Source organism: Channa argus, chromosome 16 (assembly GCF_033026475.1).
Source record: "Channa argus isolate prfri chromosome 16, Channa argus male v1.0, whole genome shotgun sequence".
NCBI classification, from domain to species: domain Eukaryota; kingdom Metazoa; phylum Chordata; class Actinopteri; order Anabantiformes; family Channidae; genus Channa; species Channa argus.
The window spans coordinates 19,722,739-19,774,106 of NC_090212.1; the positions used below are offsets into that span (position 1 = coordinate 19,722,739).

The window sequence follows — 51,368 nt, forward strand, 5'->3', positions numbered from 1 at the left end:
CACGGATCAGACGGTGCCCTATCAGCCTCCAATCAGACCCTAAGCAAATGAATGCAAATTACTCTTCGGAGGACGAGCTACGGCAGTGTCCATCACACCGTGACGCATTCTCCTCATATGTAGTTCGTGCGCACAGCGCATGTTACACACACACACATACACACAGCGTAACTGAACTCTGAATGCACACAAACACATATTCCCACACTTTAGCTCATACACATTCTGTCTACTCACAAATAAACACACACTTGTGCAAACACACAAATAAGCATGGATAATATTACACACTCATTATTCCAAAAAATGGCTCTCATCACAAAACACACACACACAGATGCAGTATCCCCTCTGCCTTCCCAGACAAAATGAGAGTGAGGAGGTAACTGCATCACACCTCCGAATGGGCTCTAGGTTCTCGGAGGACTTTCAAAGAAGGGGGAACACGCTGCTCTCCTGTGGCTGTCACCAACACTAATCTGTCACTCTCTCCATCACACACACACACACACACACGATTTTTCTCTCATATTTTCACACACTGATACACATGCACGCAGTACACAGATACACGTGTACATTTTTTTGTGCCGTGTTGATCCCCCCTCTGTCTCGCAAGCGCACGTGCACGAGCCGCGTCGGTGCAACACGCCAGAGAGAGTATTATGACCACGGGTTTTGTATGCATTCCAGCTGCCTCTGCCTGACAGGTATATTGGCATTCTTGTGGTATTCAGTGTAGTAATTACTTGAGGTTCTGTCCCTGAATTGAAGAAATGCAGTGCAGGAACCTTTTGTGTCGCAGAGCAGACATAAACAAGAAAAAATGAGGAAAAATGCATGCAAAAATTTACTGAAAGAAAAAAAGAAGCATCTGCATTTCTGTAAACTAGGCTTCTACAAAGAAAAGAAAAAAAAAAAAAAGCTTTTCATTCACAAACATTGATGTTGCCACATTCCTAAGTACGAACAAACAGCAACACCACACACACACACACACACACCACATGTACAGTGAAACAAAAAGCACACCCAAACATCTGCCGTCCTTCCGAGTGGAAGTGCAGCTGGACTGTGCGTTTTGCACAAGGGGGTGGGGGTGGAGGGTGGGGGGTGGGGGGGTGGTTCTCGGGTTTCACTAGGTAGGGAACCCCAAGGTTCTCCCGCTGAATGTTGTAGTGCACAGCTGAGAGCTTTGATCTACTCACCTGAAGGCACGAAATGAAGAACTTTGTTGGTCTCCATAGCTGGGCAAGTGGTGGCGAGTGCACGCTTCCTCTCTCCAATTGCCTCCCCCCAAAGTCAACCCATCATGGTTGTGTTATCCTGCGCTGATGAGTGTGAGATCACCTCTGCTCCCTTGCTCTGCTCCGTTTCTGACTGCCTCTCAGACACATGCAGTGACTCAGCCGCACTCTGCCTGCCTGTTCACCGTCTCGCCGCTGGGTCCTAGTGCCTTCTCTTTCACCCCCCCCTCCTCTGCTCTGTTATCCAAGCCCACCAGCAAGTAGTCTACAACAGGGCAGCATGCAGCGAGGCATAGCTCACGTTAAGACACACCTCCCCAACATTCCTCTCACAACAGAGAGAATGCATCATGCAATATGTCTCATTGTCAGCAAGGCCATCATAACTTTGCTCTGTCAATTAACTTAAGAGTAATTAAACTAGTTTGACCGTCAATGTGACCTGATGCATGTCCATCACATTATTCATATACTGAACATCAAATCTTCATGTTGGACTTGTGTGAGGACAATGTCAAACTAAGAATGGGACAATCAGAAAGGAAGAGTGGTGCTTTTATGCTCGCTCATTAGTATTTCGTTCACTTTCTCTGCAAAATATTATGGATTTTAATAAATGCCCGGTACAGACTGGGGCGCACGGCTCCATCTCACCACATTTGCAGTTGAGGGCACGGTGTGAACAGTAAAAAAAATACAAATAATAATAATCATAATAATTCCGACATCGTTGTGACTTTGTGTCAAATGACATTTTGACACATGACTTTGTGTGGGGCTGTCTAGATGGTCGTCCACTAGTGACACACTATAAAAAGAATCAAATTGTTGCGTCCGGTGCCTTTTTTTGGTCCCAACTCGATAAATGCAAAAACAAAGATCAAACTCTAACCCAGGACCAACAGTCGAAGGCAGAAAAAATGTTTGCTCTCTTTCTGTATTAATGTCTCTATGTCTCTCATATACATACAACTGGACAGATGGAAGCACTTGTTTCTTCTCTCCATTTTATATCCCAGTGAGGTGTATACCCTTATATGAATACCCTTACATTGTCTGGGGTCAAAACAAATTAAATATGTCACATGCACTTCTGAATGATTATTTGCTTCTTGAAAAAAAAAAATTAAATTGTATAATAGTGTGACTTAACGAAAATGAGAAAATTAATACCTTACATGGCTGTAATGTACATAGAAACAGCCTGACAAACACAAATGACGGGCTGCTGACCTCCGGAGGAAGTTGTTCATCTTGGCAAACACTGGTTAAGGTTAGGCAATCAGGTCAGGTGGCTACTGTTAGAAAACCAACGTTTAAAGTTGACCATCTCTGTCTGCAGCCAGCTGCCCGTCACAGTGTCAGATTTTTTTAAATATTCTTAGTTTGTTCCAGGTATGACTAACACTAACTTATGATTTTGCCTTGATGTGAGAATATGAAAGAAAACAAAGAGAAGCACAACTGTGTTTAGTTTTAGTTTTGGACTTAACTGGCACCAAAGTGTATTATGGCAATATTATGTAACTATGGCAAAGGGCAACGCCAGGTCCATCAAGCGTAGCTTAAGTGACAAGGTTTGGGATCAGATTTGTGCGGACACCTCTGCAAGCAGCTGTCAAAATGTGCAGTTTGTGCATGATGACAGGTAACACAACACTGTCCCAAAAAGAAAAAAAATGAAAACCCACAGCAATGCTGAGTGCATGTGATTCATGTAGTGCATATGACATTTGGCTTGTGGACACTCCCAAATAAATTAATAATTGTGCAAATCTTTGCTCAAAAACCACAAAACAGCAAATATGGTAAGATTTAAAATAAAAATTTAGAAACAGTTAAACTAAGACTTTTTGACCCAGTAGAAATAGAAATTCATCTATATATATATCTATATATATATCTATATATATCTATATATATCTATATATATCTATATATATCTATATATATCTATATATATATATATATATATATATCTATATATATATATATATATATATATATATATATATATCTATATATATATATATATATATATATATATATATATATATATATATATATATATATATATATATATATATATATATATATATATATATATATATATATATATATATATATATATATATATATATATATATATATATATATATATATATATATATATATATATATATATATATATCAATATATATATATATCAATATGAGCTCACTAATACCTGCTTCAAAAAAAAAATAAAAAGATCATGCAAGCAATCCATCTCGAGGCCAAATAGTTTTGAAATAAAAAAAGATCATAACTCCCATTAGGCAGAGCAGCCCGGGATGACCCCCCCCCCCAGACACTGAAATAAATCCTCTGATCATTTGTCATTACTTAGGAGCCAATGTTATCCACGTTGTACAGTACAGAGAACGTGAAGTTACATCACGGCATGATGGGGGCGTGGGCGCCATCTTGATCACCACTACAGTGCTTAGAACGGGTTACATGACTGTCTTTTGTTTGGCTAAATCCTTCAAATTTGATGGTGTTGGGAACAGATGAAGAGGAGGAAAAAAAGAGACTCTACCGGAGTAAAGTCCATTGCAACAGTAAAACGAAAACAGATAAATGCACAGAGTTCTGGGATTTTGTCCCTCCAGGACCTCACTGACCTTTTTCTGATTGTTGTGGTCTGAAACACCTGATTTACTGACAAGTTTTCCAAAAAACATTAATAATTGTGTGCACAGAATTCACAGGGGCTTGGTGGGATTCATTTCTGCGATCACAATGCGGCCTGGAGGGTCCATTCACAAGCAACGTGCCAGAGTCCAGTCGTGCAAAGGTACAGTGAGGCACCACTCGTCCTCTGCGGCAGCAGCACTGACCTAACTTGAAGAAGTTTCAGCTGTGCTTGTCGTTTTGCCTTTTACAGTGCAAGTTTTAATTGACTTTTTTTTTTCTGTACTTTGGTTTAGATTTGCTCATCTTTTCTCATTACATTACTAAGTTACTTTTTTGTACTTTGGCTGTATTTAGGAATCTTCCAGAAACAGAGGCTGCTTGGATCACGAAGGTTAATTTCCCAGCGTGATGAAAATGCTCTGTGAAAGGTCATCCATTTGCATAAGCCTGCATATATAACATCACTGCGTGTGGTATGGCCAGTTGGTCTGCTTTGCATAAGGACTGTTTTACACCGTGAGGGCAAATGTGTCACTCGGTGAGCTGAGTCCATTCTCCCTGGAGGATAATTCATGCCTTCTCACCCACCATGAACCTGCCACCCACGTGTCATGGTTCACACTAGTTAAAACACCAGACAGCACTGCATTCAGGACCAACACATCCTTACAGGCGACCAGGCAGCTGCCTTAATTTGTTTGTGGCAGCCTGCCACAAAATGATCATCAACTGCCACATTTTTTTTTCCTTTAACCATTTTAAAAACTGGGAAAATCTTATGTTATAGATCTGCATAGATCTCCACACACACACACACACTCGACTCGACACCATCAGGACAGCTAAATTAATGTTAGAATACAGCTGGCGTGTGAGTACATAGCTGCTAGTCAATATGAACCACTAGTGCCTGCGTGTGAGTTTTATGCAAAGGAAAAACAGCTGAGCTGTTCTGACTCTGCTTTGAATGAGAGGTGGGGTTCAGATCATGCAGATCTGTTTGGTGCAATATTTGTATATATAGATCAGCAAACTGGATGTAGTGTCATGCACACTTTAATATTGTGAACACGTCATTACAGACTACTTGGGTTATGTGTATGACATACGGTACTGGCTTTTGTGTGTTATTGCGGCTACGGTACGTGGAAAACAGAGAGGCAGCATGAATTGTTTTTCCCTTAGAGTGGTAGAAATGCATGTACCAGTCCTGGCTACACAAAAAGCCCCGTCTTTGTAACCATCAATAAAAATAAAAATAAAACTAAAAATCAGTGGAGTCCACCTAAAAAATATTCTGGTAGTCACCTATTGGTCCTTGTTGCACTGCATTAAGTTATATTATTTATATTTGCGTTCAACTTTGTAGGTCGATGACTAAAAAAAAAAAAAAAAAAAAAAAAAAAAACATTGACGGTGGTTTCCAACTCAGAGACCCCGAGGGAACAAGTGGTCGCACATAAACTCCCTCGGACAATGGCCCAATGGACTGAGACAATGCTGTTTGGTTTGAGTAAATCTTCACTTACTTATCCTTACGTAAGTTAAGGGGCCATGAGTTCTGCTTGTTGATTCATAGCTTTTTACTGCTACAGGACAGTCAGCGCACTGCAAGCAGCAGCATGGGTTCAAGCTGCCCCCTTGCCTTTTTGTTTTGGTTCCATCCTGGGACTTCATACCTGGCGACAACATTAGTGGCTGCCGTCAGCATTTGGGGTACAGTTACGACAAAAGGCTGTTTGCCAACTCGGGCGTTAATGCTGGAAGACTTTGGCTTTCTGCTTACTGGGATGGCAATGTTCCCTCCTTAAATGGGGGAAGACATTAGTTTGTGTGTTTCATCTTCGTCGGCACAGGTTGCCTGCGTATTTTGCAACCAATATTTATGAAGCTTTAGAAATCCAATTAATTTCCAAATCACCAATGCTGCAGACCCGTCTGCTGTGTGACTCACCACAACATGCATTTTATTTTTTTTTTCTCCCCCTGGTTTTGGCCATGCGCACGTCAGTTACATAAATTATAGTTGCAGCCTGTGACATGTCCCAGTTTGCTGTTGCTTTGTTGGCTAATATTATAATACCTTTGGGTTTTGGACTGTTGATCTGTCAAAGGAAGCTATTTTAAGAGGTGACCTTGACCTCCGCTGGATGATGTTCACCATTTATAGCATTTTACAGAGACTTGCATGTGAAAGATTGACAGAGTGGTGATGGAAATAACTGTCAGTTGCAGCCTTTGATTCGCTCTAACATCCACGTTCAGCTTTCTTCTGCCCAGTCAGGGTCCAGACATGCCACAGTGTCTTTCTGCTACGAAGTGCAGATAGTGTTATTACCAACTGCCTAAAGCTTTGAGAGTGCACGTGAATGACATGCCAATTCCTGATAGTTCACCACATTCCTTAACTAGCAGCAGCCTGCTAAGCATCAGAGGATGGGAAGAGGTTTTTCTATTTATTTTTTATTGAACCCTACGGAGGCACGAAAACAAAGAGATGTCATGCACAGCTGATATAGCTCATATAGGACAGTTTGTACTGACTACTACTGTTTAAAGGATCATATTCCATAACCAAACAGTATGAATTACCGTGTATGAGTTTCATATTATTGTGCCTTGACACACACACAGTATACACATTGTTGGCTCCCTCTCTAAACGAAAATCTCCTCCTGCCTTAGACTTTGCAGTGAAGCCAGGACTGCGTCTAATTCATGCCAAGAGCAACACATATAGTAAAAAGACCCTTAGCGGCTTTATGGCATGAAAAGGTAATTCCATGTGTTTCACATGTTATCCACAGTGTCATCAGCAGGTGCTACAGTATGAGGCTGGAGGTGGAAATGGCCCCCCGAGAAGCTCACAGTTTTTGTGCGTGTGCGTTCGTGAACGATGACTCACCACTTGTGAAATGCCTTAACCACTAAAGCTGAAAATACGTTGCAGAGAGAGGGAGAGATGAGCAGTTAGGACCTGGAAGAACACGTCTGCCCCGCTGGCCTGGGACCAGATCCTACCAGTATGTGCATTTGTCTCCCTCACCCCTGGAGCTTTGCAATTTAATGCAATCAAATACAGTGACTCTGCAATGAGTTCTACTTTTACAAGGTTACAATTTCTCAGAGGAGGTAGTCAAAAAAAAAAAAAAAAAAAAAAAGGGTGGCCAAAACATTAGGACCACCTCTTCTTCTAATGCAGTCCAGTACGACTCCCCTACCCACTTTCACCTCAATAATAAACACATAGCAGAACTATCACATTTCTCATAAATTAGGCTCAAGTGTACTTTCATTGAAACAGACATAACTTTCTTAATTGTTTGGTCTCTAAAACATAAGCCAACAGAAAACCCAAAATCCACGTTTAAGAGCAGGGGCTTGCAATTGAGAAATTGAAATTGTAACGTGGTCTGATTGGGTCTGTCAGAGATGTGTTGTCAGCTGACTAACTCTGGTTATTAGATAATAAAAGACAAACAGTGCAAAAACAACAGTACAAGCTCATGTACAGTGTAAGTACTTGAAAATGCTCAACTGTATTTTAACTGCGCTCATTAAAATAAAATAAAAGAGCTGCTTGAGTTGCAGTTTCACATGATTTTGGATGGATATACGTTAATTGGCCTGTTTACGATTTCATGAATTGTTTTTTTTTTTTTGGTTCATCCTACCAGGATCTAATGTTCCTCTCGTGACCAAATCCTGAACATCTTTGCGAGTGCGATCCACTAATCTAATATGCAGCACAGGGCCGAGATGAGTGTGGGCCTGAGGAAATTATGTGATTTAACTGATTTGTAGTCAAGTATCGTACAGCACGGTGCTGCTGCATTGTATGTGCCGTCCTTTTGTCCTTGTGCCAGATGTCAGGATGGGGTGTACAACTCATTAGGATGCCAACATAGCAATGCAAAGTTCTAAGACATTTTTACTCAGTATTTTTTAAAAGGACGCTGTTCAATGATTTTGAACTTGCTCCTTTTGGGTGGTACATGTACATAAATGCCATTAAACTTCCCTCCGACTTCCGAGGTTAACAGATCTCTCGTCTTCTAGCTGATGCTCAGATGACATCACATAAAAGGAGCCTTCAAAGATCATTTCATCTTGTTGCTCGTACTATGGAGTTTGAAAAGCATGGTCAGCTTTCCCAGAGCTCCTCCAGATGACATCATCTGAACTGCTCATGATGAAAAACTGATCCGGGGGATGTCATCTGGAGGAGTCTTTCCCCTAGAAGCAGAGGGAAGCTTAAAAGCATTAATGTAAAGCCATAGAAAGCAAATAAAAAAAACTGGTGAAGTTGCCCTTTAAAGCTTACTGGCCCTGCGCTGAGAAGCCACGGGGCTCCAGAGGTAGCTGCGTCTGCAAAACTGTAGTAATAACAGTAATAAAGCATAGCAAGTAATGATGCACAAACAGAGACAGCTATTGCCTCAGTGAGTCATCAATCAGTGAGGAAATCCTGCTCCCCCCTTTTGACTGGGAACAGCCTTCATTAGCAGCTGTGTGTGTGTGTGTTTTTGTGCAAGTCTGTGTGCCTGTCTTAGCTGCACCTCAGTGTCTGCATGTGTAGGCATCTATCTTGTCCTCCTGTCAGTGTGTAGGCGTCTATTTTGTCTGAGTTTGCGTGTGTCTATGATGCTGGTGTGGCTGTCAGGCATTGTGTGTGTGTGTGTGTGTGCGCACGTGTGTGTGTGTTTACATGCATTAAAGGAGGTCTGTCTACTTTCCCTTCAGCGTTGTCGATGCCGTTGTTGTTGTTTATGCTGTGCTCGAGCGCAGGAGGAGGAGAGAGAGGCACAGCGATAGTCATAATAACACAGGAATAAAGGAGAGGACAGAGATGAAGGAAACAGGAGGATAAAGGTGATGAGGAGGAGGACAAGAAGGAGGAAAGATAAGAAGAGAAGGGGGGTGAGGGGAGCAGCTGGATCTTGTTATTCTGCTGCCCATACACATCACTGCAGGAGCTATTAGAATATAGTCTCCTGCGATTCCCTCTGTACCGGTGTGTGTGTGTGTGTGTGTGTGTGTGTGTGTGTGTGTGTGTGTGTGTGTGTGTGTGTGTGTGTGTGTGTGTGTGTGTGTGTGTGTGTGTGGCAGCGTTCAGTACTGAGCTGTAAGTATTGCCAAAGGGATGAGGGCATATTTCAGGTCAGAAACTAGCTACAGATTTAATTTGGAGAAGAACAACTTGATTATGGTTGCTCAGGGAAATGTAACTGAGATGACACTGGTCACATCAATGCAGAGAGGTAATGACACACAAAAGCCAACATACTGTGTGCATGGGAGGCCTTCATCTACAGTAAAGACACCTTCACATTGCTAATTTTATGTCTGCTCAGAGCTACTTTGCTTATGAAATTTGACTTTGCACTTTTTTTTTTTCTTTTTAAACAGTTCGTATTGGAAGCAAAATTATGGATGCAGGGGTTGACAGAATCAATCCTTGCATGTCCGCCAGCAGCCACGTGCCGCAGCAAAGTGCCACGCGCACCGTAAATCCCACCTGCTCATTTAAAGTAAGCTGATGCAGAAACCTGCACGACACGACCGCCTGAATTGTGGGAAGTGGGAAGAAGCTTCTTGGGGAAGTTCAGACCCTCAAGGACGTCTACATTTACATTAGGTAATTTAACAAAGGACAAGCACAGGCGAGTGCCACATGCAGGACTCCAGGACGGTCCTCTTGACCGTCTTTGTCTAGCTCTTCCCAGAGGCTGTCAGATTTGAACCAGCGACCCTTCTCATGCCCCTCCGCTCCTACTATCTGAATAACTATTCCTTAAAAAAGGTCAAATAAATAAGTGATAAGCATAGAGTTGATTTCCAAAGGTAAAAAAAAAAGCATCAGCTGCAGAGAACTTAGGTTAATAAATGACAAATAAAAAAGGGCTTTTACACAATAAATGTCCCCCAAGGTTTAAAATAAACTCAAGGTTTCTCTGTTTAACAGACTCTGCATAGTGGCCACTGACTGACATGCAGTCTATAACATGTGCACGAGTCACATCCAGGCCTGTGCACGGTAACTGCTGCACGGGCACTGACATCTACATACTGTACAGACAGATTTACAAATGGCAACTGTTTTATGTTTGTTATGAGGATGTGTATCAAATAAAAATGCAAATTAAGAGCAAATCATCACAGTGACTAAGGATTTCTAAGCACAAGAGCTTGAATACCATCACGCTCACTCAAACACACACATACCATCACGCTCACTCAAACACACACACACACACACACACACACACACACACACACGACAAATGTGTCCATTGAGACACAGGCACATACACACTGCCCTCTGCTGGAAACTACAGACGCTCAAAACAAGTCCACAGCTGAAGCTTTGTCAAAAATACACTGATTAGCCACAACATTAAATCCACCTGATGGTTTTAGCCCCATACACAAAAGCTGCTCTGCACTGTGTGTCCCGACACCTTTCGAAGCCTATGCTTATGACAGATTTATTGTCAAATTGTGCACTGTGGGCATTTTTCTCGTGCTGACCCCTGTCCAGACTGTCCACACTACAAAAAAAAAAACAACAAAAAAAACAAAAAGATGGATATAATGTTGTGGGTGACTGCTGTATATAAAATTTCTATTCTTTATTCCACCCACTTCTTGGGACAAAATTGGGACACAATGAGTAGAAGATCTGACTCCGGCTTTCAGCTCGCAGAGTCGTAATCTCCATGAGGCTCGTCTGATCTTGATTTGATCAGATAAAGAAATGTGCAGAGACCGCACTGAATTGAAGACAGCAGCCGTGCCCCTTGATCCTCAGTTTCCCCTACATGTTTTCTCTCCTCACTGCCATAGTCCACACAGGAAATGTTTGTTGTCTTTACATTTCCAAAAGCAGTTATGGGGGAAGCAACGCTGACACAGACACTTTTCACTTTCGAGTGAGGGACTGAGTGAAATCAGCAACGTGGATCCCCCCCTGCCTCCCCTGCTGCCACTACGAAAAACACTACGGTCAAATGTGATGCATTGTGCATTTAAACTTACTTTAAGTCGTGTTTTTGATTGTTGTGACACCAAAGCACTGAATGAGTCGCGGATTTATAATAATTATGAAAAACACTCTGCTGTGCATTTGGTCATATTTCAATAATCTTAAAATGTACTACTGTAGATGAGCAGTAATGGAAAATCCATTAGTACTGCACAAGCAGCTCATTCTAGCCTATAAGTTTATTTTGAAATTACTCTTTATATAGAAAATAATAATTTCCTGATGTTCATCATTCTGGATTCAGTCAGCAGAAGCATTTCATTTTATTAGCGAGGACTGCGGGCCCCTACTTTGTGCTATTAATATTTTTGCAAGAGTGCATGCCACTATTATCAAAAAAGATTAAGCTGCCTCGTTTTAAAGAAGAATCCCCTCCCCATTTGCTTTTACTGAACGGCTTCTGTGAAAGAAAAAAAAAAAAGTCACTCTGCAGCAAGCTTTAAAATTCCGTGCACCTACGGAACACATTAAAACGCTGCAATAAACTGCAAAGGGCACCTTGTTGTATTGTGCTCCAAGCAGGAAGACAGCAAAGTTACGGTTAGTGGACAAACACTGGGTGGGATTTCCTCTCCCGGCTCCTGCCTGACATTGTCCATTTTCTAAAGCTGGCCCAGCACAGCTTACCAATGAAAATACCCAAATGCATCCATCATGAAACGACATACACACGCATTCATACAAAATGGAGGCTTTTACACACACACACAGGGTCCTGATTATCTCTCAGTACAGTAAGCTATTGTCAACATCAAGAGGTTTCCATGCCTCTTATGTTCATAGAATAAAGTAACTGGAATGATGTGGTGTAGACACCAATATCCTATAATATGAAAAAAAAACCTCATCAATAAATGCAATTTTGGCAAAATCCTCCTAAATTTCCTGCCAAATTACTCTCATCACAGATTCACTGTCTTCTTGACTAAACGGTTGAAATATAAAAACAGCAGAAAATAGATTATTCCCTAATGTTTGTAGGACTTTAGACAGAAATGTACTGTCACTCAAACCAAAGAAAATCCGTTGCTGTAGCTTTGATATATTCAGACATGATGGATCTTCACTCTGTACTGAAGCAGCAAATCATAAAAAAGGAAACTAAAGGGTTAAATCGGTTTCGTAAAGAATGGCCAAACAGATTTTTGCGGTGAATTTGCAACCAAACTACGGTGTATTTCACAATAGGTAGAAAGCAGATAAAATGTCACTGTGGATGTTATATGGGTATTGTCTTTTATGACTTTTACTTTTTCGACCAAGCCGACACGAGCTGTCATTTATTCCACGATATGCTCTTCGGTTCATTTCAGCGTCTGCTGTCAGCACCATGTTTTCCCAGTGTGTGGGCTCCTGCCGTGCTTGCTCCATGATGGCGCATGCTACCAGTACAAACAGTGTCACCTGTCAAGACAACAATGAGACTCTGCCTCTCAACATTAAAACATCTTGAACCGATAGTAGATTTGTATGATAAGTGGGATTATTTTCCTGAACACAGATTTAACTGCATTTATTATGGGCTAGAAATGAGTGCAGTTCACATTATGCAAATTGAATTTTTGTTGTTTCAGTAGTCCATTGGAAATCAAACAGGAGGCCAGAAATTGATTAGCAACATGAAAATGTTTGTGTTCAGGTGATATCTGCTGGTAACAGCTTACACTTATTAGTTATTCTTTGCTTTTCTGAGCTTTTTGCCATTTTATTCTGATTCTTTACATCGTGATTTATAGAATATTGTTAATGTAAATAAGCTCAAAGGTTTGACTTTGTGTTTCATTGATGATCATTAATTGTTTCTCTGACCCACAATCACTCATTTCTGACAGTTTATATGTTCACCTGTTCTCCTTATTCTGTACAGCAGTATGTATAAAAAGGTAAAGATTAATCTTTTGCAAATTTAACCCAGACACATTGATGCATCTTTTCAACTTGGCAAAAACTTGCTTCTGTCAGTGCTGTGACTGAGCTTATTGACTAGTGGCTCTTTGATTCCACTACTGTCCTGCTACTCAGTGCCTGATGAATCATATAGTGCAGTTTACACTGTGATTCCCATACATGACAGAGGAAGCACAGAAAAGTGCTGTATTGAAATTTTACATATTTGTTGTGTAACCTATAATACTTTTTAAGAAGACCTTAGGTTGCCTACTTACTAATATCCAATTGTGTTTTAGATAATGCCCCCCTCCCCCTCCCCCTCCCCCTCCAAGGCAGAACATTTTGCCAACCTTAATAATCTCTGCTTTGCAAATATAATCTTCTGCTTTTCCTTTGGGCTGTTCCCTTTCAGGAGTCACCACAGCGAATCATTTGCCTCCATCTAACTCTGTCCTCTGCATCCTCTTCTCTCACACCAACTAACTTCATGTCCTCCCTCACTACATCCATAAATCTCCTCTTTGCTCTTCCTCTAGACCTCCTGCATGGCAGCTCCAACCTCAGCATCCTTCTACCGATATATTCACAGTTTCTCCTCTGAACATGTCCAAACCACCTCAATCTGGCCTCTCTGACTTTATCTCCAAAACATGTAACATGAGCTGTCCCTCTGATGTCCTCATTCCTGATCGTGTCCATCCTCGTCACTCCCAAAGAGAACCTCAACATGTTAAGCTCTGCTACATCCAGCTCTGCCTCCTCTCTTTTCTTCAGTGCCACTGTCTCTAAGCCGAACAACGTCTGTGGTCTCTCCACCGTCTTTCCTTTCATTTTTGCTGAATTTCTTTGGAAATATAATCTGAATACCACCTCCAAAGGCGTAAAAATTTCTAGATAGGACGGAGAAAGAAACAAAAAGTAAACATCACCTGAGTCCATGGAGGAACAAGGGTGGTAGGCACCTTCAACAAGGTGCAGACAAGGGCAGTAGAACAAAGAAACATGGTAACAGGACCACAGACACTGAGTCTGGAAAACATCTACAAACAACGAACCAATTTGACAGTGTGTCTGTAGGTTGAGTGCTTATATAGTGGCCTTGATTAGCTGAAGGAGTGGGGGGGGGCAAAAATGGAGGGAAAGTAAACATGAGGACTGCAGATGGGAGGGGTTAAGTGAGTATGTGAGCAGGCAAAGGAGGAAACTTTGCAATTACCGTAATTTATTCAGAAACCGTAACACCATCAAATTAATCCCATCGTTTGAATGTTTGTTTTTGAAGAGTGTTCAATATATGCATTTTTCCACAATCCAGATGATCACTTCCTATGCTGTCACACACACTGTAGTGTGAGCCACCGGTCAGCAGCCAATTACTGTGGGACCAGCCCGTTGTCATTACCAAGGTGTCAAAAGCACCACTTTGTCCAGTGCTTTTGTGTTACATGCCGACGCTAAAGGTGCCACGTGCATCAGTGAGAGATGCCCGGTGCTTTCAGGCAAGTCCTGCACCATGGAAACCCGGGCACTTGTGTGCGTTAAGTCAAGCCAACAGTGATGTTTTCCCAACTGTACCACAGCATGTCACGGCAAGAGGTCCAACAAGCTGGTTCAATCGTTCCCGTGGCGTCTAATAATGGTGCTCGCGGAGCGTCCATTAGTGATGACAAAAGGGGAAAGAAAAAAAAAAGCAGCGATACTTGAAAAGTTGCATTATGGTTTTACTGCCGATGCAGCAGGAGAATGGGTCTGCGTGACTGTACTGTCGCATTCAGGGACAGCACAAAGTGTAGGTCACCAGTGCTCTCGAGGCATTAATAGTCAAATTAGCAATAACCATAAGCTGGCCTTACTTTTATTGTTGCAGAACGGCGTTTCTAGTGATGCGTCTCTTTATGAAATAATGAACGTGACAACAGAAAAAAACAGTAATGCAGGTAAACAAATTTTATTAAAGATTACTGGAACCAAAGCAATTAAAGCAGCGACACATCTGACTAAGGACCTGATAATCACCAAGGTGTTCTGATAGGACTTTGCTTTGATGTTTTCTCCTTGACTTAGATTCTTGCTGCCTTGTACCTCACTTGTAAAGTCGCTTTGGATAAAAGCTGCTAAATGACTAAATGTAAATGTAATTCATTCTTTTCCACCATTAGGAGAAAATGTTGTTCCTTTTTGAGCAAACACACAGTTGAAAATGGCAAAGCCAGAACCTTCTATACAAACTGGCAAAAGTTCAGATGAAGTCCTGTATAGATGTGAGTGAAGAATGTAGACCATAGAGCCAAAACTCTAGGCCTTTCCTACATGCAACACAGTTCTTTTAATCCTAAAAACTAGCCCTGTTCAGAGTGTGTGCTCAACTACACATTTTCTCCTGAGCGTGTCAACATGTGGAGCATGGCTTTAACAGCATCAGAGAGAGGGGTTCGATTCCCACTGGGAGCAGACAGTGCCAGCCAAATGCCACATGAACAACAGCGGCTACCAGGTCCACGCAGGATCCTGTGGAACAATGGGCTTGTTTGTGACAAAGTCAAGGTCAGAAGAATACAGAATATTTTTAAGGAAGGATTCACAATTATGATGCTTGTGCAAAGGGCTCATAGTGTCTCTTTCTGTAAGGCGTTCCAATAATTTACATTTAGTCATTTAGCAGCTTTTATCCAAAGGGAGTGAGGTACAAGGCGGCAAAAATCTAAGTCAAGGAGAAAACATCAAAGCAAAGTCCTATCAGAAAAGTGTTCACAGTTCACGAGATGCAAGTGTGAGAAAGAGCAGAAAGGAAGTTCTTTTTTCCTTTTTTATTAATAGATTTAATATAGATTTAAGTGCATAGGAAGATGCGGAAGAGTTCTGTTTTCACAACAAAACCTTCATTTTGTGCACAAATCGGATTAAATTGCGTATATATTTACCTAACACAAAGCCGCTTTTTCTACTATTTACAACCCACAAAGCTTTTTCAAACGATCTGCAAAGAGCTGCGTTCTCTTTTGACTCATGTTTTACTTGGCATCCCAACTGTCCTGGTAACGGAGTTCGCAATTAAGGAGTCTCCGAATGCATCAAAGTACGCGAATGTTGGGAAACGTAACCTTCTTTCATGTCAAGCTGCCGTTTTCTCTCGTTTCTTCTCACATGTCCTGACACACCATAACACGTTTTGAGGGACAAGCCTGCCTTTCGTTTCCGTGATTGGCTCAGTCCCTTCTGACATTAATTGTCAGTTTGTCTAATACGGTCTTCTACAGTTACTAATTATTGTTCTGCCCATTTACTCATTGATTTCTTGACAAATCACTTCTGATCTACTGTCAACGAAATGCTTATGTAAACCCCATGCAGCTCTCTCTCTCTCTCTCTCTCTCTCTCTCTATATATATATATATATATATATATATAAATATATATATAAATATGTATAAGGAAGTCGAGGTTCCCAAAGCAGCAATGTTTCTTCTTTATGGAAGTTATGTGAAAAATAATACCACTTTAAGTTTTTGCATTTCATCAGTTGCATTCAATTCCATCACAGCACAGCACCTACTTCGTCCCAAAACAGAATCTCACGTTTTAAATTCAAACCACGTACTGTTTGGTAAAGTGGCACCTGGTGTAGTCTCTGTGTGTGTGTGTGTGTGTGTGTGTGTGTCCGTCACTCACATGATACATTTACTGCTGAAACCATCAACTACTTCACATTACCTGTTGCTATGGTGACAGAGCTGAACCTACTGTAGTAAATAGCTTTTGACACGTTAAACCCCGTCAGCACAAGTTCAACTCGGACGGGTCCTACCTTTAGTGAGTCCGCTCCCGGATTCCTCCGTCCCCTCCTTCACAGTTTTCATAATGTTCCCGGTGGCGTCCAAAACGTGGGAAGAGCCTCTGTCCCCGGCCGTCCTTTTATCTTCCGCGTCCTGTCCACATGAGAGAAGTAACAACCGACGTGCTGACTCTGTTCCGTCCTGTTGTTGCATTAGCTCAACGAAAGGTAACGATAATTAACGGCGGACCAGGTGTTGATGGCTGCCAGCTGAGCGTCTGAACTGGCGCGCGACCCCGCCCATCGCGCGCCACGAGCACGAGACCGTGGCAACAAAAAGTAAATAAATAAATAGTGTCGATAAGTTTCAAAGTCTCCAACTAGACAACAGTACGATAGATACGTTCATAAATTCATATTTCATAAGCAGTGAAAACTGCCGCGCAGGGGATGGAGCAGCTTCTTAAAGGTACAGCACGGCTGATTAAAACCAATCAGGCGGCAGAGGTGCACAAACTCCACAGGGCAGTAAAAGTACGAGTACTCCACAGGAAGTAGCCCACACAAAATCTGAAGCTACAGAAAAACTATTTAAATACAGCAAAATCTGGTTCATCTCCGTTTCTTTACCTAAAGCTACAGTGCACAACGTTTGTTTTGTATTTTTATTTTTTTACTTGAAAGCCTCCTGTGACACAGACTCACTGAACAAACAGTACTAGCAGAGTGAGGCTCGCTCTGCTCACCAATCAGAGAGGAGCAACAATTTCGGCTTGATTCTTATGCTTATTAGCTCCTTATTTATTGTAATTTGAGAACTAGGACTACGTGAAAGGCTGTGCAGAGTGTGTAATGAGTGAAGTAGGGCAGAGAGTTGCACGCCGCAGCTTTAAGTTGAAGTATAGGCTCTAAAACAAAAGTAAGCTACAAGAAATGTTTTCCTCCGGACATCAGTGCAACTGAGGAAGTTGATCCGCATGTGCGTAAAAATCTAAAATGTTTGATGTTTAGGTCATGCACATATTTACAATACAGGAGCAATGAAACACAATCTCTTAAAAAGAGTTCAAATACGTGATATGAAGATAATGTTCAGAGGTGAAAAAATATCTGTTAAGTAATTTAATTAAATAAAAGGATTAGAACAGGAATAAAAACCCTAAACGTTAAAATAATAATTTAATCGACTACGAGGACAAATGAAAGTCCTGCAGTGGAAACGAAGAAAAGTATTACACACTTTTATTATAACATAAACGTAGGCTCTTCATTCTGCGGAAGGGCATTGGTGAACATCACCAACACTGCAGCCAATAAAGTGTCAGGTGATTCATGCATTATTTGGTTATATTTTGTATTAAGAATGTGTATCTGCTAAGATATTAGTGACTAAAGCTGTCAAATAAGGGTAGTGTGAACGAGTTCAACGAGTTTGTTTGTTGTTTGATTTATGTTGGTTATTATCACATGACAAGATCAATTATGGCTCTACCTTAATATTACTAAGCATTTGGAATTTATAAGGACCGAGTTCATCTTAGGACCATGCACGACAAGTACTTTGCAGCTTCGAATAATGTTACTCGAGTAATAGATCAGGTGATTTCCTAAAATGTTTGTGGCTGTAGATTAGTGTTTCGACCTCGGTTCATTCTGCGTTTGCTGCGAGTTTTTGGAGAATGGACTGTAAAAAGGGTCCAAATTACAATGCATAACCCATCCATTAATTCATTTTCTTTTTAGAGAGCAGCTGTCCAGATTATGCCGTTTTTAATCTGCCTTCACCAGCTGTTGAAAAACTGGGGAGAACTGCTGTTTTCTGCAGGGCACTGGAGTCCTTTCATGTTAAGAACCAACAGGTGTGCTTTAAACTGCAGGCCCTGGTTAGGATGGTTTTACAAAGCTCCTATGCCATAGACCATATGGAACGAAACCTTTATTTGTATCAGTGATTTGGAGTGAACCCCAAGGTCCCATCAGTCCCACTGCACTCTGCAAGCCTAATGTTTTTGCTGCAAACATCCAAGAGAGAGAGAGAGAAAAATACCACACCAGCACAGTCATCCCCAAATTAGCTTTTTATCATCTAAAAATACAAAGATCGTAGGTCCCGTGTCCACGTGAGATTCAGAGCCTCATTCATGCCTCCATCTCCAGCAGGGTGCAACGCGCACTTGGTCTTGATCTTCCCACATCTTCCTAAATCACAGATCAGTCAAAGACCAGGCGCTGGAAGAAGCTATCTACAGATGAACTGTATCCTCAGATACTGAGTGGTGCCAGTTATTTTTGCTCACAGTAAGAACATATTAGTGATCATTAGTAAAAGCACTCTTCACTTACACTGACATCATTATACTGTGCACCGATGTAAATGTGTTTTCTACTGCTCTTATATAACCAACTTGTGTAAAAAATGTAAACTATGTCTGTAACTTGTGTCATGATTAAATTGAGTTTGTTTTTGGTGAGGTTGGGGATGAACTAACGCCAAGCCTAAAGGGTGACGTCACTGATTTTTCAACTTGGCTGCACAAATATCAAATATTCATCTGTTGCTCGTATTATGGAGGTTGTCTTGGTCAACTGGCTCCTCCACATGACATCATCTGTGGAAGGTTTTATTGTAGACAAGGTGTAGGAGGGGTGGGCTGTGCCACTTCACCAGTCAGGAAGGTTCTCAAGTAGTGGGAGTCAAAGGATGTTGCTTGAATGATCATGAGATGTCAAAATAAGAGTGTGATAAAACCTAAAACTGGAAAGAAAACGTCTAAAAAAAAAAAAAAAATAGAAAAAAGAAAATACATGAACAAAACAATTAAAACTATACAATTAAAGACCTTAAAAGGTTTGACTAAACAAAACCATAGTTATTTTTACATGTTTCATAAAATAGAAATGACAATACTCTCTAATATTATACTCTCCATTCAAACCTATTGGATTTAGGCTTTTAAAATTCTAAATCCAGAATGACTGTCTACATTTTCTAAGAGTTGATGTTACCACCTCTCGCTGCCAAATTATTGCAGTTTTTAACTGTAGAGGCGGATACACATGTTAAATATACAGTGGGGAAGAAAAAAAAGTGGCACGTTTAATATGATTCATATAGGAAACAAGCGGAAAAAGGGTGAAGCTGCAGACATGTAAACCTCATGGGAGGTGACAGAACGGCTCACTAGCACATGGAAGCAGATTAACATCATTCCCTTTCAGCCTGGAGTGATTTCCTTTTCATTTTCTCTGCCACACCCATATTTCCTTCATGTGTTTCACCTCTATTTGAGTGGGAGAGACCCCCGCCTCTCCTCCCACCCCCACCCCCTGCTCCCGCTCTCTCTAATAAGCCAGAGTGAGATTCCTTGGCTGACAGCTGTTCCAGATGGCATTATTACTCCATGCTTTCACAGTCAGCTGGCCAACAATCCACCACCAGTGGAGGCGGCTGTCCCTCCGCTGTGCCCATGGGTCAACACCAACATATGGGCAACACTGTTATGTAACCCGGTATCCACTAGGCGACACGTTACCCCGATCACCCGACTAGTTCTCCTTTTTTGTCTTCACTTTTGCAGTGGCTATGTTTGACAAGGGCTGGGTTCAAGGGCCGCTTTTCCTTCCGCACCGTTTGTGTAGCGTTATGGCCATGGAGACAGCTACGGGAGACGGCAGTTTCAGTGTTGAACTGAAGGTAGAGGTGAGAGAACCTCGACGCTCTCAGCTCCCTCGGCATGGAAACATTCTCAAGAAAATACTTGAAAGGCACAGAGTTGATTGAGCTTTGAAGTTCAAAGCATCAGTGGTGAACATACAGTAGGAGATGAGTATGTTTAGGACCGTGTTGGTGTTTCAGCTCCGTCTACATTTCTGTTTCGCACTTTACACAGCCCCGTCCTCTCAGGAGACAGCCCAAGCTTGCACCTTTTAAAGAATACGGATTTAGAATTTGGCTCCTTTGCATTGTTGACCTCACAATGCAAAGGATTCATTGTTTTAGTCATTTCTTTCCCCACAACCACAAATATTTTATTTATGTCATTTTATTTCTTCATTTTCAAGTCTTCAGCCAGCTCCGTCTGGTTCCTCAAAAGGCTTTATACAAGTTTGTTCTCGTGTGCAGCAGCAGTAGCTCCGAAACAGCCTTTGATTCATTAATTCATTTATGAGCTTTTATTTCAAGTCTTTATGGGTAAATTAATATCCATCATACTGTACTTATCATTGCATCTTTGTAGAATTTCCGATTAGAGCTCTAATAGATGGTGATTAATGTCCTCTCAACTGAGACAAAAGCACTTTGTAATGGGATGATGTCATTATATTCCCTATTCATATCCCAGATAAATAAGTCCATAAATAAACAGTTAAGGAATAATCATAATTTTAAGGAATTCTTGTTTGTTCCATATATTCTCCCCCTTAAAAACTTAAAAAAAAAACTTAAAAACATTTGCTTAAAAACATACAGACTTAAACATTTGCTCCCCTTTAAGCTTCTTCCCCTCTCTTAACAACCATTCTGTATATTATTTGGTAGATTCTTTTTTACAAATTAGTTTTATATAATTGAGGTGTAAAATGGCCCACATTCCCCTTTAAAAACCAGAATTTCTTCTTAAGAGGTGGTTGTGATCATGGGCAATGCGGCATTGTTGTCGCCACACAGTTAGAAGTGCATCTGCACGGGGATTGTGAGCAATACGGTTCATTTGGAAAATGACAGACGTTTTCCCTAAATGTGTTGCCACCAACTACATAAACGTGGGCTGCGTTGACGAGGATGTTGGAAGTCTGCACCACCTACTGAGACACTGCATGTGATACGGGCCAGTTCAATTAAAACGGATTTGACTTTCTATTTTAAAATGGAGCCGCTAGTTTCACGAGATCTGCTTTGTGTAGCTCCAATCTATTAAAAGTGATCAGCACAGATTCACACTGACACTTTGCACAATGCGAACAAGATGAATACGGATATCGTCGGAGACCGGGCCCCTTTGCGTTTCTTTGAATGCCCAACTCTTCGTTGAATCTGACCCCCGTGACGCACCAACCTTCCCACCTGCTCACCGAAGCCACTGCTAGCCAGCAATGCCACACAACTGCAAATATTTACAATACATAGGAGTCGAGCCAATACACACACACACACACACACACACAAACACCAGACATCAGACACATGTACAGAATATATACAAGCTCATCGGAACATACAGGATTCGTCTGTAAGCCACAACCACACACACACACACACAAAGATGTCACACTCTTCAGCTGGGGCTTGCTCTATTGGCTGGTCTTAACTGCTTTGTAGTATTTTTAGGCTTGTTATTCTGGGGCTTGTCCTGGCAGGCCACTGGGGGAGTATATAAGCCTCCCCCCTGTAAGTGGGGACCACTAGAACACACAGTGGAAACATCTCTGCCTTACACTACAGCAAAACACCCAGCAGGCATTTCAAATCCTCTCAGGGTAAGTAAACGCCTTAGTGACTTTTAGGGATGCAGTGACTGATAAACACGACTGCCTTTCTTCTTTTTTTGGGAGTGTACATCTTACGTAAATCAGCAGGTATAAAAGTTGTCATGAACACAGAAAGGCGCAGCAGTGGTGCAGAAGGGTGTAAAAGCTTGGAAATGCGGCGCCTTCACTCTAGTCACACTCCAGGAAGGTCAGAGGTTAGGGCCAGCTCCAGCACTTTGCCCACAGAGCTGGTACAGCTCAGTAGCCAGCTGAAGGACACTCGAGCTGGGCGGGTATATGCCAACACGGTCTTCAGTCCGGGGTCGTCAGGTTGAAGGACGTTCTCCGCTGAGCCAACTTGCCATCCATTCGAACAAACAAGTAGTTTTCTGCTTATTGTTGCATATGTTGCTCATGTCGAATAAGTTCAACAATCTGCAGGTTCGTCACTTACAGGAAGATATTTATAAGATCATACTAGTCTGGTGAAGGTTTTCCATGAGGTGTGACAATGACTAATTGTTCCAACCTTTGCATTCATTTCTGGTCACAAATAGACCTGATGTAATTGCCAATTCATCTCTGTCTTACACAGAATGTACAGTATGGAAAATGCACACTGCTTCATTGTGTGCAGTAGGTACAATAGTGCTTTGGATCTATTGTGAAGAGTTCCCACAGCAGCATTGTGTCTCATTTTAAGCTATCAAACAAAGCCGCGCACAGGAGTGAGCTAAAAATATCTCAAAGAAAAGTGTCTTTTTTCTCTCTGCTCAGGATGCCATGTTTCCAGTATAATGTCAGCTCAAGTTGCAATTGAGAAGTTCTCCTTCCCCATCTCTTGTACTACACGCCTTTCTCTGCAAGATGAGCTGACCCCGAAAGGATGTGTGCAGGTCAGGGCCCTAGAGCTGCGTGACTTCCAGGAGAATCCTAACATAAGCAAGCCGAAACCTGTGGCAGTTATCGGAGCTCTGGTGCGTGACGACGACCATGCACCGGGGAGTCCAAAGCCCCGGAATGGAGGAGACATGGCTGCTGCCCAGGTGTTGGTCCGTGCCCAAGCTCCTCAGAGCACCGTGCTCTCACGGCAGAGCGTTGAGAGTGAGGATCAGCGCCCCGTAGCGAAGAGACAGCTTTCATTAGAGAGCGCAGCCAGGACCATCACGGTGGTGAAGAAGAGCACAGTGAGGAAGGAGGCAGAGGAACAGAGGCAGCTGAAACCAAAGGCACAGCTGGGACAAAAGGCAGCGGCAGGGAAGAGGAGGCGTCGAAAGGACCTTTTCACCAACTCGGAGGTCTTCCATAGGGTTGATTCCCATGTCATCAGGGCAGGAGCAGAGGTGAGGCATACTGATCTAAATTATGTTAACAGGTCACATTTACTATTGCTGGCTAAAGCCATTCTCGTCTTATACATAAAAAAATACGTGTTCTCTAACAACAATCCATGCCGCACTTAGCGACTAATTTACAGCCAGCTACTCTTCTACTTCACCCATAGCTAAAGGTCTCAATGCAGAGAAGTGAAAAGAACCATCTAGGCCAGGCCAGACAGTCCAAGTATCTACAGGGAGTGGGAAAAAACAGAACCAGACCCAAATAAGCACAATAACAACAACAACAACAACAACAACAAAACCACAACAGAGCGGCTCTTAAGTGTTAAAGAGGAATGACAACATCTACTTATTCGTGGCAATTAAACTCAAAGCAAATCCAGCCGCTCTCAGAGAGCACTCACATCCCTGAGCATGGAAAGTAACCTGGCCTGTTCAATACACTAGGCAACGCTGGCAGATACCGTAGGATGAAAAAAACAAAATCAAAGACAATGGCCTACATAAATGTATTTGATGCTAGTTGAATGTGAACTCAACTCTACTCAACTCTATTACTTGTGAATCTCTTGTGTGTGTTGCAGCTGAGGGAAAAGCGTGTGTATGATGTCAAGACAATAGTGCAGACCATCACACAGGGAGCCAGAAATGAGCTGGAGAAACTTCGCGCCATCTGGGTCTGGCTGTGCCACAACATTGGTGAGATGACTTAACTACACGTGCCATATAGAAGCACGAAGCATCTAGAGCGACATCCTTTTGATAAACCCAACGCTTTCTCGACAGAATACGACATAAGTGGGTACCTAGGCCGCTCAGAGAAGCTAAACTCCCCAGAGGAGGTGATAGCAGCTGGTCGGGGCGTGTGCTGTGGTTACTCCAACCTGTGCACAGAGATGTGCAGGTACATGCAAACTACTTTTCTTCAGCATCATGGTACCTTCATTATCCAGTTCATTTGGAATGTTAAAGCTGCATTCATTGATGTTTTTTGGCCACTTGGTGGCAGCACAGTACACTGTAAACACAACACCGACAAACTATCCCAGCATAAAGTTATTAGAGTAAATTTGTTAACCTGTCACTTGCATCAGTCACAGGAATAGTTACAGTACAAATGCGAGCGGCGTAGCTCTCTTTAGGTGTTCAACCAACTCTTAGGGAAAAAAATCGGACTCTTCGGCTATTAGATGATCCACTACTCACCAGCTGGTTGCTGCACACAGAGTTTACAGTAGGTTTATCAGACTTATTTAGCTGAAAACTACCAGCTACAGTACAAAAGCAAGAAAACCACAACAATTAGACAAGAAATGCTAAAACAATCTATAGAGGGGAACTGCACAGTTTTGAGTTTGTCAGTACAAGCGACCTCCCATATACTTCTAACAACACATATGTGCAGTATGTGTTGTCAGGCCTCTCACAACTCAGTGTTTAAAAAAAAAAACATATTTTACATGAACGCAGTAAAATGGTTCCATATTTCAGCATATATTTCTAGACATCAGTATGCACCCAAACACAGCGAGTGCGCTTTCTATTCTTGTTCATTCAGTATTGTGCTGTGTTCTGAGTTCAAGCTAGATAGTTTCAGTCCTAGGACTGAAATGCCTTAAAATTCCCTTCAAGGACACAGGATTAAAAACAGGAGGCAGTGAACATCATTTGTGTTTACAGAGAGGTGGGTATCGAGTGCCAAGAAGTAGCAGGCCACAGTAAAGGTGTTGGATACCGACACGGTCAGAGCCTCAAGAACGTCAAATCTGACCACCTGTGGAATGCGGTGCTTTTGGGAGGACAGTGGTTCCTGTTGGACGCCTGTTGGGGAGCAGGACGAGTAGATATGGATCGTGAATGCTTTGTCAAAAGGTTTGAAATAAGAAGAGGGATTGAAAAACAATTCCACCATACTCTACATTTAATGGTGGTGAGGTTTTAGGATTCCTCTTCCTGCAAAATAAGTCTAAATTTAACCTGGCACGTGATTGTTTAACATTCTTTTCTTTAGCACAGCTGCTTTCTTGACAAGTTTGCTGTTCGGTCTGTTTTCCTTAATCCAAACCAGCAGAGAGTTAAGTCTCAAACCATAGCGTTGTTTCCATCTGTTACCTCCAAGGTTCGATGATTTCTATTTTCTAACGGACCCAGAAGAGTTTATAGATTCGCACTTCCCAGATGAAGAGAAATGGCAGCTCCTGGACACACCTTTCCTCCTGGAGGAGTTTGAGAGGAGGGTCTTCAAGACCTCTGCCTTCTTCACCATGGGGCTAAGGCTGATTCAGCCTCAGCACTTTCACATCGTCACAGGTCTGCATTTTATGCTCAGGGTCAAAAATGTCTAAATAATCAGAAAGTGCTTCAACAGAAATATTATAAACATTTCACCCCAAAATGTCCAATCTCCCTCTCCTCCTATTTAAAAAAATGTTTTTCTCTATAGATGATGGTGAGGCAAACATGTCCATCGGATTCTCCAGACCCGCCACATTCACCTATGAAATCACACAGCACCAAGACCTTCTCCACTGTGGAGCTTCAGAGCAGAAAGAGTCCATTAACCCCTCCTTTGGCCTCCTAACGGTCTCCCATCGGAGCATGAAGCTGCAGCTCCTTCCTCCTGCAAGTGGCACATACGACGTGAAGGTGTTTGCTAGACCTGAAACTGCCACCACACCTCTCATCTGGGTCTGCTCCTTCACAGTTGAGTGTCCCAAACCTCGGGCCATGATGGAGATCCCACAGAATCCCTTCTTATCTTGGGGCTTGCAGCCTGGCGCAGGATCTTTGGGTATTGCAAGCAGCAGCCAGGGCGGCGAGTCGGCCGAGGTGGAAGAGGGCGTCTTTAAGTTGGTGTTAAAGACGTCCAGACCTCTGATGGCACTGTGTGAACTGGTCCACCCAGAGCTGGAAACTGTTGTAGCCAAGCGCTGCCTTGCTACTCAAATTCAACCCGACGTGCTGACCTGCCACGTCCTGTGCCCGCTGCGTGGCTTCTACCGACTGTCAGTGTTTGTGCGGGACTATGAGAAAACAGATGTCAAGTTCCAGAACGCTGCAAACTTCCTGTTGCACTGCAAAGGGAAGACGGCGGGAGTCGATGAGCTCTTCCCTTCTAACCTGGGCTCGGCGTGTGGGCCAGGGACCAGAACATCAGAGGTAGGGCTGTCCAAATTCAGCCACACCACAGCAGTGGTGAGCACGGTGCAAGGGAAGTGCAACATCACCTTCCACAATCAACGGGAACTTGAGCTTCACACAGTGCTCGGCAGGGAAGAGAGCGAAGCAGCAGCTATTCCGCTTTCACGCTACCTCTTCTGTACGTACACCGACAGCAAGGTGACGGTAAGTGTCAGCTTCCCCGGTGCGGGGGTATATCGGTTGGGTCTGTACGCTAGGCTCACAGCTGGTGAAGATTTCAACCCCATGTGTGATTTTATTCTGAGGAACAGCTGCGTTCATCCGGGGCCTCCATTCCCCTGCGTCTACTCAGCCTGGAGGAAAGGCTGCGTGCTCTTTGAGCCTCGTGTGGGCCTGCTGGAGCCGCTCTCCTGGATCCTCTTCAGGGTGAGGGTCCCCGGGGCCCAGAGGGTGAGCGTGATGGGACAGACACGCACCGATCTTAAAATGAACCGGAGCAGAATCTGGGAGGGTGAGGTTTTCACTGGAAACAGTCCCCAACAACTGAAACTGGCCACCTCTTCGGGGGACTCCAGTGACATGGATGTTCTGATGACTTTCGACATCAAAGAGCTGGAGAGAGGAGGGGGAAGTCAAAAGGCTGGTGAAGACCACATGGATCGCTGTTAACTGCATAAAAAAGCTATGAAAGGACAAATGCAAATCGATATTTGCAAACAATTCAAACTGTGAGCCATAAATGTTCAGGTCAACTGCATCTACATAATACATGCAGAGGCAGGTTACTGCCAGTCATAATAGGGTGTATAAAAATCATTGTACAAGTGAAATATGATTCTGTGTAAACTTTGTAGCCGTGAAGTGATATTATTTATTGGAAGGCTGTTATTTGAACCAGCTAGTATCAGTATGAAGAAACTTTCGAGGCCCGTTTTCATACGGATCAGGATTCGTGCATTTGTGCATTATGACAGTGTTATGAGAAGTAAATCTGCATTATGATAAATAAATATACACTCAATAAAAACACACTGTGAAAAATAAGATCTTTTTGGATGATTTCTTTTCCCAACAGGCACATGTCTGCCACTGCATTTTAGGACCCATAATTACTTAGTTAAGGTGCACAAACCTAATCCAGTGATCTAGAAAGAGAATGTGCGTAAACTTAATACCCAAGTAGAAGTGCAACTACTTTATTTGCTCACAAAATACTCCACTACCAGCAGAAGTACAGCTTTAGAAATTGTACAGTACATTTTGTGCTAATGTTGTCACCAAAACATTTCTCTGAATACTACAACTCCAAACCTGTTTTTGAATTAGCATTATATTAGGACGGGGCTTAGCAAATCTAATTGGAGAACACTATGCCCCCAACACGGAATTGCCAGCCAATCGATAAGTAGGTCCATCTAGGTACAGTCCTAAACTCTTACACGAGGGTTGTAATGCTTGGATTTGGTGGATGTACAGTAGTTATTGCTGTTGTGGAATTGCAATGTGCACAGAAGCATTTGTTATTTTAGCTGCCCTCACTGATAGATTGGCATTAACACAATAACAGAAAGCCCTGTGAGGACAACTCAATACATTCAGTAGAACGTCAAACCGGAGCCTCCAAATTGCCATAGTGTTTGTTGAAACAGCTCAGATTCATTAAAAAAAACAGCAAAACATAATGGTCTTCCACAGGGCGAGTCCTGTTTGAGGCCAAAACTGTGCATGTGACGGTTAACAGCTTCCAAAATAGTTCGGTGATGTAGTGAGAAACAGTAAGAGCCAGTAGACACTTTATGTTGAAGTCAAGGCTGGTAAACGACAAAACATCGTGTAAATAGTGCCAATAAAATGATTGTGCAGCTTTCACATATTCGTCTTTATTATTCAGGCCTAGTTAAAAATGAACACATGCAGCACCATACATTGAACTATTGTCGCAGGGACCTGGACCCACTCAGCGGGCTTTGGCAGACGCCAGTGAAAGTGATGAGTGTTTACATGGGGCTGTCATAATAGCCCACAAATAGCCTGAGCTCCGTGCCTCAGTAAAAACTTAACAATAGCGGGGTGGGGAGCAGAAAGAAGGACGGTTAAATGGTGGAAGCGATAGGGTAAGTGTGTGTTTGGAGTGTGTCAAGTGTGTGTGGGCGAGGGGTCTTGCCTTGAGTCGCTGGGGAGAAACTGGCGGCACGGTGGTGGCAGCCGAGACGTGAGGAAATGCTGATGTCAGAGGTTAGCCATGTGGACGACTGTATCTGCCTGGCAACAATACAAGGACACACACAGACTATCTTCCTTTCTTTTAAACACACACACACACACACAATGTGTGTGAGGAAATGGGGGCTACAACGCTGCTACAGTATGTGGGGCAGTAGTCCTCACATTCTCTGCCCGTTTCAGCTGTAAATAGCTGAGGCATAAAACACACTTTTTAAACACACTCTCAGGCTTTCTGTTTAGTCTGCCTCTCATAGTCTAAATAACACGAAGCTCCCGGCTTTGGCTGGTGCTGATAAAGGGTTTAGATGCACACTGTGAATCCATGTAGTGTCACCAAGTGACAAATCCACTGCTGAAGGTGAACTGGCTCCATGTGTGAGCGTCCGTGATTTATCAAATACATCAAAGCACAGCAAGTGAAACTAGCATTTAAATGTTTTTTTTAGTGAGGAAAGTGCAATTTTTGGTCAATCATATAAATATTTAATGGATTATTTGTGCAATAAATACAACAATTAGATTATAAAAGCATCAGTCACAGGAAAAAAACAGAAGTTACAGTAGTTTTGTGCAAATGCAATTCAGTTTTGTTCACTCTCTGCGAACACGCTTGAAGCGAAATGTGGAAGTCAGTTTGGCACCTTTGAAGTCAGTGGGTTTTTTTTGCTTCTCATCACAACAGAGACCTTAAGAAGTTATTTTTCCTTTTTACCTCGAACGGCCTGTAGATTAGGGGAGAAGACATAAGCCCACGCTTTTTTTTTTCCTCCTCCAGACCCGATTCTGCCATCGTGACATAATACACCACCTAACTTCAATTGTTAATGCTGGAACATATTAACCACAATTTCACCCCCATCTTCTTCAATAACACATGGTTTTTATAGGCCAAATATGTAATCTCAGATGTGGAAATAATAAGTACACCTGAGCAAATTCCTCTCGCTGTCTGGGGACTGTGGGTGAGAAGCCTGTGATTCCCTTTTAACCTTGCAAGGACAGCAGAGACCAAACAATTAGTATCAGCAGTCCCCTGCGGCCTGAAGAACATTTGGTTAGTTAAAATCCATTTTCAATCCAATAAGCACAAAAAAACACCATAAAAATACCCCGTTCTTCAAGAAGTGCATAAACTCCACATCGTTGGCCCTTTTGAACACTGGAGCCAATCATCAAAACTATAAAAATAACAAAAACTCTCACACCGCATTAGCACGTTGCAGCACGAGGACATCACATTAACCCCGGTCTATATAAAACCAATTAACACCAAACTTTGTTTTTGTCCCATAACTTCAGCTACAAAATGGCTAGTCTTCACATACAGGACGAAGACAGCACGGTGCTCAGTGTGCCAGAGAGAGTAGGGGGGGGGCAGTCGCACGGAGGAGAGGCCTGTGGAGGGCTCTTTGGGCCCCCAGTGTGCAATAAGTAAGGGTTGCCCAACTTTAGTCACAAACTCATTATTCAAAAGGTTTTTACCATTTCCCATTATGTCAGATGTTGATTTTCAAACAACAATAATGTACTTTTCCTTCTAGTGCATAGACATTTGTGTTACTCGAACAAAACAAAACCAAAAACACTCAAATGTACTGTACTGTTTTCAGTGCTCACTAGTAGCCAGCTCATATTGTGACATCTGTTTAGAGAGTTTATGAGAATACCTGAATCATCCTAAGCCCTCCAAATGGGCTTCCTCTGTGTGACCTTGCCTACTTGACTCTCTGGCTTTAGCAAAACACACATTGCTTCAAAGAATGACTCCATGGATTCCTTTCACCAGCATTGTTGAAGGACAGATCCTTGCCTAACAACACCCCTTCCCCCTGTGACAGGGAGAGGGATGGAGCTCTGAATGCAGCTTTAATCTCTGAGTTTTTTTAGCTGCAGCCAAGGCACTGCTGGATCAGAGAACCCTGTGGTCTCACAACCAATCAGGTTCCCTTTGAGCTCTTTTAAACTACAAAAAAATTGCATCTGCTTTTGGTAGCTTGTGCAAGAAGAGCCACGTCACTTGCATCTAATATGTTCAATTCACAGTCTTACAAAAATACCATGTGTATTTTGAGGTAATTCAAATTCTTAGCAAATATGCAAAATAAATGTGATTAAATTCTCTTTGTTGTACCAGTTTGGTGAAAGGCAATTTTGTCAGCATATACTGTATGTGGTATCATATTCACGACATCTCAACACATGCAAAATAGTGTGGACAGGTAGGTGTGTGTGTGTGTGTGTGTGTGTGTGTGTGAGCGCGCATTAGTTGTGATTCGATTCAATATCAAAAACACCTTACATGACCCTCAACTCTTTAAGGAGTACTTTTTGATCTCTTGGTCATTTATGGTTTCATTTTTCCACCCTGCTCTTTGACGTGTGTAGCAAGTTTCATGGCACATTCCGTCTCCCATATATCAGCCTCGCTGTCAATCAAGGTAACTCTCTGCAGTATTACATAACTAGGGAAAGGCAGCAACTGTTGCTCAAAACAGACGGCTTTAGCGAGTGCATCTCTGAAAGGATAAACTGTCCATTTGTAATTTGCAAGTGGAGGTAATGCTGGGTTGTTTTTTTTTTCCCCCCAAGTGCCATCTCATTTTGTAACAAAAGCCTTCTCTGTTTGTTAAGACCCTTTCTTAGTGTTATATGAGCTACAAGCATTCAAAGCCAGAATCCATCAGAGCACAACATACAAGCTGTGAGAGACCAAGAATTTAGCAGGTCATTTGCACTGCTTTGTCCTTAAAGAGATATTTGAGTGTACTGTAAGTAGAATATACTATATAAAAACAAAAGTTACAATTGCACTTCTTTCACAGAATATAAGAGAAGATCTATAAGAGAGGAGTAAATGAACTGAGTAACTTATGGTGAGCTCCTCATCTACATATGAGCTTCTCTTTTGCTGGCTAACTGGAACACATCTTTGCTATATTATATAATATTCTAAACCGCATAATGCATTATTTTTCTACATAGCAGTGGTGCATCTAGCATGAAATGGTTTGGATTATTCAGACCTACCGAGAGGACAGATGGGGCCAGCAGTGTCAGTTAAGCTCAGGCTCTGTATCATTTAAACCTGCACAGATAAACAAAGGTTTTCCATAACCTTTCCAACAAAGGTTATCGTCACTGACTGACAGTGCTTTGAGAAGGACATGAAAAGAGGACATAACTAGTGTTGTGAAGCTAAAACAAACAAAAGTCAGCACCACTAAAAGACAAAACAAAATGGTGCATGAGAATCGAAGAGTGAATATGCTTATTAGTATCCGCCTCACTAATAACCATTTCCCACATCTGCTCTCTTATCTCATGGTTTAGACTATGGACTACACACACATTATTAAAATATATTAGCAGAAAAACTCTGAAATGGTTAAAATCTCATTACTGAGTACAGGCGATTAGTTCGGTTGAATAAATAGGCCAATATACAGTTGAGTGCAAAACCTCACACCCCTATTACTTTGAATTGGCAAAAAGAGTTAAACTAATATTTTCTATACTAAGAATTATGGAATATTTCATATACGGGAATACAAAGTTGTGTAATGACAAAACTGAAATTTCTCCTCACGCTAACTTTTTTTAATGCTAATTTAATCATTTAAATTGATAAAAGAACACTTGTACTTGCTGAATGTGAGTAAATATTATGTTTCTGTCATTTCAACATAGGGGGATACGGACTTTTTCACTCAACTGTATCGTACCATGGCATAGCAGCAGCTAGTGCCCATGCCCGTTTAAATATTCCTTTATTAGTATGAGTAAGCTCCAGATAAGCCGAGCACCACTGGATCCAAACATTGTTAATCAGTTTGCTTTTTACACTGCTAACCCCATAATGAATGAAAGACATTAAACGTCAGACTCTAGCTTGGTTCCTACATGGTTTTAAATTCTACTTAGTGTCCACTGTTTTACTTTAATCACAAGCCTAAGTTTTAGAATTTTAAAACCTGTGTTGGAACCCGGGTAAGAGGAAACATGCAGAGAACATTAGTGTAACACACGATCGCAGAGTAAATAGTAGCATAACTACTCATTTAAACAGGACATATATTCAGATTCTCTGCAACATCACATCACTGATACAAAGCCTTTAACTTTCAAAAGGTTCAACTAATGTTTGATGAACCCAACCATGGAATAAACTAAATCTAGGGTTCCCCAGATGATTTCTTTTCCTTTGCCCTTCCCAAATGCAGTAACCCTAACCCATGGGAAAGTCCACACTTTAAACAAATGCAAAATAATAAATTAATAAATACATTTTGACTAAAACATTGAAAAGAATGATCCACACCTGAGTGTAGGGAAGCATAACTACACTGTCTTTGTCAACTTAAGTGTCCCCCTGGTAACTAGCAGCCATATACTGAACAGAGTACAGTGCTTTAAGGAAAGGTTACTGGTGGACGGCCTCAGCGGTTTTATAACTACAGCACTTTGCTGATGAGACTGAAGTCGGCTCTATTACACTTCATTAGATTCACTTTAGGAGTCTTAAAATAAAGATCTGGGTTGGCGTATAGCTATGTGATTAATGGCATCATTCATCAGTTGTCTGTGGCCAACAGGCTGTCCAATGTTTACAGCTCTATGGCCAAGCGCTCCCCCTGCTGCAGCGTGGCATGCAGACAAGCTAACAGGTGGACAGTGGATTGGGTGACAACAGAGGAGGAGCAATTCTTGAGAAACCCCACCAGGGAGCCCACCAGAATCACACGGCCATCCATGCCTCTCCAGAAATAGAGGCATTAATTTGCCAACTGTGATAAAGAGAAATGCGCAAGCTGTAGGAGTGTGTGGCTGGAAATTCCCCTCAACTGTCAAAGTCTCGTAGCTTGCAGATTTAGTTGGCATAATGTGGTTGGTGTCGGTTAATAATATGCAGCCTTATTGCATTATGTTTCAGATTTGTCTGCACTTTTGAATTAAAAATTTAAATAAGTAAACTCATCAACTTGTCACTTCTATGTGATAAATAAGGTATTTGACTCATAACATAAATGACAAAACTCAGGTTGATCACACTGTTCAAAAGCTCCCCTCCACTACTTTTCTTGCCACCAAATTAGGAAATGAAGTCGCATAGTACATAGATAGTGAATTCTAGCAGTAGCAGATTCTGCAGAGTTACATTGATCATTCTAGTGGAGTGTTTAGTACCTGACCCTGGTGCCCTCCCTGCCCCTCCCGTGGTGGTTCCCTTAGCGTAAAATAAAACAGATGGAGGCAGTGGATATACACACAGATTGTATCATGGATCAAACAGTTCAGACTGTCCCTGCAGCTCCAGTTGTCGGTTGAATAGCTCGATCTCTTTGTTGGCCTCAGCTACGTACTCTTCAACAAACTCTCCCATGTCTGCAGTAGCAGCAATGTAAGGGAAACGGAACAATCACCATCACACAAAACCTGTAAAATGACTAATGAACATTCATTTTCCTTTTACAGATCAAAATGTTAGATTACTAACAAGGTTAGATTTCTTACTATATTGGGGACAATGTAATGTACGTATGTACGTTTATTTAACATGTGGTTTGATGTTACCTGATTTTGTTGAGCATATGGGAAACTTTGAGATTCCTGCACAGGCATCTGTGGCAAATTAAGTGTTGTTGAGATTCTACAAGAGACAGTAACCACTATTGAAAAAGGATACTGGGATGGAAGTTGCTTTTTTCTCCAAAGATGTTGACGTACTGATAACCATTGTAGAAGTAGCCAGGTGGCAATGGTTCCAAGTGCTTGGTCCTCTAAACAAAAAACACAGAATATCAAGTTCAGGAAAATGTTAGAAGACAAAACAAAACCAAAGACATAGCAGAGCACTGAGAGAACTATAGGAAATATCTGGGGAGTTGTATTTCTATCATGGAAGATTTTACACTTTGGTGGATTTAATGTACATTTATTGACAACAAGCCTGAAGGCAGCGTCCACCATTTTGTCGTCGGCAAATATTTATGTTTACATTCACAGTTTGCCACTAAATGTAATGTAAAGTGTGTGGAATACTTCATTTCACAAAATGGCAAAGCAAATGTATGCAATATTCTGAAAACTGCATTACTGTATGTAATGTATGCATCTTCAGTCTGGTGCACTGCTACAGTAATTTTTTATTTTTTATTTTTTACAGCCAACAAGTATGAAGACCATCAAGAGGGAAGTAATTCAATATAGGTATATAGAGAGCAGGTGTGATGGTAGCTTGTAAAAACAATGCCCTTAGTCAAATAAACTTCCATAATGCAGATATGTACACACTAAACCCCACCATGGTAAATATGAAAATTATACACAACTATACAATTATAAATATAAATGCACTCACATGTATGCTCTTGATTTCTTGTGGTGAAAGGGTATCTTTAGTTTTCTTAGGCCTCTCCGTTTGCCTCTGGACAGAAAAAAACCTTGTGGTTAAACAACAGATCCCGTCCTTAAACATGACTGAACTTTCTCATAATAGCGGACTCACAGCATAAATACATTTCAGTGTGTTACACCATCAAAAACGTCTACCTGCTTGGCACACAGTCTGAGCCAACCCTTCAGGGCATCCTTAGTGAGGCCAACACCATCGAAGATCAGAAAGCAGGAGGTGCTAGTGTTTTTGGAGCCCACGGTCAGAGGGTCAGTGCTGTGGTCGAGGACCACGCTCAGGCTCCCGCTCACTGTGTTGTAGCTCACCTCCATCAGCTTGTCTGAGTCTGAAAGGTCCAGAGATGGAGCTCACATATAGTTCACACCTAGTGAAACACTTACAGAAATTTCATATGGTAACAGCATGCTGTTGGTGGGGTGTTAATGTTTTAATACAACCCTTCCGATCCTAAAATGGGTCATAGAACTCATGCGTGAGTAAAAAAACGAGATAAAACATAAAATACATCATAACTAAATGCAAAATATGGACTAAACTAAACTAAATATGGAGCAACTAAGTAACTAAAATGAAGTAAAATATCTACAGATAACATAATGTAAATGATACACTTCCTTTAAGACAGTGAAAAAGATACACACTCGACACCAAGGAAATGTGAATACTGGTTTCAGGATCATACAGGCCTCACACTCCTTCCACACTACTGTATCTCCCCAGCACTCAACAAATATCTGCATACTCTCTTCACATCTCCTCATGGGCACCTGCAACTCTCTTCCCATGCAACAACTCTACACAACTCTCCAAATGGAAATAAAAACAAAATAAATGTTTTGTTTTGGTTTTTTTTTTTAAGAGAGTGAAAAAAAAACGTATGTGGAGGAAACCAACGTGGAAACCAGTGGACCATGAGCTGATTTCTAAACACCAGACACCAGAGCACAAATCAAACGTTATTCCTACCGTCAACAGCTTCTTGCCTGCCTTGAGGGTAAACTTTCTCTAATAATTCCCAAAACTGGGAAATGCAAATGCAGGTCAAATATTTACCACAAGGGGAAAAAAAGTCACATTTGTTTAGTAATGCTTGAAAAAGCAAGTTCTCTGAAACTCAACTGAAAATTTGAAAAAATTTAAACAGTTGGAAAAACTGGCATATTTTTTTGAGGAAATTAAATGTAAAATATGTAATTCCTACCAGAAAATCGGACTTTTCCCCAAACATTGTACACATTTCCTTGAAAGGGGCTCGACCTCAGCGACGACCTCAGTGCTACAGACGAGTGAGCATTGTGAAGCAGATGAGAGGATTTTAAAAAAATTAATTCAAATGAACTGAGTGAAATGGAAAATTGCTGGAAATATATTTTAACAGCATCCTTTACAAATACAGATTATTTTAAAACAGTGGCTGACAAATTCTTTGAGACCTCAGTTGTCTCCATATTTGGAAGAAAGGCAGCTTGTGTAATCATCATCAAACTCTGCCAGCTCATATCTGTCACGTGTAAAAGTCAAAAAGGAGGAGGGGGGCAGGCTTTCTTTCCATCTCACCTTTACAGTGGGTGACAAATAGAGGCCTCTCTAGGGGACAGTTGAAAGCCATGCACTGCTGGGCGAGGACCAGAGATCCAGAACCAGTGGTGAAGCACCCTTTGCACCTGAAAAACAGAACACATGCACATTACACACATGGTGAGAAAGTCCAGAGCAAGCCAAATGTTTGCACTACATTTTGTCTTTGGCTGGAAAGTTGTTTACTCTACCAGTTGTCTGCACGAAAGAGGCCGGTGTACATGATTTGCTGGTAAATCTATGGAAGTGTATGATAAATCAATGTAGTCTCATCAGCAGGCGAAAAAGAATCCCGTTTTGGTCACACAGCTTAGGATATGTGAGAAGCATGTCAAACTCTGCCACATACACATAAAAAAGCTTGAAGCCCAGCTATCGAGAGCACGATCTGAGGGGAGGATTTAGCAGAGGTTCATTTAGGCTGACCACTAAGGCATGAAGGCTGAATGGACCAGACCCAAAGGGAAGGAGACCCCTCTGTGTACATGGCAACTGCACGGCCAACAGCTTGTTACTGTGCTGCCAGGAAGCAGCTGGTGACAGAACACAAGATGCCCTTAGGGCCTTATTGACAATCAGCAGCCAATACCCCACCACTGCAGCTGAGTGGCAATTAAACTGCAGGGAGGAAGGTGAGGAGGGATTGAGGGACATTGAGGCAGGAATCAACAGCAATCTGTCTCTCAGTGGCCAAACAGTTGAGTGTGGACACAGGAGGACACATGGGGGTTGCAACGAGTAGAGTGTAACATAGAAGGTGGGTCTTACCATCCAGGGTAAAGGACATAACGTGCTCTCAGCATCTGTGGCTCACTGAAGCTGCTCTCAGACAATATTAGATTCACATCTTCATTCCTAATTTAGGGGAAAATGAATACGGTTTGCAAATAAAGTATGAAAATGTCACATACAGATTGCAATATAAAAATATGTTCTGTATCCAAGTTTCATTACAACAATGGATTATTCATTAGGTAAAGAATGAACTGGGAAATGTTCATGAGACTGACCACTAACAGATTTAAGTAGAAAACGTGGAATACGATGTCTTTTTGTGGCATTGATCATGATTCTGTGGGCACCTACCTGGTGACAGCTCCTCTTTCTGCCAGTGTGAAGGCTGCAGTGGGGTTGGCAGAGCGTACCAACTGCTGAACATGCTGCATGAGAGGGTGCTTCTGCTCTGCTGTCAGCCCGGTGAACACCACTGTACTCACAATACCTGACATACAAGGAGGCACAGAAGGAAATAGAACTTTTTAAGAGAAACTGGCTCACTTTCTGGAAAATCCAACATCTGAATAGCCACTGTAAAAACAGCATACTTTAAGAGGGGCTTGATTTATTAGCACTGCAGCGGCTGGGTCTTACCAGCAAATGAGAGCTTTGGGGAAATTTATATTCTGATTCATCCAAAACAACTAGTAAGAAACAAAACACATTAACAGCACCTTTGTTACAATTCACCATGTTAGGCGGTTGCATCCTATTGCAAGTGCTAAAAGAATCAAGGGGAGTGAGTTTAAATAGGTATGATAGTGTAACATAAAGCACAACGGGATAGAAGCGTGCTTAACTGTTTGCATGACAAACTGCACGCGTGTGTTTACGCAAGCATGTGCTGAGAACACTCAGTGAGATATATTTTCACTGAAACAAGTAGATTTTCAGCAAATCATTCAGGAAAGCTACTTTTTTCCAATTTTTGCTTTCTCCTGCAAGGTTATCACAAAAGGATTCTTCAAAAAAAAATTGCAAATAAATAAAACATTTTGGTAAAACCTCTCACAAAGTCCGGCATTATAGGCTTATCGTTGCGACTGACTAATATATTACTTCCTCACTGAGTACTTCATTTTAATACTTTGTGGTTGTGAAAGTGGAGGGTAGAGCAGTGTGACAGAAAGGACTTACTGACCTTGGCTGAACTGCTCCAAAAACTTCGGAAAAGCAAACCTTAAGTGAAAGACAAGAGACCAAAGAACTTCATGTAAATATACGGTTTACTTAAGTACAGAGTGAGGTGTGGCTGCTAGTCATCATCAGTGCCAATCGATTTTGACTGAGATGGGCACTGCTAGATTGTATACACCCTTGTCTTTCTTTATTAGGGGGGGGGGCAAAGCGTCAACAAAAGTGAGGTATTAGATTACAATAATACTGAATTTATGTAACGTGCATTGATGTGTCACAAGCAGGGCTCCAAAACAACAATGTCCCGTTTGTGAGGGAGGGAGCAGGCAGCTCAGCTATAGTCAAAGTTACTCCTCAACTCAACGGTCCTGCCGTTTATTTGTGAAGAGAGAGAAGATGATTGAAGAAAATATTGAAATATAAATTACTGATTAATTCAAATTATAGTTTTTAGTTAATTAATTGTTATATTAATTGAAAAATAAAGAGCTTAAAAGGGAAATTAATCTATAGGTTAATTGATTATCTGACAAAATAATTGATTAATCAACAAAGGAACAATCGTTGGCTGCAGGCCCACTATTTATGACTAATGGGTGCTTGGCAAACTTGTGCAGCAATAAACAGGCTAATTCCATGTTATGGCACTTAGGTAGCAATCCAGTTATCCATCACGAGACATTTTTCATAAGGTGACATCATGACTACAACTGGCAACTGACCAATGTAAAAGCTTTCTGCAATCTCCTTTAATCTTAATTTATTAATTTTGAAATCAATCAGCGTTATACACCATTTTCTCAATGACCATTCTGAGCCAAGTACGTCTCCAACTACAACAAACGCTCCCTATGCAGCTCTTATGGAGCTGAGCGACTGGAGGATGAGCAGTTTGAAAGGCATTTATCTTTCTTGTCCTGATGTAATTAACTGTCTACATTCATCACAAAGAATGGATCATGACTGACTGATGAACTTCAAGTGAGGAGGGTGTGTGGGTCACACATGTGAATCTTGAGGATTAGAGGGCTATGCTGAGGGGGTGAAAGGCAGGTCAGGCCTAAACTGGGCTTGATGAAGATGCCTCAAATGGACGTGTTATTAAAGACAATGCAAACTAAATCTCTTACTACACATTTTCCACTGCTAAACCATGCACAACTTATCAGTCTGACTGGCGGGTTTTCACAATATGTTTATAGCACAAAACACATTTAACAATTATAACTAAGGCTTAGCTGACTAGACAATGACGTCCTCTAAAGAACTTTGGAAGGTGGAATGTATCCGGCAAATATGGTCAAGTATTAAGGAATGTAACTCTACAGAATGACATTAATATACCTCAGCTACTTACCAAGACATTTGTTGTAACATTCAATTCAATTTCGGGTAAAGAAAGACTGCAGCAGTGGTTCTCTAAGCATGTAAAAACTACAACCTTTAGGGTTAATCTGTATCAAAGTATTACGAAACAACCCAGCTTGGCATTGTAGTGGAAAACCACCTATTAACCAGACCGGTTTGTCATATGGTGTAGAGCAGTTCAGTCAATCTACGAGAAGCAGTGTAATCTACATCTAAAGCCTGCAACAAAAGGAGTGAGATTAAATGTAGGGCTGATCTCCTCTGTAAAAGAGACCCAGCTTTGAGTTTTAATAGCTAAAAGTGCCATGTGACTGGAACCTGGAAGGCTCGAGCACTGCAACAACTTATCAACATCCGGCCCCGTCTGTCATGTTCTAGAACTCCATATGTTACTTGACTATATTTTTAAGGTAGCAGTGTACTTTAGATTTTTCAGCTTATTTCAGCGTAAGGCTCCTCTTTAATAATTATGACTTAAGAAAAATATGTCTGCATTAACTGTAAGCATGTTTCTAACTATAGTATAGTATAATATTTGTTTTTGATTTGTTTAGGAAGCATTCAAAGGTTGCTCATGGCCTTTTTTTTCTGTTACATGGCAACTCAGACAGGTGCTGCAATCTAAATGGAAACACGTTAATCTGATACATATTTCTCATTGGCAGTCAATACTTGTTTTGTTTGTCTGTTTTTAATGGAAGAAGAGTCAAGCCCAGTCTAATGGAGACAGCAATTTCACCTGTGCTCCATATAGGAGGTGAGGGGGTCCACACAGGCAGTGACAGCGCCGATTGTGAAGTGTGCTTGGACAACTGGGTCAGGATGGAAAAGCACAGCTTGGACCACATCCAGGACATCTGTATATCTGCATACATAGGAAAAGGCAAGAAATACTGAGAAAGAACAGTCCATTTATTCTGTTGTTTTCTTTTGTTTGAATGTTTAGACCTGCTCTAAATAGTCAAAAGGTTCAGATGCTAAGATTCATTTTATGTTCCAGGATGAAAGAAATAACCAGTATTACTTTTTTTCACACTGTGTTATTTTTGGAATGAAAATGCTTCTATTTAAATCAGCTCTGCTCGTGTGGATGAATTTCGACTTCTCGGTCCTGAGCTGTATTAAGCTGACTGGTGAGCTTTCTTACCCAGGTGAGAGCACCAACAGACGGGCTTTGCCTCCTGGGTCTCTCTGGTTCTCCATGAAGCTGGACATATACTGCTGGAGGTGAGAGGCTGAGAAACTGCCAGAACTGTCAAGACCGGGCTGGTACACCACCCACCTAAGGGTGTTATGAAAAAGAAATCTGAATTATTTTTGTGTTTTGTGTCTTATATCATTATTATAAAAGCAAAAATGCATAAAAAGGAAAAACAGAGGAAACAAAAGACATTAGGTTGATAGGATGAAGTCTCTTTACCTTCCACATTCCTTGTTAAGCTGCACTAGGAAGTTGCTGAGTCTCTGCTTATGACTTCCTGGCAGCCCACTAATAATGGTAACGATAACCTAAGTAAAAAGACCACATCAGAACGTCATTTTATCTACTTTAACAGAATTATCCTTGGTTTGTTAAGTTAAAGCTGATAAAAGACTGCTCAGAGGAGAAATCAAATTAAAAGTGATTTCTCAACCTTTGCAGGAAGCAGAGAAAATATTTTGTTTTGTCAACATTTTCCAAAATAAGATATATTGCAACTTATTCAACATTCTCACTTTGTCTCCATGGTCACTGCCAGAATGCCTAAGCTCTGCAGAGGTGAAGAGGACGCCCAGGTGGTCATACAGGATGGGCTCCTGACCAATACTGCTTAAGGCAAAGTGCTGAAGAAACCTGGCATAGAGCAAAGTACATCTATCAGTAAGCAGATATGAGATCAAAATGGAGTTGTACTACTAGATTAAAAAAAATAATGATAAAAAGGTTTTTTTAACTGACCACGTCACAGAAAAAAAAAAACACTGCTCCAAAATTTAATCTGCAAATTTAAGCTGTGTGTGGGCGAAATAATATTTTAGAGGAACATGATTGAGCAATACCTAGAGCAGCATCAGGTTTTATTACTTGCTCAGTCCAACTCTAAAGCACCTCCATGTGTGATGTAAGTGTATACTTACACGTCCTGCTCCGGCAGCTGAGAATGAAAAGTCTTAAGGCTGCCTCTTCGTTTGGCCATGGGTGGCTCCTGACTGTCATGAAGCTTCTGTAGTCTGATGTGCCTGTAAGCAAAAAACAATTTGACATTTTCACTATGATTTTTTTAATTAACTGATAAATGACAAATGCAGAATTATGAGTTAAATAGTAACATCTGACAATTTGGAGGTGGAATTATGAAAAAAAAAGGGCTTAATAAAATAATAATAGAAATGACAGACATTCATACTGATTGCTTCCTTACATATTTTTCTGGTTCAAGGTCAGTTGTTGTTGCTCCACCAATTGCAGAGTTAGTCCAGATTCAGAGTTTTGCCACACTGACAAAACCTAAAACCATGAGTGAAAAGAGTCAACACCCCATATGTATCTTCAGTATCTAACTCCCATCAAAAGGTGACTAGCTAAAGGTCTAACCTTGGAATAGAAGGCCCAGTGGCTCTTAGATCTTGGTTGCAGAGCAAAGACCAGACACTGATCAGAGGTGTGGAGAGGGAATGGAAGGTGTGGGAGCAGACTGGTCTCATACTCCACAAAGAGAGATGCCACAGAACTCGAGTCCTGGTAATGATGCATGCCAAATGACACAATTCAGTTCAACAGATTTAACTGTATGCTTTTAAATGTTTTATCATTCGATTGCTTTGAGATGTTTCTGTATGGAAGCCATTAAAGACAAACACAAAAATGGTTTCTTCTGTTACCGGATCATAGAACTTGATGCTGCTGATGTGATCCTTGGACAGAGTAATGCTCCCACATTGAGAATGGATAAACAGCAGTCCCTCAGAAAAGAAAACTATTTTTCCTAAAATGTAATTTCAAATAAATAAGCAAAGTCATACAGTATTTCTTGGACGCTTCACAAAATGAAACATACAGGCCCTTATAAATCAATACTGCACAATCAATTCCAATTTCTTCAACACATGGGTGTTACCTTCTTCAGGTGTGGAGAGCTGGCTGCTGGAGAACACATATGCAGCATCTGCTAGAGTCAGAGCAGTTCCCAAGCAAGTGCCTTCCTCTCTCTGTTTAACACACACATTGAGGATCCTTAGGTGACATGTAGGTACATATTGCAAATAGGCCAGCAAACATCAGTGGGTTTATGAAGTTACCTTAGTAAGATGCTGTGCTTGCTCAGAGTTCTTTACGTCAGATTCCATCTAAAAATAATAAACTGCATTTAAAAACTATTGTTTGTTTACAATCGAAACTAAGGGCGCAGTCAGTCTCCAAAACAGTTTCTAATATAAAACAAAGTTTTAGCCCTCACATACCAGCCAACAAGCATAGCGAGGGACAGTATTAGTCAGGATGGTGTAGCAGCTGTCTGAGGACACACTGCCATCTGCAGGAGAAGAAACACACTTGTGTGAAACTGAACATATACAGCAAAGCTAAAGTAGGACAAATATGGAAGACAAATCACAAATAAATTTTTAGACCTTTCTTCTGTTGTTTCAAAACAATGTTTGCCTTTTTCTGCTAAAGGTGACCTGTGTATTTGTTCTGCTTCTTACAGTTTGTAAATCACATTTTCTTTGTGGAAATGATTCAGGAATCTATGTTAATGAGACTTAAACTGATCAATATAGCACCTTTCTGTTGAATATTGATGCTGGACTCCAAGAAGGATTCAGAAAAGACCACAGAGCCCAGGTCCCCACCATCCCGCTGCAGGTCGGGGATGTCATGAACCGTCATGGAGGCCTTAGGGAAAAAATAAAACAAATAAAGCTGTAAATAAAACTAGTTTTATAGTAAAGCTGTACACACATCATTTTATGTGGATGCTTTTGAAAAGTATGAAATAATATGTTTCTTACGGTCTTTACTACATAACGACTTTCTTTGTCACTCAAAGGAATGATCCTGAAAAAACAAACAAACATGTTTTGTAGATCTGAAATTAAAGTGTTTTTAATGCATCCGTTTAGTATGTATTTGTAAAATTAAAACGTCAAGGAACAGTGTCACAGAATACAAATGCTTGCAAATGACCAATAAATTCTAGTGGACAATTACCTTCCTCGCTTATTCACTGCTTGAATGCTGAATTCACATTTGGACCTGATGAGAAAAAATACAGGATCAAACCAAATCAAATCATCCATTTATTTAAATTAAACTTATTTTAATGCTTGACTTAAATTCTCATTCAATGAAAATGGGAACAATTTTTAAAATGTACCTGAGAGAACTACGGTATTGACTTAAAGTCAGTGAGTCCAAAGCAATTAGAAAGGTGTTCTCTGCTACATCCTTAGCCTAAAATAATGAACAGAATGTAATGAAGCACTGTTCAGTAACTGCTTTAAGGGAAAAGTTACAATAGATCATTATTATATTTTTTGTACCTTGGTAGCACTGGAGGTACAGGAGTAGCATTTGATTCCTGAAAGTACTGCCTGGACAGCAGCTGAATAAATTTGTGACAAAAGCCTGGAAAACAAAAGCTTTTATTCAAACAATTTCCAACCATGGCTAACTAGTTAGCTCAGAGGTAAAAAAGAGTGATTACGACAGCCACAATTAAATCACTTACAAGACCTCTGTGTTCTGTTCTGTACTTTGATTTCCTGTGAAATACAGTGAGCGTGAACAAATTACATACTAAGAACAAAAATAAGGCCTGTTATATGACACTTAATATCCCACGTTTGGTCAGGCATTTCTGAATCCCGCATTTAACCCCAAAGTCAAGCAACATTTTGCATTTCCCCACGGAGGGTTAGCTGGTACACCTTTAACGCTAAACTATACTCTTATCAGTTGTAATTGTGACACTAAGATCAACAATTTAAAATATACTACAAAAAAAATCCACATTTGAGAAATATGCAGTAAATTCTCACCAAGGTATGGAGTGTGGGTGCTTCCAAGGAAATATGTCCGAGAGCAGGCTAGAGGTCCTTTGGGAGCAACACACTGCAGAATCTAATTTACCACAAAAAAAGAAAAAAAAAAAAAGAGAGACAGGAGATTTAAAATGGTTCACCAAAACACTGTGTCTCACTAAGCCCTGGTTGTACCAACTATTTCAACCATCGTGTTTTTGTTTAGGCTACATATTGTGAGAATTCTGGACCTTTTGTTTCGCTGAGTCGGAGCCAACAGTTTTGGTTTTTTTGGGCTTAAACACCAATCAGTGGTCTCATAAAGTGCATGTGATTGATTCGTCACACAGAGAAGTGGCGATTTGTTTCAGTCGACTAGTCACTGATTTCATTGGCTAGGTCATATTTATAATCTTACTGACTGGCATGTACGTAACGGAGAAACAGGAGTGATACCTGGTTTATTTTTGAAAAGTAGATTTCACTGATTCCTTCTCCAACTCATTTGACTCATGATTTTAACAAAAACAATTTCTAACTACTCTTGCAGGTTCCCAGCCATTAATAGGGATCATATAATAGAGTAAATGGCTGACAGTGTTAGCTTTGACATTTATCAAATGATATTATTTTGTATCTCAGACCTGTCCTCTGCACCACCACAGTGCCATAGTACTCTGCTTCACACAGGTTCTGCTCCTCACCATATGTCTGGCTGTAGATCCCTGAGGCCCTGTGTTGCGGATCTGATGACTTTCTGAGGGAAAGTTGAATGAATAGCTCTCCAGATCCTCGAGGGAAGAATGCTTTCCAAACAGCACAAAGGGCTGCTGACTTTTACTGAAATAAAAAATAAGCAACATCTGATAATACAAACTACATCACTACACGTGAACAATAATTTAGTTTCAGTGAAACATGACAAATACCTTTTATCTGTGATGTTGCTAGAGATCAGTCCATGAGAGTAATAACTACGGAATGGCTGTGTATTGATGAGAATACACTTTAATATGGACACACAGAATTCTACTTTGCTTTTACTCTTAGGAAAAGATATTAAACATACTCTTTGCATTTGCTGCAACATTGTGAAAAAAATAATGTATTCAGTTGTATTTGAGGTTTACTATAACTTTAGACAAATATTTAACTAAAATGATCATTAGAATAAGCACTTAGTGGATTCTTGTAAGACAATGGGTCTTTAAAGTCACCTCTCCTGCCTGTGCTTCAGACAGCTCCAAGATAGACAGATGGCTCTCCAAGTCCATGCTGGAAAAAAGGGCACTCCACTGCTTCTCAAAGTTAACCAAGTCCTAAAATAAGCAAAACCCATGTTAGAAGAAAAATCCTACTGACTGGTCATGCTCACATTTTCACATGCTTCTGATTAGAAGAGGTAGAGCATGTAACCACTATAGTCACACTGCATAAAAGTCTAGCATACAAGGTAAAAACAAAAATTAACAGTTGATTTCTGGGAGAATTTATGGACTATCTCTAAAACAATGCTGTATGTGTTACGGTGCCGTCTCTGCAACTACTATTTTTCCCCCACAGCTTAAAAAATTGTTTTTAATAAGATGTTAAATATACAAATAACCCAAATTAACATTTCAAAATTTCTATGCTTTCCTAATTTACTATTAAATAAATAAAAATTATATTATTGAGTATCTTTTAAACAAGTGACTCATTAATCAGCCGCTATAAATGTGAACATACTCTATGTGTTTATTTACCGGCTGCTATAGCTTGAAGACAAAACCACTATTTTTGTTTAATGTTACTTAAACAATAATCAAAACAATTATCTTAGTAAAAGCAACAAGTCTATATATTAACATAATAATGAACAGAATTCTAAAAAGTCAATGGTACCTCTGCAAGGAGACTGTCCAGAGACACTGGGTCCAGTCTGTTGTACACTTGCCAAAGCTTCTCACTCATATCCATAAGCTGGAAAAATGGAATTAAGTAAGAAGCGCAGGGCAAAAAGTCAAATGTGGTGCTACAAATATGTCTAAAAGCCTCAAATATTACAATAATAAGCTCAGACCTACCTTGTATTTAATGGTAAAAAAGCTTCCTCCACCGATGCCTTCCAGGGCAAATGCTTGGATTAGGGGCCACTTTTCCACCATAAACATGTCAAACTTTTGGATTTGTCCTATAAAGAGCAAAGTTCTTAGTGGAAGTACACAGTAAATACACACTGTCAAATGGGTAAAACTACACTGTAATCTGGTCCACTGTAATGTAATAACTTGCAGTTAATGTGTGAAAACTTATCTACACGTGTCATGCATGTATGATGATATGTACCCTGGGAGCTGTAAGGTACTCCAATATGATAGCAGTCCTGCACCATTGTGACAAAACTGGAGATTTTGAATTCCTCTGCTGCTTCTTCATCTTCATACTGTGCACGGAGGTAAAAAAAATTGGATAGACAACTTAGAAAAAAAGGCTTAACAACCTAGAAAACAACAAATCGTAAATACTGTACAGACACCAATACCTCTGTCTCTGTCATGCAGTACAGGTGCAAGTTCCTCCAGTGAGACACATAGGGCAACAAGTAAGTGTAGTTGAAGGGATTGCAGTACAGATGAACACACTCTGCCTTAATCAGCAGGATGACATCTGGAAAGAAGAAAAAAGAATGTATGAGATTAGATAAAACTGCAGGCATGAACAAGAAGATGATTTAATCATATCTGTATGACAAACTTACCATCCAGCATTTCTTCTGGAAATTCCTCAGTGACATTTTCAACATTCAGCGGATTTCTTCCATAGAGTCCATAGAACAGATATTTTGCCAGCTCAGTGCACCCTTCATTATATCTGCTGTCAATTCCTGAAATACCCAATAAATACATTTGTCTGTGTGTATTTCCTCTGGCCTTACAAGGTGGCAGTTATAAATATTAGCAAGTTAACGCACCAAGAGAGCACAGAATGCCTTCAGGAGATGCAGAGACACCATCACAGAGCAGGGACTGAATCTGACGCAGCCGACAGCAACTGAAAATCACAAAAAGGAACAAATACACAGTCATGAGCTGCACTTTGAGCAAAAAGGTTCGTTCTTTTCCTTTGATTTTGAGAACTTTGGATTTTATTTTACGTTTCTCAACCGAAGGCCGACTTACTTATGTTTCCAAAGCTTTCAACCTTTCAAATCTCACCATTTGACAGCAACACTCTTCATGTGAACCACTCCATGTGATGAGCTGGACCTAGTGTTCTTAGTGTGTTTAGGTCATGTGACAACTGATCGTTTTCTAACAGCTCAAAATACGTTTGAAAATATGCGCTTTAAATTTCATTAGACATTAAATAATACACAAATAATTATTCAAAGGGTTAAATTCGGGTCAGATATGGGTGCTGCATTCAGAGTTGGCACTAGCTTATGCTTCTCCTGCTTTATGGTTATTAATATATAAAATACAGATTGTCAAATATACATAACAGCACTTCAGTGGTTAGAATTCTGATTTATTAACTAAGATTTATGAGAGGCCAATATAACTGCGTGAAAGGCCGCTCGTGCTTCACGCCACATTCAACTGTAAAACTATCTACATACCGCAATTATAAACTGCTAATATAAGGTAATGAGACATATTAGCGATGCTAGTTTGGCCTTTTTTTAACAGTTATGGGGAATTCGGTACTTTGTACAGATTCCAAATTACGCACTGATGCTGACGTTGGGTTTATGCTTTGGCAATTAGAAGGGGGCATCCAGGAATGGTTGTCATGGCACAGTTAAATAAAATATGTTACGTTAGCTTAAGCAGCTAGTTAGCTAGGGGACGTCAATATTGGAAAAAATGCGAGCAATGTTAATAAGCGACAACTGGTGTTTGGCTACTAGCGGGCAGCGCCTCGAGCTAATGTTAGCCAGGTTAGCTCCACCGCTTCACCCAAGACTTTATTGTGGCTAGACACCGTTCGACAAACCGTTAACATTACCTGACGGCAGGGTTGATGCCGGAGAATTTCCCGTTAACCTTTCGTATGCCAGCCATCGTGAACACAGCCTGCGTTAAGAACGGAATAACGTTAGTAATGTTTTTCTTGTCGGGCCGAGCCGCTACATGGTCTTCGCCATCACCCTGGAGAATGTCTACAAACTCGCATAACAACGGATGGAACCATTCGGCGAAGAGGGCTTATCGGAGGATCTGAGCGATGCTTCAGGGCAAGCCCTACAAAACCAGCAACAAATGATCGCTGTTTCTTATACGGTTCCTGTAGTTATAGCACATAAATGCATGTAAACTGAATGAGAGCAGCATGAAAAGTTAGGATATCCCAATTCACCAAACGGTGTCCCCCATATTACACTGTAGTACCGTCTTGTTCTGGCTTTTCTGACAGGGCGATGGTGCAACAACACAGAAATCCGTCGTTGTCAATACTGCTGAATTCCAACTTATGCATGGGTTATAGTTTTAAAACATATTGCTCACGCTCGCATTTGTAAATGATATAGATACAGCAAGGAATTCAGGACTATCTGTCTGCTGCAAGCAGTAACTGCCATAGTTTTTCTTTGGGAAAGTACTGCCTGCTGTTCCAAATAGACTTTCCATTTGGTCATCAATATTAACAAATGTTCACAAATGTATTGGCCCACATTGGATCTGTCTTGCTATTTTCTGCAGTCGGCTGATTCAGCAGTAGTTGGCCACAGACGTGAAACCATCACAGGATGCCTGTCAGACTGGGTTAACTGTGCATGTGGCAGCAACTTGCAGAGTCAGATAGGAAGACTCAACCAGGCCAGCAGATTAGGTGTTTGCACATTTCCATAATTTGCTGGCACTTAATAAACATGCTTACATTATTCAGACAGTGACATTATTGGAGACTCGCGAGCTGTTGAGGATCAAACGAGTTTGTGGCTTGATGGTTGGCTGATCATCTTGGATTATGCCGATTTGAAACATGACAGATGAAGGTATCAACCTAGGAGCCATGCAAAGTTATTTTAACTATAGTGCAGATGGAGTCAGTACATTTCAACTAGGGAACCGTAGCCCACTGAGGGGGAATGCAGAAAGAGAGTCATCCGGCAGCAGCTTTGGACCTGAAACTTTAACTCCTTGGTTAAACTTGTCTTAAGTGACTACATTATGCACTTGACATGCAAAAAGCTTATTAAAAACAGTGTGATTGGCTATGCTGGAACCATGCCTGCCATGGTTGAACAGATGCAGCACACTCACCAAGAAGCGGAGGGAACAGTCAAAAAGATGGAGGAGCTGGAGGCCACACATGCTGAGGACGGAAGGAGGGAGCTGGAAATAAAAGTATAATGAGAGAAAAGAAAGATGCTTGAGGAGAGAAGCCACAGAGCCATGCTGCACCTCCTGATGACTGCCACTTATGGTAAAATGATTTTTTCATGGTTGTAGTTTTTGCGTTTTAAGATCACAATTTGTCAAGAAAGAAAAAGATGCTTCACTCTCTGTACTCTTAAGAATTTATATCTCTACAAATATTAACTTGCACTCAACTGTATGAAGCTATGTATTAAATTACAGTGTGCTGCAGGAATGTTTCAGGAACGGTTTTAATGACTGTGAAATGCCAGATGCTATTCAGGAAATCGTGAAAATTATAAGATTTTTGGAATCATTTTGTAAATATGGGAGATGATAAGATAACTAAACAGTCTTTTCTTTGGAGTAAACAAATGCCCCCACACAGACTACTGAGCAGTTGGGCTTCACAACAATTCAACAATTCATGGTGTAACATTAATGCCAATCAGTCGATGTTACAGTATATGAAACAAATTTATGGAAAAAATATAAAAGATGCAAGTGTGATGCAGTTATCAAAAAGCCAAAAGTTTCACTTGCCCTATTGAGAACATGTACCCTCCCAGTGGCTCTAGATGTTGGTAGCTTTTAAAAAATCCTTCAGGAGGAGGACAGGTTGTGATCTCTGCGTTGGTTACTGGTGTAGAATCACTTTACTGCATTTCATGTGGGAGATGTAGTAAAACAGTGAATACTAAACTTGCATGATACACCATCAAAGTTCTTTTGTTGATGCAGCAATTTCTCCCACTAGGGGGTGATGCAGCTACATTGTTTTATGCATTCTAATGGCATCCAACAATCAGTTTTCTACTACTTGTATGGTCAAAAATAATAATAATCAGAGCACATAGATCATATTAGTGTGGGAGCCTTTATAATAACCATAATAAGTCCCAGAATGCTTTGGGCTATCGTTAAGTGAAAGGCCTGTTTTAA

The 51,368-nt window shown here is 41.0% G+C and overlaps 3 protein-coding genes across 9 annotated transcripts in view; 1 reads left to right on the forward strand and 2 right to left on the reverse strand.

The window, feature by feature from the left end:
* The window catches only part of slc4a11 (solute carrier family 4 member 11), a 90,824-nt gene extending 73,871 nt beyond the window's left edge, over window positions 1–16,953 (reverse strand). Inside the window, exon 1 of one of the 6 annotated variants that reach the window (XM_067479190.1) lies at window positions 16,666–16,953. In XM_067479190.1, coding sequence (XP_067335291.1) covers window positions 16,666–16,846 — 181 coding nt within the window. In that variant the 5' untranslated portion in view covers window positions 16,847–16,953. Of the gene's footprint in view, window positions 1–1,208; window positions 1,408–16,665 lie in introns of those variants that run through there. The other 5 variants (XM_067479194.1, XM_067479191.1, XM_067479192.1 and 2 more) reach the window with 5 other exon arrangements.
* Window positions 16,954–22,006: 5,053 nt separating this feature from the next.
* ky (kyphoscoliosis peptidase) lies at window positions 22,007–27,632 on the forward strand. Its single transcript, XM_067479149.1, has 7 exons — window positions 22,007–22,110; window positions 22,879–23,444; window positions 24,026–24,140; window positions 24,228–24,345; window positions 25,122–25,313; window positions 25,561–25,751; window positions 25,885–27,632. Exons 2-7 carry the CDS (start codon window positions 22,899–22,901, stop codon window positions 27,249–27,251), a joined length of 2,529 nt encoding a protein of 842 aa, XP_067335250.1. The 5' UTR covers window positions 22,007–22,110; window positions 22,879–22,898; the 3' UTR covers window positions 27,252–27,632.
* Window positions 27,633–29,268: 1,636 nt separating this feature from the next.
* Window positions 29,269–49,206, reverse strand: dnaaf9 (dynein axonemal assembly factor 9). Of its 2 annotated transcripts, none has more exons than XM_067479148.1 (37): window positions 49,072–49,206; window positions 48,035–48,114; window positions 47,822–47,947; window positions 47,606–47,730; window positions 47,410–47,506; window positions 47,148–47,254; window positions 46,966–47,043; window positions 46,299–46,400; window positions 46,011–46,066; window positions 45,786–45,921; window positions 45,100–45,181; window positions 44,790–44,823; window positions 44,602–44,686; window positions 44,436–44,512; window positions 44,270–44,314; window positions 44,071–44,116; window positions 43,843–43,954; window positions 43,522–43,592; window positions 43,360–43,407; window positions 43,179–43,269; window positions 42,943–43,046; window positions 42,656–42,799; window positions 42,483–42,568; window positions 42,199–42,300; window positions 41,797–41,914; window positions 41,501–41,589; window positions 41,228–41,362; window positions 40,820–40,945; window positions 38,717–38,754; window positions 37,885–38,020; window positions 37,567–37,653; window positions 36,778–36,884; window positions 36,422–36,496; window positions 35,358–35,545; window positions 35,167–35,232; window positions 34,492–34,585; window positions 29,269–34,190 (listed from the first exon to the last, which is right to left on the reverse strand). In XM_067479148.1, exons 1-37 carry the CDS (start codon window positions 49,125–49,127, stop codon window positions 34,084–34,086), a joined length of 3,456 nt encoding a protein of 1,151 aa, XP_067335249.1. In that variant the 5' UTR covers window positions 49,128–49,206; the 3' UTR covers window positions 29,269–34,083. The 2 variants fall into 2 exon arrangements, with proteins under 2 accessions (XP_067335249.1, XP_067335248.1); XM_067479147.1 differs by having other exon boundaries at window positions 46,011–46,087.
* Between the last annotated feature and the right edge of the window lie 2,162 nt (window positions 49,207–51,368).

Excerpts from the sequence above, each read along its gene's own strand:
- ky (XM_067479149.1), top strand. The coding sequence starts at position 22,899 with ATGTCAGCTCAAGTTGCAATTGAGAAGTTCTCCTTCCCCATCTCTTGT. Across the intron at positions 24,346-25,121 it reads CTGTGCACAGAGATGTGCAG|AGAGGTGGGTATCGAGTGCC; the intron begins GTACATGCAAAC and ends TTGTGTTTACAG. Across the intron at positions 25,314-25,560 it reads CGTGAATGCTTTGTCAAAAG|GTTCGATGATTTCTATTTTC; the intron begins GTTTGAAATAAG and ends GTTACCTCCAAG.
- dnaaf9 (XM_067479147.1), bottom strand. The coding sequence starts at position 49,127 with ATGGCTGGCATACGAAAGGTTAACGGGAAATTCTCCGGCATCAACCCT. Across the intron at positions 43,408-43,521 it reads CTCGCTATGCTTGTTGGCTG|ATGGAATCTGACGTAAAGAA; the intron begins GTATGTGAGGGC and ends TATTATTTTTAG. Across the intron at positions 35,546-36,421 it reads GGGAAAAGTCCGATTTTCTG|ACTCAGACAAGCTGATGGAG; the intron begins GTAGGAATTACA and ends TGGACCTTTCAG.